We start from the raw sequence: 72,089 nt of genomic DNA on the forward strand, positions 1-72,089 counted from the left end.
GAATTATAATTTAAAAAGTCACATTTTACATCAGTTGGAGTTTCCCAACATTAAACACCAAATTAATTGTTATTAATATCTTTTACTTTCTGTGTGAAGAGAGGAAAAAGAGAACTATGATCTTTGTCTCCATGCAAAATTGCTTAATAAAACTTTGTATCTAAAATATGTCAAAATAACGATTATTTTCACTCTGGAATCCACAAATCAATCTGTTTATTGAAAATATAGATACGGTCATTAAAAACTTAAGAATTTTTTTTTTGCTACTGGCATCATTTGGTTCATTTTACCTACTGTAAATGCACAAAACATTAAGGATTCAATTTTGCCAATTGGAATAACTGCACATCAGCTTCATTTGCTTTGGAGTGGGAGAGCCAAACACATGCAATATGAATAAATAAACTTTGTTTTCACCAGAAAAGGTACCTAAATTCATTTATGTATACATATCTGCAATTTAAACAAATACGTAACTTGAGAACAAGTACTCTGAAAAGTAATGATTTGGAGAGTATTCATTTACTGTATTCAGCAGGATATGGAGGACTTCAGCAATCTGTTTGAAATATCTTACTCCAGGGTGCAACAGTAGGATCTCTACAGGGATTCGAACCCATGACCTTCTAAAGTCTAGCCCTTTAATCACTACACCACTCTGTTATTTACTTCTAAAATGTGGAATTAGTCTTTCATCTTAAAAGCTATTAATTTACTAATATCTTATATTCCAATACAAGTTTTAGACAATTCAAGTGACGTCTTCTAGCAACCTTGAAAGTTATGCAATATTCAAGATACTAATAGTTTGTGGTTAATGACATTGAATGCATTATAATGAATAGCTCTGGAGAAGAAAAAACAACCCATGCAAAAATGTTAGAAATGAATCATTTATGTGGTCTTCCTAGTGTTCTGAGATGCAAAAAGAGAACCAAAGAATTAAGGAGTTTAACAGCTTGTAGAGCAAAGTGGGAACTGACATTTGAACCTCAAAAGGCGCTCAATAGGTGACATCCCTGTTCTCTTATTAATGGTGAACATACAAGTATTTCCTTTCATCTGGATTTTTACTCTGTCTGGGAGAGTCATGACCCTGCTGTTGTTATCAATTATTCATCAGATTACAATGCTTAAAAGCCAGATTACTTTACTATAAAAATACACATTATAGATTTTTTAGAAGAATCACTTAACTACAGTTATATTTTCAAGACTCTGTTATTGTTAATTAATGCATTCAAACTATTTCAAATTGTTAAATGAGCATTTTATTAACTGACAAGCTGAAGCATTTATATACAGTATTATAATAATATTTTTGTATCGGGGATGGTAAGGATCATTGCAATTTTATACTGTTCACTTAAATACTCACTTACAAATTATTTATAAAACAACATGCTTTGAAAAATGAATTTGAATAATGCTTCCAATTTCTAGTTCAAATAGAGCATTTATTTTTAGTTTCATATGAAAATCATCCTATGAAATAGCTTTGATTTGTAGCATTACATTTACTAATCTCTCGTAATGCTACTATGTTATTTAATTCTAATTAAATCAAATTATAAAAAACATTAATTAAAATGTTACCTTAAATGTGATAGGGAGGGAGTGAATAGTAATAGAATCATTGTTTTATACATTGCTATTTTGGGGTATTCACTGAATTTCTTACTATGTGGCAATATTTATCAATATCATTTTTTTATTACAGGAAAGCAGGAACATTCTTTTTAAGCTAAAATGCATTCTTAAATTACTCCCAAATGCTTGTGTGTATGTGACCTTGATGGACTGGTTTTCCATCTGACTCACTGTGTCCCTTTAAGAATTACGAGTGTACTGAAAATGGATGGATGCTTTTTTTATGATTCCCATTACTTGGCCAAGATAATATGCCTTCATTACAAACAAGTGTTGGCCATTTGGCCCACCTAGCATAGGTAAGTGTTCTAAATAAACAATTTACTGATATAACACCAAAGATAAGTGAATGATCAACTTTTCATATCAAAACAGATGGTTATACAAATATAAATTTTGTTATGTGCTTATGTATATTTTTGTGTTATATCAATAAATTGTATGTTGTGTATTTAGAATTTTGTTATGTTTGATTGATTCCTAAAAATCTAGTTCTCTTGCAAGTACTCAAGTCAAGTCAAGTACTTTTGCAATTTGCTGTTCCAATTGACATGACCAGTACACCTCCAGTGGGTGGAACCATCCTCACCAGATGCTCGATCCAGAGAAGCAGTGACTCTCCCAGAGGTCTCTTCTATTCCTTAAGAATATTATCTTTAAGTATTGCTCATTCTTGTTCAAACTTTTCAGTCTTTCATTATTGGCACATGATTATTCTTTGGACACTATCCCTTGAAAAACAAGTACATCAAGTGAGTTATTTCATTCATTCATTTTTCCTTCTTTTCACCTAGACATTTTTATAGCATCTTCTATTGAAAGTTTAGCTAATTTGATTTACACTAACAATTAATCCTTGAGATCTGTAGGTTGCATCTCAAGTCAAGCTACTTTGTGTATAGACAAATGATTTTGTGGACAAACTCCTGATGAGTCAGTTATGCGATACATTCCATACTACAGTACATCATATTGTGTATTGAACATATTCATCGGTACACACATATATATATATACTTCAATTAGGATAACCCCTCGTGCTGTGCATTCAATCACTTTTTATTTTAAAATTCAGTTTCAAACTTGTCTTAAAATATACACATTTTGTAGGCCTTCTGTGTTTTTAGCCATTTCTGGAGACGAGTTCTCCCAGGCTGCTGCACTCCTCAATCTGTCATAGTAAGTAAGCCTAGCATTCCTATGGAGAAACCCTCATTTCCACTGTTTGCACCTACCAACTTATTCTTTAAGTCACTACCCAAAGCTTGTGACCATAGGTGAGGATGGGGATGTGGATCAACCAGATCTGAAAACTCAGCTCCACTTATTATCCACATTGCTGTAGCTGCTGCACCAGTCAGCTGGTCAATCTCACAGTCCCTTCTACCCTCACTCATGACCCCCAGATACCTGAACTCCTCCACTTGGGGGAAACTGTTTTCCCCAGAAGACAACAATCCACTGTTTTCTAGGAGAGAATCATGGCCTCAGATTTGGAAGTTCTGACTCTCATCCCAGGCAAATCACACTCACCCATTTTCCAGTGTGCACTAGAGATCACAGTCAGCCGAGGCAAAGCAGTCAACACCATCTGCAAACAACGGAGATGCAACCCTTGGATTCCCAGAATGGACACATGTCTCGCTATGTAAATAGAGGGACCTGATGGCACATAGCACTGGCCCCAGCACCCCATACTCCCACATTACCTCCCACAATATACCTTGGAGAATATGGACATAAGCCTTCTCCATGTCAACAAAACGTGTCTGTGCATGGGGGGGGATTTCCCATGGCCCTTAAATTGTCAGTGCTAGGATAAAGAGTTGGTCTACTGTTCCATGGCCAGGACCACACTGTTCCTCCTGAAGTTCAGCTCACCTTGACAGAGGCTTTCCAAGGGAGAGGCTTTCCAAGGGTGAGGAACACACAGCATTGAAAACACCATAACAATATCCAGCACCTTCAACAGTTCCATCTGGTTCTCCTCCACTCCTGCAGCCCTAACACTATGGATCTGTTTAATTGCTGCAGTAATCTCACCTACAGAAGTGGACCCAGACCCACCAGAGGCTTCTGGCACTGCCTCCTGAAAAGATTTCTCCAAATCCAGAAACCCCCCTACAAGCAATGCATGTAAAGCTTTTTACTTTGAAATGGCAGTTTCCATCGCCACTAGTATCTACCAGCAGATCCTAGGTTTCCCACAACAATTGTCAATGACCATCTTCTAACCACATCTCCTTGCTGTCACCCAAACCATTGTGGTCTAGAACTAGGTGAATTCACTCTCAGCGTCCCTACCTCCACTGGAATGAAGGAAAACCTTTTTTAGGTGGGAATTGAACTTATACCACACTGCAATATCAGCCAGGTGGTCCAGGACACCATCATTACCTCTTTTGGTCTCCTGGGTCTGTTCAGCCAACGCTCTATCTGTTTGACTCAATTCACTATCAACTGGAGATCAGTTGTGACAGTTTTTCTTATATCTGATAATATGACTATACATTCAATCATTGACCTTCAGTACAAGGTGCTCTGGTACCAAGTATATTTATGAGCAGCCTTGTGTTCAAACAGTCCATGCCAAGCATAGAAGTCCAACAACCACTTAATAGCCAGCCATTTCTCCCAATCACATCCCTCTCTATCATTTGCCACATGAGCATTGAATTCTCACAGCAGCACTATAAAGTCAATAGATGGCACCCCATCAAGCATTGCACCAATCATCTCAAAGAAAGTAAAATACTCTGAACAGGTTAAGTTAGGTGTTAGGTGCATAAGCACAATAAACTGTAAGAGTTTTCCTTGCTGCAACTCATAGTCTCAGAGAGGCGACCCTTGCATCCACTAGGACAAATTCCAACTGTATGGCCACTACCTAGCCTTCCCAAAACAAATGAGCACAGGGCACCTAAAAATAGTTATTGTTGCATAAATGTACGGGCCTTTACCTAAATTTAAAAAAAAACTACCTAGCAGTAGATGTGTAGAAAAGCTATCTTCCTATCTTAGCCCAGATAACAACAAAACAAAGTGGCCAACTAATCAGAACAATAAAAAAACAGGAAGAGAGACACAAAAAATAAAAAAACAGAGTACAGCAAAAGTCTCACACAAGACAATTTTCTCAAGTTTTTCTACTCTCTCACTACATCTCTCTCTGGCCTCAATCCCATCACCTGCCTAGAGCACAGCTGGTGGCTTTTGGGAAACAAAAGTCCAGACAACATAGCTCTAAGGCTTCCTGTGCCACTCAAGCCCCTCCACCACAAGAGGGTCACAATCCAAGAGGGGGAGTGTTCTTCTCAATCCAGAAAATGAAATGCTTTGAAAATTGGTCACAGTTTTCATACAGGAAAGATAAAACCTGAACAGAAACAGCAGGTTTAAAAGTCAAATTATATAAGGCTTCCACAGGCTTTATAACTGCATGGTATACATTAGACTAAATAGAACAAATTACCCTTCTCAACAATAAAAGTCTTGCATTTATGAAAAAAAGCTATAGCAAATATAAATCCCAAAGAATGCAATATCCCTTCATAAACATGTGTGATTACGATTCTATTTTGTTGTTCTATGTCATACATTTTACTACGGAGCTTACAGAGCTCCCTACCAAAGAAAAACAGCCCTTGGACAACAATAGTGTATATTGTTAAGGTTACAAACTATTACATTAGTGGTGTACTAGCCATGACGTTTTAATAGAAATACTAATGATATCTTTCTGAATCAATTTCAGTTTTGTCCTTTTGTCATTTTTGGAATTTTGACTTTGTGAGATTTTACATAAGATAAATATTTTATAGTTGATATTTACCCCCAACAGAGCTGCTGTTGTTTTAGAAACTTGGGTCCTCCATAAATCTTCTATTAAACAGATTTTGAAATGGAACTTGGAGAGGAATGACCTCATTGTAAAAGTTTGTCTGTGAATCATGAAATCCTTATTGCTGCTGTCATGTATAGTAGTTCCTTTCTTCTTATCTACAGGTTTTTCCATCTTACACATCCGAAGTCAGACAGCTGAGGCAATGTCACTGACTTATCTAAAGAAATATGTGAGCTCTAATCCAAAGTACTTCATCCTGTACTAGAGGAATTTGTTTCCAATAAAGTTTGTTCCAGAACCATTTGTGTGAATTATACAGAAGCTGTGGAATGTGTGATGAATTATTAATAAAATATACAAATAACAAAGACAGAAAATTGCCTATAATTTGTAAGATGTTGACTATTATTATGGGTATTACAAAGGAAATAGGCAATACACAATGCCAGTGTAGGCTGAGCTGTCACTTGTCAAAAAGAAATGAAAGCTTTTGTATTTTAAACAGCAGCAAAACACTATCTGCATGATGCCTATTTACATTGTATTAGTATCACAATGAGCTATTACACAAGCATATGGAAGCAACATTTCTAAGTTAGAACATGTCATTGTTACTGAGAGTTGAAAGCATTGCAAACAATGCTTTCTGCATAGCTGTAAACCTGTTTTGATTTCTGACAGAACAGAAATATCCCTTGAGATGGGTGTAGAAGAAAATTTAAATGTATGTTGTCAACACATTGTACAGGGTGTCACACAACACAAGTGAAAGATATTCCACCAAAAAAGTAATAAATATAAATCAGGAACAGCACAGATCTCACAACTGAGCCTTGTGGAACTCCTGACAAAAAAAAATCAGTTATGGAATTAAACCAAATACTGAATATTTGGGAGAATACCAATAACAGTTAAACATGGCAATTTGTGATTAAACCATTTTAGCTTACTTGAGAACTTGACATTTTGATCAAACCTTAGGAATTTTCTATTTATGGATCTTACAAAGAACACATTTAAGACAATACAGTAGTTATGAATCATAGGAAAGCATATTAATTATGGTATCTGTAGCCATTTCACAGTACTGGGAGTGTACAACTGTGTATTTACTAAAATAATTGATAATCTGTCTAATGCACTACATCAAAATATGTAAAATACAAAATTAGACATTTGATTAGATGGTTTTGCCAATACCCTGCATTGTGAAATAGCAAGAATTAATCTATCTTTAGAACACGTAGAGGTTACATCCATGAGGAAAATAACTTTTCATATTAATGACTTTTCATGTCAATATATTTTACAAAATGTATTTTGTGAAAAAAATTCATAGATTTAAGAGTTCAACTATTTCATTGATATTTTAATTAAGCAATTTATCAGAAAATAATAACTCTGCACTCTGTTCTTTACTGATATTTGCTGTTCTGACGGTTTTATGTTCTACTTAGATAGCATTCATGTACATATATTTGCCAAGCCTAAGATCTTGGTAATAAAGGTTATTTTTTTAATTAATTATTGTTGAATTTTCATAAGATTTGCCATTCAAATTCTATTATATAAATCTTAAAACCTTAGTTTACGGTTTAGGGTTAGAGTTGCGTGTTTTCTTTGAAAAAGAAACAGTTAAGAATAAGCATCCTTAGCAGAGTAATATATTTTCATAATTAGACTAATGAGGGTAGAACCTGTGATGCTGATTCTATCATTTAATCATAAACCTACCATAAGCTCTCACTGCTTTTAAATTAGAAACAGGTTTCCTAGTTCTGGAGGGAGACCACACACCACACACCTGCTTAGAATATTAATTCAGTCTCTATTGTAAAAGTCAGTTCTTTAAGCAGGTAGATCATGGAGTGTGTGTTTTTACTACTATTTTTTAAATATTATTATATCAGTATTATTATTATATAAACATATTATATTATTACATATTATTATACAAACATATTATAAAAACATTATACCCATACTTTTACTGAAACATTAAACATGATACTTATTATACAAACATTCCAAATAAAATATATTTTGGAGTTGTGCTGGAAAAGTTGTTTACACAAATCTTAAATTAAATCAGGAGAAAATAGGTACAATATACAGTAGTACATTTTCAAATAGCCATGTTATGATAGACTCCTAAATACAAAAGGTAAAACAAATCATACACATATGTATAATACATATATATATACATACTGTATGTACACACATGCATACAGTATGTGCAAATACATATGTGTACACTATGTGCACATAAAAAATTTCTTTTTCATGGCATAAACTAATTTTTTACTTTTAGACACAGAAATACTGATGGAACATGACACAAAAAGTCCATAATATAATAAAAGAAAAGGCAAATTTGACTGGAGCCACTTTGGTGTGCTGCTGTATTTTCTCTGTTTTGACTTATGACTTGCTGGTACTCAGATTGTTGTGATTTGCCTTACAGTACTATATGTTTCCAGTACTGCTATGTGCTAAATCAAATGTTTTAAGCAACAGAAATGTTCAATTAATAATTTTTTATCACTACCAGGGTAGTGATAAATTCAATATACTGTAAGAAAGTTCACCAAAGTTAATTTCATTAAGACATGTTGATGAGCTATTGAAGAGCACTGATGGTAATAAATATTGTATTGATTTAGAAGGCTAACTCTAGAAACATTTTAAAATTCTTTCTTTAAATTGTTCCTGTAGTTATTTAAGATGCTAGACTGAGATTTTAAGAAATTAAGACATCAGTTATTGGAGCTCTCTCCTTTGTAAATAGAGGATGAAAGGCACATACTGCATTAGCTTTCACAATCTCTAAAACAACACATCATTTGATTTAGTCATCTTCTGCTAAGAAAGCAAAGCAATTACATTAGTATCTGATTAGCATCAATACTTTATTTTCCACCCTTTATTGCAATATTTGTAAGAGATTTAGCGTATGCAATACTCAATTTATACTGCATTCTGTGAATGTCTCAAATACTCCATGATAATATAAAACAATGTAGATATTGCTATTTTATACTGGCACAACAGGGTTTCCATATTATGTGCCACCCTGAGTATGTCCTAGATGGTGGATTTCAGGACGTAGTAAAACTATCCACCTGTTTATATTGTCAATAGGCAAAATTGTAAAGTTTACAAAGGGATATCATGGTCATTTTATGTTGATGCAGAAACATTATCTTCCCATACAGCTGCTGAACGAAGAAATTAACTCCAAGAAGTCCATGCTTTTATGTAGAACAAAAACATATTTGTAAACATTTGTTAAAATATTAAAAAAAGAGTTGCCAATCTTTTTTTTTATATTGTAGCCACCCAATTTGGAATTGTATCTTTATATATCTTGCCTCACCCCACGGACTATATTGTACCAATGGAAGGAAAATGAGAAAATGCAGATTTGCTCATTCAATCCACCCTCCCTTGAAACTATTCATCTTATGGCAAGGTTTAAATTTCACAGTGAATTACATGAGATTCAGTGACAATCGGAAGATCTACATGTTCCTAATATGTAGATCTTAACAGAAAATAATGGTTCTTGCTGTTTCACCCCCTAAAGGTTTTCTGCATCGCAGCGCACAGTAACATAAAAAACATACTCTAAATGTGACCAGAAATTCCCAGAATGCACAGGTTTGGTTATTATGCGGGTTGATCCATGAAATAGCTGTCTCTGGGCTGCATGCCCATGCTCTAGATCTGGTATTTTTTCATATATGCCTGTATGATGTCCTGCTGTATTCCTGGCTTTGGTTTTGTGCTGATACCATATCCAGTTTATTAATCCACACTCTCTTGTTCTTGTTCTTGTGCTTCACAGTGTTTCGCAGTGCACATCCATTTGAGTCTGTTACAATTTGTAGTTTGTTATTCTTGCATTTAGTTCCCTTACCAACCATGCAAGTTCATATGTTTCCAGGCTGGGAAACAACTGTGGAGGAAGGAATGACGTAATTAAGCATCCACATGTTTCTTTTGCTTTATTTGAATGTTAAATCATTTTAGAAGTATAAATGAATTGTGCAATAATGAAAATGTGGTGGGACTCCTTGATGTACTTCTTATAGTAGCCTTTATTTATGCAGTACATTTTTGTAGTTTCTGTTTCTGTATCTCTATTCATATTTTTTTGGGTGTTGTTATTTTTTATTTGAAGGAGCACTGTAAAATAAAACAAACATTCTTGCAGGTACTGTAAATACTATTGTGGGAGTAACATCATGTTTGTGTGTGCCGGGTTTAGTTTGGCAATCTCTCCAGCCTCCCTGTGACACACATCTTGGGCAGTTCTGGTCATAATGAATTTGTGACTCATGCTTGAATGTGGGACATCTGGATCACAAAGACCAACCTGTATTTGGAGCAAGTATCATTAACAGAAGAATTCGCCAAAAAAGATGTTTTTATCAAAAACTGATTGTTTTTTAAGATGATTAAGACATGTTGCTTCCTAGCTTATTCTTAGGGTTTGGTTATCTTTTACAGACAGGATGATGTGGACAAAGAAGAGTGAAAAATATTTCTGGGGTGCATTTGCTGGAGCGTTAGACCTGTGTATTTTAAGGAATATCACATTGACAGATGTGACGTACAGTACAAAGACACATTCTTTCAATACATTGTGAGACTTTTAGCTGATGTTATACAGTAGTTTTCTGTTTAAACTGATGGAGAATAATATCATTTTAACTGTACATTACCTGGAAGATCAAACAATCTACAGGATAGACTGGCCTGCATGGTCTAATGACCCGAACTTTAAAAGGCATGCTTGGGGTATGTTTCGTTATTGCCAATATTAAAGGTTTATCAGCAGCATAAGGCAAAACCAGATGATCATTGATGCTAGAGGTCAATGTGTATGGGAATGCCATTCCTCTGATTGTTACATCAGTCAATTTATCTTTAATTTCAGATACAGTGTGGTATAAGTTTCTGAATTTTTTGCAAATGTGAGAACACAGCCATTGCTCCTGATGGTAATACTGTATGAACACATGTATAAACAGGATGCAACTGAATAATAAGTAATACATACAGTATATATTTTATAAATAACTATACAATTATTTTAATCTGCATTTGTACTTCTTTTTGCTGCTGTAGTGATTATTTTGATATTCCTAACTTATATATACTATTTATGTAACAAGTACAGTACATATATACACATTTCTATACAATGCATTTAAAATTTGAGCTCAGATTGCACAAATTTGGATAAAGCTTGTGCATTTCGAGTAACATTAATTAACTTGGAATTAACTATGGATTTACTTTTCTTTTTTTAAAGCACCCAGGGATATTTTATAACTGTTATACTTTTCAGAGACACATACAAATGCTTGGCTTGGATTTGCTGAGAATTATAGCAAGTCCTCTCTAGTGATTCACCTCAGGAGGAATCTGTAATTTAACAGTGCTGTCAATCACTATTTTACAAGTGCTCCAGTAAAGCTCAGAAGTGGCAGCAAGACAAAACAATGGTGAAGGTCAGGAGCTCAGAAATTGTCAAGAGAAAGCACCTTCATTTCATGGATTTACTGTTTTATTTTTTGGTTTCCTTTTTTTCCTTTTCTTACATATGCAAAATGAAGCTAAAATCAATGATGCATTTTAAGATAAATATAGATTTAAAATATTTCAGTATTAACATAAATGTACTATAGACAAAATGTTCAGAAAATATTTTAAGCTCATTAGTGGGAAGAAAGAACTTCAAATTGAATTAAAGAAATGTGAAACCCAACTGCCAGAAATTCATTATGGCTGTTTATTAGCCAGTGTCTACTCTTATCAAATTGTAACTTTCTATTGAAATAAGTATCTGTAATTCTTTATATTCTGTTAAACATTTTTAATCCATGCTTGATTTATAGATTATACCTGAATGTATTCCAATCTGAAATAGTTGTTGGAATGTTGCAAATAGACAGGTGATCCCCAAATGTTCTGACAGAGAGTTGGATTCTTAAGAAATAAAAAAAACGGTTATTATTTTTGTGACCATAAAATCCAGGAACATAACATGCTCTTTGTAATCTTGACGCAGGAGGATCAATGAAGATCAGAGCACTGCGTATAGAAAACATGGACAACCCCATCCCCCTTCTAGACAGAGCAGAAAAATTTGTTGAAACCAAGACAATCCTTTATAATGTTGATACAGTAAAAAGAGTCTGCATATGCAATCTTCAATTTAGCAAAAAGATCATTTATTTTAGACATTCCCGAGATCTTCACTTATCAGTGTTAATTTGATTTGTAGGAGATTACATGTGTTTATATTCTGAAATAAACAATACTATAATTATTATTCATACAGATAAAACCTACATCCAAGCTGAGTCAGACCATTATTTCCTTGCAAAAGTTACCGTGACCTGGAGTATATTGCAGATGTATGGGGCACAAAGTGGATGAATAGACGTAGATACACACAAAAGCACACAGGACCTATTTAGAGATGCCAGTTAGACTAACCAGCTAATCTACGGTGCACAGAGTGAAAACCCATGCAAAAGCTTTGGTACAGTATATAAAGAAAGTACATGGGTAGAGGAGAATTTCTGTGCATTTTATCCATCCATCAATTTTCAAACCACTTCTTCCAATTCAGGGTTACAAGCACAAGATAGGCTATATTCTAAATGGGACTCCAGGTCATTGCAGGGCTGACAGACACAAATACAGACACATGCACTCCAGCATCAGGGCCAATTTTCTCAGAAGCCACTTAACCTACCAGTATGTTCTTGGACAGTGAACATACAAACTCCCTGCAGATAGAACTCCAGGTCTGAAACTGAAACCAGGGCCCCAGCACTGTAAAGCAGCAATGCTACCCACTGTGCTGCCCTGTGTGTTTTATCTGTGTTTTCCGTGAAAATACCTGCAATAAAGTCTCCTGGACTTCACTGTGTTTATCATCATAAGTTTTTTTGTGTACAGAACCCTCAGACCACCCTGGTAAAGGTCTCATAAAGTTTGTAATCACATACCTACAATATTTCGTTTTCATTCATAATCAATCAACACTATAACAGGCAGTTTGCAGAACCGCAGCTCACTCCAAAAACTGAAGGTAAAGCCCAGTTTGTAACTCAAAACGTCCCCCCAAATTTGAAATGCAACCATTGCATGGAATATTATGGTTGAACAAAGTTATAACCTTAACCCTCTGTCCAACTCAAACTTAAACTTAAAGATCATCAGAAATGAGTTTTCTAGTTCCAAATTTGCTTTATCATGCTGGAAAGAAAACAAACCAGAAGTATAGGCCAATCTCTTATAATCTTCTTTGTATAGCTGTATAAATTATAGCTCTCTTTTAACTGATAATATTAATTATGCACCTAAAACACTGAATGGTGCAACACTGCTAGCAAGAGAACCATATATTCTTGGATTCTAAATTTGGATAATACTGTTTCTCCGTGTTTTTTATTTTTAACTTGAGTGTCACAATAATATTGTACATTGTTTCTTAGAGCCCTCTTTAATTGATAATAGTCTCTTAGCCATTAAAGCCCTAATATGTTACCTGTGCCTACAGGTTTGTTTACCTTGCATTTAGATGCATGAATAACCTATTTACTGAATGATCTTGCTTTTTATTATTTGCCCATAGCAGAACTCTTATTATGAATACATATTTTTCTCCCATTAGAGTGGTAGAAGAATCCCCTGGGTCTTAATTAATACATGGTAGTGCTCTGATCTTTCTCCTAGTGTATGTAATATATAAAATGTGATTAGTTCTATTTCAGAAGATTAGACTTTCACTCACTGTCTTGTGAAAATAAATTTTAAAGGCACCAGATGAGTGCAATAGTTTATAAATGTCTCCTAAGTTTAGAAATGCCATGTCAATTGGTCACCTGCTGGGAACTCTGATGCTGGTGCCCTAAAATTGCTGTGAACTAAAGATGTGATTGAAACCCATCGTAAATTGAATTTTAATGGAGCCAAACCTTTTGCTTAGCCTTGGCATTTTTATTCAGCCACCCACCACTCACCGAGCAGCTATTATTTTTCCTCTGTGTTATCCACTCAGGCTTGTATTTACAGATATAACAAATGGATTTTGATTCCTGACAAGCTCAGAAGCAGTCCTTATGCAGAGACTTTAAGACACAGTAAAATTTAAACAGGTTGCTTTCTGGTTTTACCATGATAGGTCTTGTTGGTTTAGGCAGCTGTGATCCATGTTCTTCTTGGTTTTAAAACTGTCAAAAGTGGCTGTTTTGCAAGAATAATGAGATAACACTATTGTCTATATGTGGCAGTATCTTAATTAAGTTTCCACTAAGGATGAGACATTTACACTGTCTCCTTCTGCATTTGTTTTATACTATATATGAAATTGGGAAAAAAAATCTCAAAATTAATATGCCTCTATTATTGTCATTTTGTAAATTTAATTTCAGGATTAACATGTTTCACTTCCTTATTGATGATTTGCTCCATACCCTTTTAATAACTAATAGAAAGATCACAATGGCGTGACAAATGGCATGCTAACAAGGACTTAAATTCCAAATACCTTATTTCATCCTGAATTGACATGCCATACTTACTAGCCTCGTAATGTATTTTCCAAGTTGGAAGTCAATGTTTGTGGCATATTTGCGAGAATTAAATGTTTTATTAATTTGAACAAGCGCACATAGTATAAGCATTGTCAGTTAATAATAACAAACATCTGTATTAAAACTTACAATTTGTTAATGGCATAGATATGAAATCTATTAAGAGTGAGACATTTGATGAGGTGTGTGTGGTGATGGAGGAAATAGATATCTTAATAGTTATTTTGCTCTAAATAATGAAGCTGTAATCTATCATTTACTGCTCTAAATAAATACTGCACATTTACATATCGTCGAAAAGTATGATGGTCTGTTGCACATTTCGAAAGAAGCTTTAGGGTATATGTAGTAAGATATTATACAGTATATCATACTGGACATTATATTTAATGTTTCTGAGTTGTGTTTGTTCTACCAATTTATTTATAATGATGCATTGTGACACATTTTATTTCTTTATGGGTGCGTCTTACTACTTTCACTTTTTCAGGTGAGAGGAAAAATGTGTCAACACTGATACTGGGATTTCAGCTTGATCTTCGGTCTTTGTGAAATAATTTCTTACTGTTAATTTTAAGGACTTGATATCCAATGAACAGGCCAAGAATACTTTATTAAAAGGCTATTAAATAGAAAATAAAAAGCTCTACAGTATGTTTAAATCAGAACGTTTGTGTACTTCCCTTTGATTACAGTAGGTTGGAACTGCCTTTGAATAGTCTGGGTCACTCACTTCTATCTGTAAATTCACTTCTACTCATTGCTTTCTATCTCCATGAAACAGTGTATTATTGGTAAATTTGAAGTACCACAATATTGTAATATTTTAATAGATTAATTACTGTAATATTGTTCTTGTCACAATCGTCATCCCTCCTCTAGAGGGTGCTCCGACCCTTTTGTATTTTAGTTTTATTACGTCCACCTGTCTCTGGTTTTCCCTGTATTTTTTAAGCCCTGTGACTCCAAAGCTCTAAGCTCAGCATTGGTCTACCAGCGGGTCCAGGAGCGACCCGATGGCATAAGCTTCACCCCGGTGTCCTGATCATCTGAGTCCAGGGCTCGGAGCTCCTGGCTCTGTTATGATTTTAACTTCTCTGTTTCTGGTTCCAAGTTCCCTGTTCCTCGTCTTTATCTCGGATGGACCTTCCCTGCTATTGGATTTTGGACCGCGTCCCGATTTCCCCTTTGGACTGTTTTGGACATGTATGCCTTCTCCACGCCCCCCCAAGCACCGGATTACTGCTATCAATGCCCCCCTGTCTGTAATCAAATCCAGATCCAGCTGTGTTTTCCCTGTTGTCCTTCTCCAGTCACTCCCGGATTATACCATCCGCATAGGGTCCTAAACAACGCACTTTACGGGAGTCAAGACCGGCTCCCGTGACAGTTCTCCTTGGTTAGTGTCAAGGCTGGACTTTTCCAATACACAGTCGACACTACGTAAATACTGGAAATTTCTCTGAATATTGGATATTTCTTTCTTGTAAGAACATTTAACAAACTGCTCAATATATACAGTATTTTAAGATGCAGCTAGATTTTGAGGGAGATTGAATGGAGAGAAGTAAGGTGAGTAAATGCCTCTTCTTGCTTAACAGTACTAAGGCATCTCAGACATGTTATTTGTTAAATTCTGTCTGCCTTCTAGCATTAACTTGTTGAAGCTTTACTGTCTATCTCTTGCACATCCCGGCTACAGGATTTTAGATTGCATAGCCAAGCATAGTTGCCTTATGCACTATACCACTATTGATGGATGTCCAATCAATCTGCACTTTAAGTATTAATGTTATCTTATGAGCTCGAACTAGGCACCAAATCACATGTGGCATGTTTCCAAGATAGCTATTTCCTGTTTCAATATATTCCCAATTATTTACAGCAATGGCATGTTGTATACAGTTAAAGCAATATATCATCTTATTTATGGGATTCATAATGGTACTGTGTATATATATACAGACACACACAAGATATAATATTATAGAGACAGTGATGATACATATGGGTATCAAAATGATACATCAATGGAATATTGCATGTGCTATCAATAAATTACAATGACAGGGTACGAAGCTTAGCTTTTCAATTTTTATCTCTCTATATTAAAGATATGGATTTAAGAAGCGGTCATTTCAATTTTATTCAATGCCATAAGAAATAGTATGTAACACCTATTTGATAGAATTTTTGCACACAAATTAATCTTGATCTGAAAGGTGACTTTGAAAATACAAGGAATGTGCATCACAGACCTTTACTATTTAAATATAGATTGTCCCTCTAGAATGCTTATAGGAATAGACTTTTGTGTTGTTTTTATTCTCAGATTTGATTATATCATAAATTGCATTTAATTTATTCACAAAAAAATAACTTTTTTAATTTTTCAAGTTGCCGTATTGTAATTTCAAGGTATCTATCAATTTCATGTTTCATTCAATTTTCATCCATCAATCAATCTTCTAACAGCTTTATCCAATACAGGGTGAAGGGGGTGCCAAAGTCTATCCCTTCAAGCAACAGGTAGAAGGCAGAATACACCTTAGAAGGAATGGCAGTATATTAAAACACACACAGACACCAACATGAACACACTAGGACTAGGGCCAATTTTCCCAGTAAACTAGAACACCTAGAGGAAAGGCAACTGGAAATCCTGCAAACACAGGCTGAACATAAAAACTTTGTACCCATTGTAGCCAGGGCCCCAGCTCTGCAAGGCAGCAATGCTATCCATTGCACTACCATACTTCCCAAACCCATTTTCATTTCAAGGAAGAGTGCTTGTTAAACAATCTATTAATACCTACTTTGTCCAACTTCAATAGTCTTTCTTTTTAGGCTTTTTTTATCGCTGTAACCAGCTGTTGTTGTTGGCAACATTTTTAGTTGATTTATGGTTCTGGTTATTTGTTTTAGCCATGGTCCATGCAGTTAAAACATCTATTCAATGTTACTTTCATGAAAGATCATAGCTTTTGGTAGTGTGGCTCAGGGGAATTTAAATACTTAAATAACTCCAATCTTTGATGTTATTTTAGGGTCCAGATAGTTAATTAAAGCCAAGAACCTTTCTTCTTTGGAAAAAAATAAAGCAGACATCTTCTAACAAAGTAAAAAGCTACTTTTCAAAATATTAAAAATGCCAACTTTAGAGAGGATGGCTCCCACTACTCTTTTTCTCTACTGTTCACCTACAGTAACTACCTACAGCTATTCACTTACTGTAATTACACACTAGTGAACTATTTACTTAAATTAGTCTTGAAACAATTTTGGCAGCCTCTAGTGGCAGATTTGTGGTTATTACAGACCTCTCACTGGACTATCTGTTCAAATTGCTCACCTATGTAAAATTATCTAAAACTAGTCAAGCCACAGATGTAAAACGCATAAATAAAATCAGAAAATATCCATGGCATCAAATGGTCAAAAAACAGTGCAGCAGTGTCAAAGTTTGATTCATATTCACTCCAGTTCTGACAGAGCAACCTGCTGACAGACATCTTCAAGGAAGTGTTAACAACAGAAATTAATAACCTCTTTCTGCCTTTCTGACTGAAAAGCATTTTATTTCCTGTGGAGCATCTTTGGCAAGTACTAAACTAAATGGCACACAGTTTATTCAGCATTAAAATAAATTCAGCAAACCATAAAATGTCACCCCACTCTCCTCCATGGAAAGCACAAATGTTATTTCAAGTGACTTTAACTTTAAAATAAAAAAAAATATTTGAGTTATGCCTGTTCTTCCTAAGTGACATAAACTATTTTAAAGCATTTTAAGAAGTTAAAACTACATTGCCTTCTTTTAAATTTAATCCAGATGTTGAATCAATAAAAAAGGATTATATTTAAGTAATACTATATTTGTTACTTCTATACAATATACAGTATTAACAGTAGGTGCCTTAATTTTTAATGTGAGATCAAAACCTGGTGGAGTTTTTTACTGATATTTTAATGATGAACTAACTATACTTGTGTACTATGGGGCTCAATCAGGACACAATAAGCATGTTATTTTCTCTACAGTAAGAATTGGGGCAATATTTTCATGAGCCTTAATGATTTTAAACTGATTATCTTCTTTAAAAATCCTTAGAACCCCTTGAATTCCATTGGGTTTACTTTCAAGAATCTTCATACACTGAGGAACCATCTTCTAGAGGTTATTCATTAATATGCTAATTGAGTTGAGTCATAGCTGATGATGAAAAGGAACTGAACCAGAATATCATGTAGGCTAGAAAGTGGCTGAAGTCTGAGGAGCGGCACCCAGAAAACATAGACCTCTTCAATACACTGTATACTGTACATGTATATAAATATATTCAGAATAAAACAGTAAATTACAAAATGTCTTATGTATTTTCACCCATAGCAGGTACATAATTAAGCCTCTAGGTTATTTACCTAGATTAAATAGTCTGTCGATCTATAGAATTCAAGGGAAAAAAATGATTCACTGTACATACAAAATTTAGCCATGTATAAGATCTATTCAGGTTGCGAATGCCAGATCACATAGACTTATCATACAAATTGAGGTACTTAATAGGTACAACAATGGCTAAAAAATTGTAATGTATTTACATTTCTAACCATATTTTTTATCACCATGGAAGGAGGAATTCTAAACCTTATGAACAACCTGCTCAGAATTACCATTACTTCCAACACATTGCTATTTTTTTTAAAATTATGAACCGAGTGCATCTCAGTGAATCATATCTATTCAAGAAGGTTGGGCTTGAATTTATTGGTTGGTTTTACAGTCCTGGAAAATACTTCTATATTACATTAAGTATCAATCCAAGATCACTACTAATATCTCAGACAATATATAGAAAATATAAGTAGACTATTGTATACAACAAAACAATGATACGGTATATTTAGAAAGCAACAGTGCTTGTATTATTTTACGTAAACAGTACTTAATCACTTGCAAGGAAACAATGCGGGTTATAGCTTAACGAACACCACAGAACAATAAAGGTCTTTTAGTAAGATCTGGGGGGAAAAAATAATGAAAGTGGCAAAGTCAACAGTTCGTGGCATCAGAATAGTTTTGTGTAATACAGTGTAATCACCGAGAAAAGTTAAAACACGCTGAATAGAAATGAAGTGTTTTAAAATATTATTTTACATGAATAATTTATAATAATACCACTTAAATCAGGGTACTGTACAATTGGCCCAGTTCCTGTTTTGGTGGACTATGTTACACGTTATCCACAGGTTTGTAATGATGTTTTCTGAATGAACAAAATACAAGTCTGATTTCAATAAGGGATACATAAAATATTCAAAACAAGTGTTATGTGCTTTGTTCTCGTTTAATAGCGGTGAAAACGATTGTATAAACTATTAGGAGAACTAAAATTTAGCACCTTGGAAATATCAAAATTAACAGGAAAGTGATTTTAAGTAAATTGCTTTCTACTGCCCTAGCAAAGTTACTGCGCGGTTAATTTGTTTGCCCCACCTCCTATTAAAATGTTAATGCGGTACTATAACTGTTATGTGCTTTAATATTATTTAAACGTATGGCTCGTATTAATCTCAGGTGTAGAGACCGATGAAACATTGTAATAAACACCTTAATATTGCAAATGAAAGTTTTAGAACATTCCATATCATACTTAGATTTAATTACTTTGCTGAATCGTGTGTTGATATTTCGTGTTTGAATTCCAGATAATACCAAATAAATAAGGCTTCTAATAATATCTTCATATAAAAATAATACATCAAATTACATATGTATGTAAGATATATATTTAACATTATGCTTCCCGGTTTTGTAGATTAAAATATCTGCATCTCTTCAGGTTTGGGAAGGCGTACTGTATACTGCATGCATTGATAGCTGGTCTGTTCCAACACGCAGAGGGTCTACGGGATTTTTGCTGAAGCAAACAATTTGCTGAAACAAAGAAGCTCTTTTACAAATAACAGTACTAAAAAAAAAACAAACAAAAAGAGAATCCAGTACGTGCCTAAGAAATATATAGAAATGATCATCGTAGGCTACTGTTGTGTACTGGTATTAACTATTGCTCCTGCTGCAAAAATCGTGCTGTGCTTATGATCCCGATCTCCTGAACGCTGGATGTAAACATCTTTCAAAACAGTTCCAGACGGCTACCTGTATTTTGTGTGTGCGTGTGAGTGAGAGAAAGGAAAGCGCTTGTCTGTCCTCTTCGAGATCCGACACCTCAGTTGGTTCAGACGATGATGCATAGAGGGAGGGTCAAGAAGAACCAGGTGGAAGTGTAGACTTTATAATGGAATATGAAACCAGTCACAGGCACTTGAACATTTTGTTAAGCATTACTAAATGCGATTTCTTTGCGGATTAGAAATGTTTCCGCTTACCTTTCTTTCGCTTATCCAGTGAATGCACTCATTTGCTATATTGGTGAACCTTATTTTTCTTGGTGGAACGTTTAATTTGTAAACTGTATTCGAAAAGGTCGCAGCCTGTTCTTACCGGACGTTAATTTATTCAGTGGTCAACCCACATCTACATTTCAATAGAACAGCGAGTTCAACGGAATGGTTGTTAAGTTTCGGACTGGAGTAAACCAGGAGATATGATTGCATTTATCAGCTGTTCGTGACTTATCTGTGAAATATCTGTGTTATCTGTGAAAAACATAATTAAGAGAGTTTTATGCTGGGTTGGGTTTTACTATTAGAACCTCATGTTTGCTGCGGGAAGTTGACATTTTTGACAGTTCTATTGACAAAAAGTCTGCTGATTGCCCAGGATAGGACACAATCACTGTTCTGTTTCCAGAAAGCTTTGTGATGGAACACTTAATGGTAAGTTTGGATTCATATTCCGACAATAACAACTGAAATTGCAAAAACAATGCAAAATGATGCTGTTATGTGACTGCATTTTTAATGTGTCTGTAGGGGCATATATTTTAACTATAACTATTTTAAATCTGCAGTTTTTTATTACTTACTGTATATGATTCGGTGGTAGTCTGTGTATGTTTTGGATCTAACAGGGATTAGAAACTAAACGAGTTTTTATTAAATGCTTTTATCATGTGTTTTTCCACTTTTTTTCATAAATAATGAATTTAGAGTATGAAGGCAACGTCTTACGTCTTTGACATTCACAAGGTAAATAAATGTCTTAAATTAACTAAGCCCACATTCGACTGCGAGTTTCATCTTACTGTATGTTGACCTCCCACTCCCTCGACCCCTAAGAGACTGTATATGCATTTAGGTTTGCTTTGTGTGTAGGTGTTTTACCTAGTGGTGCTTGGGTTGAGTGGAGTCTTGAGTGTTATTACCTCAAGGATTTTAATTTTAATTTTTAATCAGTTATTATAGTGTATGTAGAACAGAGAACAGAGAATCACATTGAATAGGTGCTGGAACCTTTGCCTACACCACAAAATTAATTCACTATTATTTTATATTTCAAATATTCTAATCTGATAATTTCAGTGATTTTTGAGAGCATGGTAACTTTTAATTAAAATTTTTAAGTCAATTCTTAATTCAAAAGTTTATAGTGTTCAGCCACAGACATTTATACTGTATATACTGTATACAGCATATAATGTATATATCAATAAAGCTGAGATATGGATACAAGTATTTACATTATTTTCAGGCAAGGGAAAGACATGGTAATTACCATAAAACACCTTTTTTTAGAAGTACAAGATTAAAGACTTGTACGTACTGTATAATGAATTAATAAAAACAAAAACATACAAATCACATTAACAAGTAATATAAACATATTAACTTAACTTTATTGTGAAATATTGTGGGACTGGTAAATAACTTAAACTAAAATATCTGTATACAGTATTCATGTCATTTTACTAAAATGGTGATGCTACATTAGGTGAGACATTCTGTAATATGTCTATATAATATTCAGTAAAACAAATTAATTGTCTTGTACTAGTTGATGGTAGGAATTTGCTATTTTCAATGTAGATTTTATAAATTATTTACAATTGTTCTGCTTGATAAATTTATCCTTGCTTAAAGAGGTTAATATATTAAAAAGACCCCAAAGATGGTATCTGCATTTTTTTTTATAATAAGTCCTTCTGTATTATCTCATCATGTGCTACTGTATGAAGAACCTACTTATTTTTAACATTCTTTCTTTTGGTACTGTATATTCCTAAGCAAGATGTAATTTAATTGGTAACCCACACTGCAGCATTATTAGTATGTTTGAAAGCAGAAAAAAACCTTGTGAAGTTGACTGATTCTAATTGTGGTAACTTGATGGGTTGTACTTTTGTCAATCTTACAAGGTACTGGGAAAAAGTAACCTAAATAAATGTATAACTTTGGCTCGCTTGATTCTTATATATAATATATAATATATAATATATAATATATAATATATAATATATAATATAGCTGCCATAGCTACAGCCAGGATTACCACATGTAAGGTACTGTACATTGTTAGTTACCCTGTTTCCAACCCAAATTAACCACTGTCTTGAGTGTATTAAGATCACCACCTATAACACTGCTTATTATCCAAAATTCAGTCAGAGTATAGCATGAACTACATCAAATACAGCATACCTCAACAATGACCATAACCAATAGATAAAAATTTTAGTTGAAGTTATGAAAATGCATTATCAGTAATCTACACATTGCCTTTAAGACAATTAAAAGATTATTGATAGAACTATGAAAGTGTTACAGACAAAATGTTTTGGAAATATGTAGCTTTATTTTGTTGTCCATTCTCATTGTGGGTGTCCTCATGACTGTTTAGTCACAAGTACCATTTATGAAATGAATCATAATCATAGAATTTTGCCAACCTACATAATCAGAGAGGATAGTCTGCTTAGCAGGGATTGCTATGGTTTTGTTAAATGGATCTACATCTAATCCTCCATCCCCAATGTACAGGAACACGAAGACTTAGTATAAAGCCAAGACATGAAGGAAGTAGCATGAAAGAAAGATAATCTGTCATTAATTTGCTTCTGCCTAACTAGTTTTGAGTAATTGTATAATCATCTGAAGTGCAGAACTGTAGTCCAAGGCATTCTGAGAGACCCGAGTCTTCATTACAGATGTTGCAATCGACAAATTTGCTAAACAAACACTGCATTGAGATTAAAATGAATTGCTGTTAACACTTTAGATATCGATAATGTTGATTTGGAATTATATGAGGCTTAGCATTACGAGAAATCCTTTATCACAATTTTAAAACAAGGAAAAATGGTCTTTCGGGCTTCTTAGACGTTTATTTGACATTTCTTGACACCAGGTGATATACTGTAGGTGCATTTACATTAACACACAATAGAATGAGCAGGCAAGAGGAAGTGTTATAATACCGTATATTTAAGACTTTATTGTCTGATTTCTCAGAAATGTGTTATGCATTAAAGCAGCTGTTTTACACATACTATACAGAGACTTACAAAAAACATACAAACAGTACAAATAAACATTACATTAAAATTGATATAACATTGCATTAAAGACATTATCCCATGCATAGGCATTACACATCACTCTTATAGGAATCCACACTGCTTTCCAGGACCTGTAAGTTTACTTTCCCCACAATCACCCTAAGCCCCTATAATTGAACAATATCCCTTCATTTTTTGTACTTGATTGCACTTGCCCATAAACCAATACTATATTAATACTATATACATGGGTAGATCGATTGAATGTGGTATAAAGAAATTCATCATTTTATTATGTATTGAGGAACTCTCAAATATTTGTTGGTATTGTAATGCATACGGCCTACAGCTACTGTGTAAGAGCCGGCTTACCAGAGCAGTGACGTCACTGCCCTTCCCTGTAATAGCAGAACCACAGCCCCTGGGCTGTAGAGAGATCTCTCTTTAGCTCACCGGGCTGGTCCCTGTTGAGTGACGCGGGAATCCTGGGTTCGAGCCCCTGACGGTGCGGGGCCGACCTAATGCGGCAAGGGTGCCTACCTGAACCCTGTTGTGTTACAGTATTCTTCATGCAGAACATATGAGAGATCAGAGGGGAGACTAACAGGTAATCTCAACATATTCTTAATGTAAGCAGTTTGAAAGGTCATTGTTTCAAATGTTGGGTTTGTATTCTTACATAGCCAGTATATTTGCTTGTGTAAATGCGTTAAAAACATACTTCACAATAAAATTAATAAAAATCCCCAGTCAGTAATGCACACAAAAAAGCAATGCCATCACATTCCTGACTACCCAAAACTGACACTTGAAATCAAAGGAGCACAATCACATAACTTTTCAACTTTAAATTACTGTATGGAGATCAGTTCTGTTTACTTTTCATTACTATTCATTACTTTTCATTATAGCATTATTCTTTATAGTTGAACCACCTTGTGATGGGCATATCACTTTGATATCAATGTTTTGTGATGTCATTTCACACTGCTGTACTGTAAGAAACATCAGAACATCTTCAGATTACAAAGTACTCATGCTCAGGCTTTTTTTCCAGACACACAAATACCACCTGTACTTGTAAACTCAATGTCCTAGGCGGAGTCTATTGGAATCCTTTGAAATTATTCTGGAATAAAGAGTGCTCCTACCATATCCAGACCAATATCCTCATTACTTAAAAATATACTGTTGATGTAAAATATAATCTTAATTATAAAACTAAAACTTAAAACTTGTTTACTTAACAGAAATGTCCTCTGGAGAAAACAACAGTGTTTATGGGATGTTTTGGAGTTAATGATTCTGCAAATTAATGGTAGCTATGAAAAACTACAACAATTTTTATATAATAAAGATTCACAAAGGGGAATTCATGGTTTGACTTGCAATGGCACTAAGTTTGAAGAAGGCTTTGTAGGAAATATCCATTTCCTATTATTTTACGATAATAAGCTAACTTCCAGATCACTGGAGGTTACCTTTATTCAGTGCTGCATTCTGCAAAAGAAAGAAAAAAGCATTATGCAGAAAGATATTTCAGAAGATTGGCTGGCTGATTGGAACATTAATACAAAAGTGCCTCAAGGAAGGGACAATAATTGAAAAATATGCTTGGAGATAAGGGATTACACACCGTGTTCAACATGCACATTCTGACTTCTTCAGAGAAACAAATAAGAATCTTTGATATAATTGTTTTCATGAAAACGATTGTTTTATTCAGACATTTCTTCCTAAAGTATTGTATTTCATGTTACAAAAATAAGAGATGCTGAGAAGTTAAATAGGAGAATGTTGAGTTTTAAGTGAAATGTAAACAGGGATTTAAAAGGACATATTAAACTGGACACATTTATTTACACAGTTCAGTAACTTACTCTACATTCGCTGACAAGCTATGCAGTCTTTGTTACAGTAGGTTGCACTATGATTTATCCAAAACTGGAAAGTAAAGTTTGACATGTTTATTTTTGTCTTCCATTATTTTTAGAATTCATTGTTTTCCATGTATTGTACTAAAACCAATATAATTTTAACATTGAGGGCTTGTTTAAAATCCTCTACTATGACTGGTAGGCTTGTAAAACATTATTAAAGTATAGTATTAATGTTTAAGAACTGGAGTTTCCACATACTGTACAATTAAAAAATAATGTAATATACTGCATATGAGAAGCTAAAATCAGTTGACTTTTAATGAATTCCACAGGTTATACTGTACTGTTGAAGCCTGATTACTGTGGCACATACATAATGCATTTGAAGCATTGGTTTTAACTGTAATTATCTCCATGGTAATTTACATTATTTTATAAGGGGCTGTATTATATATACATACTGACATAGTAATGAAATAAATTGTTTGCATGATACAAATCAAGAATGGCAGGCACATACAGTACATTAATACAGCAGCAGCACACAGACCCCAGTTAATCCCAGTCTTACACTCACCAGGGACTGTGACATCTGAGTAACATGGGGGTTCTTGTGCTGGTAGGCAGCGTTAAAACTCGACAACTCCCACCAGACCAGAGTCCCAGGCTGTCACTTCCATAAAGAAGCTTCTGTGACCTACGTGATTGTGACTCCTTATTGTCCATACGTGACTGTTAAGGCAGACCACATTCTCAGAGTCAACATTCCTACCAGAGCACATAGCCTTACCTGACCCCTCCCATCTCTATCTTCAGCACACTCACAGAGAAGAGCAATGCAATTATATACACTCAGGAACACATGGAATACAACTTACATAAACCTAGTCATTTCTTCTGTCTCCAGACTCATAGCATTACAATTTTAATGCACTACAAAATTACTAGACAAAATCCAAAATAATAGATCAGTCCACTTCCAGCAGTATTTACAGCCTTCAACATGCTGGGCATTGACTCACAGATACCCCCACAGGTATATGTGGATATATGGAACCACTCACTTCTTCCAACCATTTGCTCACTTAGAAATAGGCCGGGTATGCTACTGTCTGGACAAGCATGTGCCTGTTTACTGGTCTCTACAAACCAGATGCCACATATTAGCCCAGCTCATTCCACATATGGTCATTAGGGCTTGAATGGAAAAATATAGCATTCATGGAATAGTAATAGCAAGATAGCTATTGTTACTCAAGTAGCATGGTTTATTCAAACAGAATGTGCAATGTCCTGCTGTAATTGTGCTATGTCACAATAAGTCCAAAGGAAGGACTGAAACTAAGGTCTTAGTAATTGATTAATACAGCACCATATAGTCATAATGCAATCAAACAACATATTCTGTAATACCTAGTAAACTCCTGTCCTGATCATCACAGTTATATCTCCCATTGATTGGGAATACAATAGTTCCAATACTGTTTCTTCATGCCTGTGCCACAGTGGGGAGATTCAGTCCAGCTTCCATTATAAGTATGACATACTGTAAAGGTCCCATTCTCTTAACCTGGACATATTGACGTCTTTCTGTGTTTTTCTTCCTTTATTTGTACCAGGGTTAAAATTCAATAGGTTGAATCTTCTCAACTGTGCCCAATTATTGCAAAAATGTCACCTACAGTAAGTGTATCACAGATTAATTCTTTAAAATGACGTCAAAACATTTAATCCATTTCCAATATCTGTATTCTTTATTTGTTTAGAACATACATGCATAAGTACTGTAATAAGTTCCTGTTGATCCTCACTGAGTATCAGAGAAAACTGTATGTACTGTATGCATTTATGCATGGGGTATGTGAAGGAAAATAATAGCATAGAGGGACATTGCTGTATACAGTATACTCCCCAGACATATGGAGATTGACAGGGATTAGATTTGTCTCTGCCCCATTATTTGATATAATGTTAATTAATTTATTAAATAATATTAGAAATTGCTGCAGCAACAAAAAGAAAACATCCATTAATGTTTGTGAACTTGCGTATTCATCTTTTTATTAAAATAAACACTTTAAAAATGGCAGTCCCACTTGTTCATTAACTTTACATTTTCCTTTATCATGAGGCAGAATTAACATGCTTTTTTTATAATTAGAAATGTCACTGTAATAATATATCCTTTTAGAGAAATATATGAGATTTCTCATGTTTAATTTCGAAAGACCCCAGGGCATTTTAAGAGTTTGGAAATTCCCTAGTAGTGCATAAAACATATGACAGTAATCTATACCAGTTTATCACTTTAACATTCAATGCAACATTTAATTGCATTGAAGTCAAACATATATTTGAGATACCACTCTTATGGAATTTATAGCTAATATTTTACTGCCTTAACTTGCTTGTACAGTATATCGAACTAAAACTATTCTTTAAAATTGCAGCAGAGCATTACAGTGTAGGTGGTACTAAACACTGATTATTAAAGTTAAGATAGTGTTAATAACATACTGGAATGATTTTGTGCTTATATTGTATATCACTTATTATCATTGTTATCATTTTATTTTTTACAATATCCCCTGCGTACAATCTAAACTTCTTAGGATTTGGTCAATATATCTAGAAAGGTTCATACTGTATTGTTAAATCCTGCATTGCTGTGACCTAGTTTGGTATCAAGCAATTAGATCTTGATACTACAGCCATTTGACTGAATACTACTTAATGCAAAATTCAATACTGCATGGAATAAACAGCATCATTGTTAGGAGTTATCTGTCTATGTGCAAAATCTATCTTTATCCAAGATAATGATTTTTGTATATCCTTAGATAATCAGTCATTCATACCAGTGTACTGTACTATTGAATATGCTGTAAGTTAGTTATCCCTCCTTGAGAACAGTATTCAAAAACAGTGTGTGCTCCATAGAAATATTAAAACAATATTCTGTTAACTGTAGAAGGACAAATTGATAAGTTTCCTATTCATTTGGAATTTTATGTTTTCAATGTTGCTTGATGAATGTAACGGGTCATTATTATTGCTGTTAGGTCTAGGGAATAAGCTTTTTCACTTCAATGGCCATTTGCTTAAAATGTGTGTCTTTTTTCATTGCTATGAATAGCAATAATGTCAAATGGATATGTGCACATGGGTGATACAATGGTTATCGTCAAATTTACCATTTAATCGGTAATTATTACTAAAATGCTTTACTTTGTGGTAATGATTATTTAGTTGTTGTTGTTTTTTGGAGGAATGTTTGAAAAGAAATATAATGTAGATTTATAACATAGACCAAGGCTTTCACTTGAGAAGCTCTAGCAAACAGGTAGTGGACTGGAACATGACAGCATTCTTAAACTACTGAGACTTCAAATAACATACTGTATATATAAAAAAACATGCTAGAAAAGGTAGGATCGGGTATCTTTCTGAACATATTCACAATATTATTTGTAAAAAAAGATTTAATTTCCAGGTAAATTTGTTTTAGGACTTGATGAAGAATCTCTTTCGTGATGATTAAGTATCCTATTATAATTAGTGAGTTAATTGATACTGATTAATTCATAGTGTTTAAGCTACAAGCTTTTATTACTTGAATGTTGATGAGAACATTTTTTTTCCTGTTGCACATATGCAATAAAAACTGGAATAAAAATGGAACATCCAAACAAATTAAGTCTGATTATGTCAGTGCAGCTTGTTTCTATTACGACTATTGGTAAGCATGTTTGCAGAAAGATATGCATTTTGGGGAACATTTTTAGCAAAAGCTTTAAACTACTACACAATTGTGCTTATGTTTAAGGCTTTAGAAACTGGAGCTGATTTTAAAAAATCAGTCTACTGAACTGTAGTGAAGAGATGACTGGCCTTTTAGTTGCTTTGCGTTAAGCCATGGTAACCCTCAGATGTACAGGATAACTGCTGTAGTTTAAAAAAAATGTATTGCAATGTAACATTATTGCTTTTCCCTTATGTACATGTACTGTATGTGAACAAGTTTACCTTGATGTACTGTAGTGATTTGTAAGTGGAAAAGATTAATAGGAGATAATGGGGCCAAATGATTACTTTTTCTGCATAGGCAGCAGAATATACAAAACTAATTTCCTACTGAATGTCACATTGGGAAATACCCTCAAAACATCATTTCATATCATGTTTTTTTTCTTTCACAAAGATAAAGCTTAATATGAAGATCCTGTCCCTATTATATTTTTTCAGAATACCTCAAGGTCATATCAAAACTGAATGTAATTATTTTTGAGTACTTTTAGTGGAGCTATTCAAGTCTTTTTTGATGGTAAAAAGACACTTCTTTCCCATACTACACATAATACATCATTCTTTATTGTCCTAAACGTTTTGAAAATAATGTACTTGGTTCATATGAAAAAAATATATAATCAACAACCCTGAAGCATGAAAACAAACATATATGCTTAAAAAAGTGAGTTTCAATGTAGTCACTAGCTGAAAGGAAGCTGAAATTAGCTGAAATAATGTCAATATTGACATTATGCAATAATGTCACCTTTCAGCTTGTATGTATAAAGAACAAATCTGTAAAGAAGAAAAAAAACTTAAAACATTACATATTGAAAAAATAAATACATGATTGGTATATTGCCTAGAAATCTTATAAATTTGAGATTGTATTTAATAAAAAATGTACAGATGTACTGATGTTTTCTTAAGGATTTGAAGATCATTTTGCTTGTCAGTGTGATGCTGAGATTTCAAATTTAATTTATTTTAACATAAATATTTAGGGAATTTCAATAATAAATTGATGCTCAGTATATACAGTAATTTCTAGATTAGCAGAAACTCCTATTACCATCTTAATCTTATTATTTATATAATCTTAACATAGCCACATTCTTCCCCAAAAGATGTCAAGGAAAATCTGCAACATATTTAGAGCTTGAAATGTTTCTAGAACTTAAAAATCACAGTAAGGATAAACACTTCCAAATAATCCTTCCACAAGTAAATTTTGCATTTATAATTTCATTTCTGTTTACTTACTGTAATGTTCATTCTGATACTGTATGGATTCACAGCACTTTCTTGTTTCTTATGGACAAAATAATTAAGTGTTAACAAATCTGAATAGTTTCATATGAGTACATATGTGTCAGGCAGTTGTAAACTGTAGGTCAGAATGAACTGGTATAAAGTGGACAGTTTTATTTTTTTTATTTTTCTTGCAATGGCTCAGTAACTGTTCGCAGTCCTTTAAAAAAATAGAAGGAACAGGAATTCTGTGGGGGTTATTCTCTAATTGCTTGTTGTGCTTTAATTTGTGTCTTCACCTAGGTGTGCAGGGAGATCAGAAAAAATGAAGATTCCAAGTTACCAGTGGGGAAATGATATAGTGGTACAGTGCTGTTGCTGAACTGCTCTCTCTGATGGCTCTATGGGAGTGGATAACACTGAGCCTCCATTGCTGGGTTTTAGCTGCTGCAGTGCTTTCAGATCAGCATGCTAGCGGTCCCCTTGATTGGCTCCTTTCAGACAAAGGACCTTTCCACCACACGCAGGAATACACAGATTTTGTCGAAAGGAACCGACAAGGATTCTCTACGAGATACAAAATATACAGGTGAGTAGGGAGGACGAGGAAAAGAAGAATATTGAGGTTCCTCATGACTTTTTGTGGCATAAGGATTGGAACGAATCATAAAAGACTAATGGGGGTATCTTTGGTTGAAGATCTGTCAATAACAAGTAATTCATAAACTTAAACATTTTTGAAAAGCAAGCTTGTCATAAATGAGCATTCAAATAACATTACACACAATGCTGAATGTTGTCAAAATACATTCGGTGGAAATTAGTGAGTGTTGGTATTGAAACAACTGTAACAATATAATCCATTGGAAGCATTCATAATAATGACAGATATCTCTCATAAGATTAGCAAACTGAAGGTCTAGAAAAGAGAGTCATGTCCATATTTTCAGCCAGCTGAATACTTTTATTGAGTTTTGTGAAGTTTTTAATATTAAAAGGTATCTAAATTACAGTAGGTACAATCCTAAGAAAATTATTTTAGAGTTGCCATATTCGTAGCTTGGTCCAGACAGGTTTGGGTTTAAGAAAGACGGTGATGTCCTCTTGATTTATTATAATGAAATCAGCAAATGTACTCATTTATTATTGACATTTATCCTATTAAATACCCAAACAGGTATTGTTACTGTATAAAACAATAACCAGACTAAATTAATGCAATGAAGTTGTGTACTTGTATGCACCTTGTGCACCATTATCTCTCCTAATTATTTTTTTAAATAATTACAGTATAAGAAACTAAGTATGATACTGTATCTTTTGCTTTTTCACAAAATACTGTGAAATTATTTTCTTTCTGTCATAACTTTAATATATTGTGCCATCTTTATAATTTATAAAATTTTCAATGCTTATGTACAGTAGTCAAAACATTAAAGTCTACTCAGGAGGTTGCAGGTTCAAATCATGGGTGGGACATTGCATTTGTACCCTTGAGTAAAATACTTCATTTAGATTGTACTGGATCAGATTATATTGGATTGTAAAATGCCTTGCTCTAAATGGATACACAATTAAGTAGCTTTGGATTAAAGAATCACCCAAATACTTTTATAACAATTCTGGTGCAGGCACTCACAGCTGCCTTGTGGTTACACATCACTATTTGGCAATGCATGACATAGCAACGACTTTGAATATATTAGCGACGCAGAAAGGTAGTTGTTTGACTATATTTCATATTCTTTTCATGTAGGTCTCTTTTAATATGAATGGCAATTTTCAAGATATGTCATTCATTCTCATATAATATTGATATGTGCATTCAGCAGGAATAAAAATATGGGATCTGTGATTGCAAAGTGGCCAAAAAAATCCCCTCAAGAATAATTGTGTAAATACTGCATTAAACTCTCTAGCTATAAGATTTAACAGTGTGATTCAATATTATTTAATGACATATAAAGGTGATAAGGGATTGTATTTCTATTGGACTTACGTTGCTTGTTTTGTTTACAGCACCTTGTATGAATTAGTAGGCGTTGGCAAAGAATTAATTAATGAGTTAAATGTATATTGTACATACAGTACGCATTCATCACATTCAAAAAATGTATTCTCTTTTATTCTAAAACTCACTATTTTTTTAAGTGAATATTTGTAACCAAAACCTGAAGGCTCAAGCTTAATATTTTTATGGGTCGCCAAAGGTTAATGTTAACAAACACAGCAAAGAAAAAAATAATGACTAAATTATTTTATTGATTAAACATTCACCTTTCCTGATTTGATACTTACAGAAGTGGCAGCAATCACAGTCAAAAGTCAACTTTGTATATTGGGATGGTGCAATTGATATTCAGTGAACTTTGCTCAAGGTCCGTGTATTTGGTTAGGTATCATTGATAGACAACACAGTCAGGACTATCAAAGGACATTAACATGCCTTGACAAAAATGGGCAGCAGCTTTTTAACATAACTGCTTTTATTAATAATAATGCTGCCTCCATTATATTTGATTTGTTAGTAAGGATGATGTTGACTTTGTGATGTGATTGTTGGCTTTTTGATACATGTAAGGCTTTGAATATAGACATATAAGGTAAAAGTTTGTCGTTTGCAGTGTCACTTCAATGTTGTATTGCAAACTTCATGCATCATTTCAGATACTGCTATATTTCAGTACATACTGACATTTTGGGGAGTACTGTGGGATATTTTTGACTTATGGACATGTACTTCCAACTCTAACATAATTGGCCTCAAAGTAGCATCGCTAATGAGTCTCCTCCTTCGTGTCACGCCCTCTGCAGCCAGAGGGCGCTCCTTCTCTGTCCTGTCCCTAGTTTCCGGTCTGCTGTCCTTCCTGTCCCTCTCTTCCTTGGGCTATATATTTCCAGGTCTTGCACTCTGTCCGGGCTCAGCATTGACGTTCGGATGTCCTGAGAACCGCCTAGCACCAGGGCGCCCCACGTCCGCTCCCTGAGGGCATAGGTTTCTATACGGCATTCCTGAACTCTTTGCACTATGAGCCCGGGCCTTTTCCCCGTCTCGCCGCTACGCATATGGGTCTTTTTCCGCTCTCCTGCTCCCCACGGTTTGTCCCTTTGGACGTCCGTGACACTTGGATGGCTATAAGGTGTTTTTATACTCTCTCTTTCTCTGTGCCTTTCTACAACTCTATGCCTGATTTGTTCTGAATGCTCCTTGGTTTTCTTGGTTGAATCTTTGCTCAAAATTGACTACCTGACTAATGGACCTTATCTACACAGACCAGATCAGATAGAGAGGCAAGACATTACTTCACCAATTGAATTAGGAGCTTAAGGAAGTCCAAAATGTACAGCACCAGAGTGGTGTTAGCCAGAGGTTCCAAAAAGTGACTTGCAATATTGAGTGACCAAATATCTATGACCCCACCTTAGTGTCTCATCTGAAAGATGATATCTCCTAACAGTCACCACAATGGGGCAGAGGTTGTCCAAAGGGAAAAGCACCACTCACTGGTCCAACAAAACCACTTGCTCCAACAACTTGCTTGTCCTTCTCAATGGCTAGTTCCAGCCTTTTTTAGGCATTGAGATCTGACAAGATTGTACTACCATGTGGTAATAAAACTGCCATGCATGGATGATACTTGTGGTGTACATAGTTTTTACAACTCTATTTTTAGACTTTTAAGACTTGACATTACAATATAACTTATTTTTGACTAATGCTAATTTGGAAATATTACAGGTGACAATATTATTTTGACACCAAAGTTCTCCTACAGAGTTTCTTTCTCTTTACAAATAAGTTACAATTTTCCATTACATCATATGCTTTTGTATCAGAACAGTTAATGTACACATGCCTATTTTCACAGTTTTAATGGTATTTAACAGCAACAAAGAAGTAGCCATAACACAATGAGCTGACTCATTCCTCTTTCAATTTTCTAACTGTTCCCTTGATTGTACTAAGACTACTAGAAAGTATAAATATTGTGGTAGTTTATCTTTCTTTGTGGTAAATATTTATTTTTTAAAAATCATTCTGTATTCTCTTCTAAATGAAAAGTCATTATTCGGAATGGACAGGTTAAGAACAGCTGCAAAAGCGTTTTATTGTAGAACAACCTTAGATGCTGCTGAGCCTGCTCAGGGGTTAAGATAAGACAAGCAGAGCTTATCATAGCCAGGTAACTGAAGGAGCATATAATAGAGGGGGATTTACTGTTTCAATTTGCACTTACACATCATTTATGTGCCGCACTTTCCTTTACTACAAACAAATTGAATCAGTTAAAAATCTGAGAATGCTTTATTGAAGTGCGCAATCTGTATTTCTAGAATGTGTCTGCTTGTACAGAACAGAAATCAAGGTGGCCCACAACTTTGTGCTTTGTAATTAACCTGCCATCTTTTTTCTTTTTAAACCCAACTTGACCAAGTGTTTAATAAATCACACATCTGTCTTTTTTAATATTTTATTTTATTGCTTCAGAAATAGAGCTTAGTGTGTATGCTGAAATTACAAAAATAATTCAAAAGTATGCAGAGCTTATCTTACATTTCCATCATGCTCCCAGTTAGATTAGCATGAACACTGCCTTGGTCATGTAGAAGAACCTTTCAATACTTAAAATGCCCTTAAGGAAGTATAGGCAAAACTACTCTTTGTTGGTGATGTCTCCAATTGTATCTATAAAATTAAATATTATTGAATTATCTATTATGGCCATATTTCTATCTATAAGTTTAAACTACCTCATACCAGTTTACATAGCTGTACATTTACTTGAAGCGTTGTGTTGGAACTGCCTTGTATAGACTATAAAAGAAGTGTCCCTTTGAACCCTCAACCTTCCAATACTGAGTCCTTAACCCCAATTACTGCCCAATTCTTTTTCCCGGAACATTATTTGTCATATGATAATATTGTCCAGCTTTGTACTTGTGAAAAAACAAGAATTTGCTTTTAGCCATGTATTTCAAATAAATGTCAAAAACACAAAATTCTGTTTACTAGATATAATATGTTCTAAATGTTACAATTTTACCTGAGATTGTAAAAAATGAAAGCATTTCTCAGTTACAATAAAATATACTAAATAATTCTGTGGGAAACTTCAGTTTAAAACAGTAGGAAAGAAAAAGGCTTTAACTTACAATGAGGCTCTGCTGTGAGTGAACAACTAATGATTTAAAAAAATCTGTTCTTGAGAATATTTTTCATAGCTCAGGCACAAACTACAATCTGGTTACATTTTGCATCTCACCGTCATTTTTATATTAGAGCATTTCAGTATGACAATGTAATAAAAAGAAAGAAATTCTTGCCATGAAATGTACTGTAATAAATTATAATATTGTTAAGTGTTTCATGAAGAATTTAAGACTTACATACAATAATGTGAACGAATGAAAATAAATCAATGTATTGATGAGACTAAGTTACAATATGTGTAAAATATGGTTTTACGACTAAGAACAATATTTCTATCATACTAAAAGAGATTCACAAGCGTGAATTGTTACATTGTTACAATTGTTACAATGTAAAAGGGTCGGTTCATGTTGTTCATGGATTGACAATGATGCACTAAACATACCTGGAATTTTAATCTATTCTGTGGTATAAATTGGAGGTTTTACAGTATTGCAGTGCCCCCATAAATGACTGTATCAAAATGTCTTTATGTACACAGTAGCAAGTTCAGTTTTCCATTATAACTGAATAACTAACCTAATAGAAATGATCACAGAATATAAGTACAGTATGATATGAACTTAAAAATTATAAGCTTGCTAATCAAGCTTTAAAACTTTTGAGAAAAATGTTTAACATTTTAAAACGCTTCTTTATATTATTACATAAGCAATGATCAATTATTAGTGATTACCAACAGTCTTTATCATGAGAAAGCTTTTTAAATGAGATGATATACTCACTTAAAGATTTACACTTAGTTTCAGATTGTTTTTTACAAACTTCTGTAATTTTTAACTTAAGTCCTGTCACAATATTAGTCCCCCCTCCTTAAGGGTGCTCCAGCCCTTTCACTCAAGACTTTATTCTATGCACCTTCTCCCTATTCCCAGCCCACCTTAAAAGCCAGGCACTGACGCTCATCCGGGCTCTGTATCTGATTTCCGTATCATGCGAGTCCGGGACTTGGAAGCGCCTGGTCCCGTTAAGGTTTTAACCTCTGTTCCCGTTCCTGTTCCCCGTCCGCCAGTTCCGACCCGGCCTTCGTGGTTTTAATTCTTTGTTCTGATGGATCTCCTGGTTTTGGACTTATCCTTGCGTTTTGGATACTCTAAGGACTTCTCTTTTGGATTGTTCGCCTCAGCCACACCTCCCCCGTGCACCAGCGCACCTTGGACACGCCCCCCTGTCTTCAGCCCTGTTTTCCTGCATGACGTTTCCCCAGTGTTTCCCCACTCCGTCGGACTGTGTCGTCCGCATAGGGTCCGGAAAGAACTGTTCGTTACAGAATGCAGAGCCAACACCTGGACCCCGCGGACGGCACCCTGGCAGCCTGGATTCCATTGTTTTTTTTTCCTTTCCCTTTTTTTTCTTAGGGCTTCGGAGCCGCACTGAAAAGGAGGGGCGTACTGTCACGATATTAGTCCCCCCTCCTTAAGGGTGCTCCAGCCCTTTCACTCAAGACTTTATTCTATACACCTTCTCCCTATTCCCAGCCCACCTTAAAAGCCAGGCGCTGACGCTCATCCGGGCTCTGTATCTGATTTCCGTATCATGCGAGTCCGGGACCTGGAAGCGCCTGGTCCCGTTAAGGTTTTAACCTCTGTTCCCGTGTTACAGGTCAGATTTGTGTGTTTTCCAGCAATATTTTGTTCTTGAATAAATTATTTATAGAAAATGGTATCATTTTTATCAATAGACCTTTTTATTTTTTTTTACTTTTCTTCTGTTAGGAACTTACTGTACTTGAATGTTACCTACCTGTTTAGGCTAAGCTTTCAGTTTTCAAAAGAAACCTTTTGTGATGTTTAATATACTGTATTAGTGTTTGTAGTCATTGTTCCTGCTGCTGGCAATACTTTTGCTAAAAATACAAATAAGGATTATCAGTAATGTTTTATTTGGTCACATTTTTTTTCTTTAATCACAATGATTCTTTCTTTGCAGAGAGTTTGGACGATGGAAAGTGCATAACCTGGCTGTTGAGAGAAGAGATTTTCTTGGCTCACCTTTACCTCTTGCCCCTGAGTTAATAAGAAACATCAGGCTGCTGGGACGCAGACCAAGCCTTCAACTGATTATTGAAAATCTCATAAAGAAATATGGAACCCATTTCTTAATGTCAGCCACATTAGGAGGTATAATCAGTTTTGCAAATGATAAAAATTCCAATTAAGTAGAAATATAGATTTATTGTACTAGGATAAAAATGAAATGGGGAGGATATGGAGTTTGACATGCAACAAAATTTAAATCCAACCTAAAAAAACTAAATTAGCAACAAAACTGTAAAATTAAAGAAGCGATCAACAAAATCCCACCTATGATGTGTAAAAAGAAAATTATACGGATAGATTTTTATAAGTTCTGTTTTCATTCTAGTTATACAAATAAAATAACTCATGTTACTCAAAATAACTCATGTTAAAATGACTGATGTCAATGAGGGAAATAAGCATTATGGTTTAAGTATATTAATTTTAAAGCAACGACATATGTGAAGTGGTCATGCGTCTTTTAAAATCTCCAATTCAAGTTTAATCTATATAGTAGATTGGTAGATACTATACTGCCAATGATAAATACAGTAGATATAAAGATCCCTTGCTTTTTATAGACATGCTTTCACAATTGCACAATGAAACTCAATAATGCACAATGAAATTCGTCAATAAGTGAAAATTATTGAGCTACAGTACATACTGTATGTCATCACACTCCCACATAATGCTTATTTTGGAAAGGCAGCCAACAACAAAATGTGCCATGGTTGTAAACTATTTGAATAAGTATAATACAGGACTTTATATATTCCTATCCAGCATTCACAGTTATAATACTCTAGACCAATCCCAACCTCCACATTGGGCACCCATTAGCTTATGCCTCACTGTGAGTTTAGACTATTTAATCCTCTTGGCTACACTGTTGCTTTTAAGAAAAGTGAGTTCATGCCCAAAACACAGCTGTACTAATGCATTACATATTGCTTTGTTCTCTGACTTTCCTGAACTTAAATTTCTCACTTTGTTGTCTCTTTTGTTATTGTTTTGTCACCCCACTCCCCCCAAAAATAAAAGTGAACAATTAACACCAACAAAAACATTTGAATTACGGCTAAGGAATGAGTTTTTTAGTTCATTTCGGACAAATTGTAGAATACAGAATTGTGCAGTCCTGCCTGGTGGTGCAATTAAGACTTACATTTTGCAACCACTGTGCTGCTGCACACTTATGTGCTGTCAGTCTAGGTTAAATATTCATGCAAAAAAACTTGAAAAAAATATATATACTGTATGTTTTTTAAAAAAACTAATAGATAACACTAAAACTCCCAGATTCCCAAACAGATCACTTAAAACCTCAAATAGGTTTTTGCAATGTCAGCTTTTCTTGATCAAATCATGAATGGGTTAGTTTATTATAATTTATTTTTAGATTTTGTGCTGAGGTGCAAAAAGAGTATGCTATAAAATTTAATGTTTATTAACCTGTTAGTGTTAGTGCTTTCATATGCTGATCATATACTACCCACAACAATTGGTCAAACAATGTTGTATATAAAATGCTTTTTTTATGTCATTACCACAGTGACAATTCCAAATTTGATTTGGAATCTAACAATGGTAATAATATTTTTATAACGTTTATTAAAAAAAAGTTTTACAAACACTAAATGCTTTACACAAAAATGATTATTATTCTGTGTGTATACAGTATAGTAATTAGAAAACCAGTAATTTTGTTTTATGTTGTAATTACTGTTAATACAGTATCTATATTTTAGTGGCAAAATAACCATATCTGTTATTACAAGTCTAATATAGTTGCCATTTCACTGCTTATTGCATAATATTGTGAGTCATACATGTGTTGTATCAGTAACATTAATGGCTCTACAGTACTATTAAACAGGCACAGTTTTAAATGTTTTCACAATGAAAACTTTCTTTTTCCCCACATTACTCATTATTGCAGCCTTGCATAACTCTAATTGGACAACTGATTGTATGGGAAATGTAGTTTCTTAGTTCATGTATGAAATGCCACAAGTTAAATTAAAAACTACATTGCTTAGTGATGTTTTTTTGAGAGCAAATTTAATTTTCTATTACACTGGAGAGTAAGAATTATATGTAATATACAGTATATAGAAACAAATGAATAAGATTTTTGCCCTTATAATTGCTTGCAGAGGAATTGAAAATAAAACAATGGCATGAATAAAAATTGCTGAATGAAAACTTATATTAAATTACTTTGAAATGCACCAAAATATAATATATTATTAATCAAAAACATTTTGTTGAGAATATTGTAGCATTGTGTTGAAATTGTGGTTCTTAAAGAGAATCTCTTGTGCTTACTGAATCTTTAAGGGATTGGGTAAAATGTGGACCGATGGAACACAAGAATGCACACAATAAATGAACAGATTTGAGTGTTTACTTAAAGTGGTTTATTTTTATACAGTACATTATAAAAAACAACCACAAAACGTCTAGGGAAAGGGAATCAACACATTTAATTATAAATTTGTCTAAATTAGTATTTTGATATGTATTTTGTTTAGTTTGTACTACACAAAAAATAAGAACATTATCTAAAACCACAACTTGGTTTTTCCATTCTGATGGCTTTGCCCCCCTGCATTTAAAATCACTGGTCCTGCCCAACCTTGGTGGTAAATAAGGACTTATAGTATGTAACTTAAGTTTATTTCAGTATATGTTGTTTGTTGTTTGTAATTTGAACCTTGCAAGTGTTCAATGTAGTTAAAATGAGTAATGTTAAAACCTTCCACAAATAACCACAGCAAGTGACCAAGTTAAAGAATTTGATGCAGAAAATGTTTATGAAGAAGGAAGAATACTATTCTGTACCTTACTGCTTATTTTCAGATATCACTACCAGGTACAGTATATAATATATTATATAACATTCAGAAACATTATTATATTGTTTTTTCCTTTAGTTACATGTTTCCAGATTAACTGGATTTACAGAAGTAGGCTTCTAGTACATGAATATTACAGTACTATACTTCAAAGTACCATACATAGTTTTATAATAATTGAGAGCTTTCAATCTAACAGATCCAGCCACAATACATTTTAAAATAATAATAACAATTACAATAAATATGATTATTATACTAAAAGAAAATAAATTAAACTACTGATTCAATAATATCTTACAAAATACAATGGCCCCCTATTGATCTTCTTTGAGAAAGTGAAGGTCTAAATTCGGCATACTGAACAAACAGTAGTATACAGCAAATACACAAATATGCAAAATGTATACATGCTTTTTAGATGGTTGCATCTGTATATAGTTGTAGACAAAATCCACCTCTGTTTAAAATGAGTTAATTCATCTGAAATATTCATGGCTACTCACTACAATGTTAAGTGTTCAAAAACATTAAAGTAACTGTGTACAGTTTAGTGGAAAATACTGATTAAATATTAATATTTAATATATAAAGTAAATCATTTGCTGAATAATTGTGCTTCAAAGACCATAACTTGTGTTTATAATTATATGCATGCATATTTTTTGTTTTGGAAATGCAGTTAGAATAAAAAATTAAATACTGTTGGATATAATGTGATCACTATTGCTTTATCTCAGAATTCATCTAGAAAAGACAAATCATATGAACCTTTGGGTAATACTGTAAAATAGAAAAAAAACAATACACTAAAACTAAAATACATAAAACATTAGCATTATCTGGTAGACAATATTTAGTTTTCATAATTAAAAAAAACTTGTTTATGTTTTATGCACATAGGCAAAAAAACAGCTTTTTTAAAATTACCTTAATATACTGTATACAGTAAGTTTAATCAGTGTAGTTTGAAGTGAAATCTATAGCAAACATAAGGACTGTTATTAAAAAAGAGAAATATTACATTTTTGACATCCATAAGCAGATCAATCTTTGTCAAAGGTCATGGCATAACATCAATCAAAGCTTCACATAGAGAAATATACTGAATATACAAGAACATCTTAGTTTCCAAGACAAATGGGTTTATTTTTTAGAAAATAACAAAACCTTTATCTGCTTATAACTCATAAAGGTCAATTATACAGTAGGAATTTTATCAAAGAATAGACACCTTGTACCAGCACAACACAAGAACACAAGAAAAACTTTTATGTTGTAGTAACCATATTAAAAGAGAATGGATAAGAAGGGCTATAGAATAATTTAACAAAGGAACATTGTTTTATTCTCTGGCATTCTTTTTGTTTTCGAAGTATCCATACACATACTGTACATCTAACATGTCAAACAATTCAAAAACAAACCGATTTATTATATTGTTTTCTCTAAATTGACCTTTATATTTATTTACAGATGTGTGGTAATATGTCACAGTCCCCATGTATCACAATTTGAAGGAACACCATCTCCCACAACAAAATATCAGATATCACAATAATCTCTTTGGGCAGCCAAGCATTTTGGGGAAGTTTTTCCTTTAAGACTCTAACTGGTGTTAACCTTACTTACCTAGTCCAAGTGGTTTTGAGAGTCATATTTGAGTAGGTTTTTGCACCCAAATTGAGTAACATTGTCTCAGTACTGATTATGTTTATGTTCTGTAATTTGTAAATTACCCATAATATTTGGAAAATATACAGTATAATACAATTTTGAAAAATTCACAACTATATAAATATTTTCTTACAGTCTTTAATGAGGTTCCTAGACAGCTCAAAAGTTAAACCTTTATCCCCTTTTGGGCTTAATCATTGTCTACAAGAAAATATACTTTGTGTTTTGCATTGTGTGATAATGGACGTGTAATTAATAGATTTATTTTCTTGAGATATTTGTTTTTACACAAATCGGTGACATTGAGTTTCATACGCAGGAGAAGAAGCACTGACCATCTTTGTGGACAAAACAAAACTGAGCAAGAGAGCAGATGTGAATGACTATGCCAGCAACAGCTCCATCGTCACACTAGAAACTCTTCATCAGCTGGCTGCCTCCTATTTTATTGACAGAGAGAGTACTCTTCGTAAATTACATCACATTCAGATTGCTTCCACTGCTATCAAGGTATGTTTTGGCGTAGAGCTTACATCAGTAATGATTTTTCCTGGATTTGCATTAATCAAAGATCCTCCCAATCAGGTTACCACAGCCTGTTTTTCCTTCACAATTACTGTAATGATCTTAACTCTGATTTTCTTTCTTTAGAAAAAAGGGGGAAAAATCCTCTTGCAAAATCTACTTCTGATCATTCGTGGCTGTCTTTACCTTTCTGTGGCTCAAACTTAGAAAATCCACTGAAACTGTTAAACTTTAGTCGATTTTAAGTTTGAAAATCAATTAATGTAATTTACAAACCGTAAATCCTCACACTTGGACATTTTTTTTGCTTTAATATAACTATGGATTACTTGTCACGCAGCAATACAGAATGCCGCTATACTTGTTTTTTCTTTACAAAACCAGTTCATACCTAGTTTTTGAGCCAGCTGTTGAGTTTGTCGAATACATTTGTAATAAAAATTTGCTTTTAACAAAAAGGGGAGAAACTGATAGCAGTAAGGAAGTAATCCACAGGCAAGACACCAGACAGATAGGAAAACTGTTAGGATTTTTCAAATTGTTCTGCCAGTCTACCTCAAAGTCATCCTGGAGGTACAATTATCTAGACTGATTGAGTTCCTTCTGTAGTGAATTTAAAAAATGTTAAGGAATTTCTAAGTTGGAATATCTCCTGAAGTTATAATACTTTTTCTTATGTGCAGTGTTTTGCAAAAGGTATTCATACCCTTTCTATGGTGTTCAATTTTGTAAAATGACAGATCTTTTTTAAAATGTATTTATTTATTAACCTTAAGTAAATACGTGTTTTTTTAATATTATGCTGAGCTCACAGTTGACTTATGAGACATTTTGATTGAGGTTTTTATTTAGCATTAACATTGAATACATTAAGGACATACTTCTAATTTATTTATCATTTTATTTATTTTAACCAACAATTTAACAGATTGTGATCTCTATAAGGGTAACAATAAAGGATATTTTCAACACACCCCCTAGTGTATTTCATGCCACCTGAAAATGTGAAAATGGTAAATAAAAAATACATTTTATGAGATATGTCTGCACAAGGAATACCACTAGTAAAAAAAAAAATTTGCAAATCTATATAAAACAGAAAAGGAAAATGTATTTGAGTGACTCTAATAGCAGTTTGTACATTGGTATAATTAGTTGCTGCAGCCCTCACCAGGACAAGTAGACAGTAACTGGATGGATGTATAATTAGCTGTCTTGCTGAGTTGGAAATAGGGTAGTCTTAATGTATTTTTTTTTATTTTGTGCTTTTTAAGTAGAGGGAAAACGCTGTTGTAATGTATACTGTCAAGTCTTGCATTCAAATCTCAATTTCTGTCAGCTCAAAGTGCCCAACCCTGATAAATAAACCTCCAACTCACCAACATACACCAAAAGGTTAGTCAACCAACCAAGAGAAGTTCCAATGCTTTTGAGAGTCTCAGATTGGCCTCTCATACCATACTCTCAAACCTGTCATACTGTCCTGCACGGGATGCCAGTCCATTACAGACCAATGGAGGAAGGGAGAATTTAGAACAACTAATGAAATCGAACCAGCATGTCTGTGGAAGGTGGGAGCTACTTAAGCTACTTACAAAAATCCTATGCAAACCTGAGAGAATATACAAATATCACACAGGAAGTGTCAGACCCTAGAGCGATTAGGAAGAAGCAGCTCACCCCTGTACCACCCACATTTCACATATAAAAAATTGATATTCATAATGTATTAGCATTTTATATTAAATTATCAATGCTAACGGTTTTGCATGTGGGTGGAAATGGGGGGTGATGAAACTGTGTAAATCAGAAATGGACGGAGTGGTTAAGTCAATAAGTGAAATAATTACTCATAATCCCCAACTTGTAAGTGCTTTTTCCAGAATATACCTAAGCAGTTGGTGTAATTAGAGGCACGTGAATTCTTTTTTTCTCTGCCACAGCTTTGGTGAAAAGAGTAATAATCCAGGCACACTTGGTTAAACAAATATTTATTACAATGACAAGACACCAACTACACAACACACCACAAAACATACAACAAACACGTTACTCTATGTACAGTATTTACCGACAAGGCATTTCAGAAACCTAACATTCTGGTCACCCAGAAAACCCCAGACAGATACTAAGCAGTAAACTCTTACTGCCTACAGAGGCAACATAAGAGATAAGCTGCCTCTTTCTTATGACACCAATCCCACCTCTGGTGCCTGTATTGTGTTTAGAGGTCCCAGAGTGTGGTTTGTCTACAATTGAGATGCCAGAGCCCATTTCCAATGACTTCCAGCACAAATTAAGCACAGGTTGTAATATTCCACTTTCCTGTGGGAAGTTATTTAAATAGTTTAATGCTATTTCATTAGTAATTGATATTACATCTCCTATGTGGTCTGATTTAAACTTTACTAGTTTTGCCAGAGAAGAAAAAGTGAAAAATCAAATTAACATCATAAATACAAAATTAAAACTGAAATGATCTTTATATGTATATATAGTAGTTATAATGCGTCTTTAAGAATCTAGATACAATGGGTAACACCAAGCAAGTTGATGTTTGCTGAGATGCAAGGTTCCCAGATTCAGTGATCAAAGCAATATTAGTTTACCTTGGTTTACCTTAGTAAATTCCTTAGTTATGTCCTGGGTTATGGATTAGCTGTCATCAACAGTCAAGGAACAAAGCATAAAACAGGCAGACCAAAAGAGAAAGAGAAAAGGACACAGCAGAGGAAGACAGAAGGAGATAGCTCCTTGTCCTGAGCATCCATAAAGACCAGATTAGAGTAAAGTATTTGAACCATTGAACCAAGAGACCTTGCTTTTCTGTTGTCATTAGGAATTTTGTTTTCCTGTAATTTTGCTTTCCTAAATTATTTTCCTTTGAAAATAATTCCTCAGTTAAAAAGTGGGTGCAATTTTAAAATAGGGAGATGAGTATCCCATTCACTTTGTATAATCCAAGTTCGCAGATGGAGAGATTTAACTGCAGGTTGTATTCTGTGTAGTTTAGAAGGCAGCTTTATCTTATTTTGGCTTTTGTAGGCATCATATAAGTGTTGAATACTTGGTAACAGCCTAGGATTTATGTGAGTGGTCAGGACTTAGACCTCTGGGATGCCTAATTTGTAAATAGCCTAAGATATATGTTTAATGTTGTGTGTTGTTTAGTGTGTCATTGTTAATAAATATTTGTTGAGTGCTTGAATTACTCTTTTCACCAAAATTGTGTTAGAGAGCAAAGAATTCAGGCTCCTCTAATTATACAAACCATTATATAAGATATATTTTTTGCAAAATAATTTGTAAGCTGGGGGTTATGATTGTTTATTTTTCTTATTGATTAATCCTCTCTGTCATTTCTGATAATTCTCTTTTTTCGTAAATTTGTAATAATATATTGTATGTGTATGGCTGCATAAATACTACTTGGGAAGGCTGGTAAGTTTTTGGACGAATGTATTCAATACATTTATCATCTGATTTTGTAATGTGTTATAGGTAAGCATATTTAGTCAGTAAGGTGAAAAGCAAATAAGGTTTTTGAATTGTTCTGTTCATTTTATTAGGTATAATGAATCACCTCAATAAAAGAGGTGATTTTCCTTTTCTTAATGTTTATTTGTCACTTAGCCACATTTCACATTGTAACCAATAAATCTGAGATAGGGACACAATTCGAAAAAATCCTCCAAACACCAAGAGAATGTACTGTATATCTGTCACGCTGCTTTTTTCTGCCAAATAAGATAGAATAAATAATTACTATATCCTAATTAAATTAAATATAAAAGTGTCTGAAAAAATAACAATTTGGAGAGAAAAGCTTTCTCAATGGGTACATCAAAAAAGAGAGTAATTTAAGGTTTAATTTAGTAAGATGATCAAATATGTCTGTTTACACTTAATGGGCTTTGCATCCTTTTAATAATCACTATGAGGATGATAAAAAAAATATTAGGATGGCTTTTATATTAATTAACTTCAACTGAATTTCATAAAATGATATAAAAACAAGATGAAATCCTCATGAATATGTAGGAAAAAATACCAGCATAATATGTTATATTATTTCTTAAACATGTGAATTGGATACACACACAGGACATACCTGTACACAGGAAATCTTGCCCATTACTTTGGAAGTTCAACTATTCTTGTGAGAAAAATAGGAATTGGACTAATGTTAAGGCTTAGGCTTCAGCCATCAAACCTTTCCGAGCATTTCAGCTTGACGTTATAAGTACTTTGTATTTCTCACATTAGATTAAGTGTTGTTTAAAAAGGTTAAACTAAGGAACATCATTGAATTAATAAGAATGTGTTACCATATGAATAATGAAATATGTAAATCAATTAGTTGTACTTCAATGCATTTTACACTAATTTATAACAGGTCATCACAACATGATAGAATGTGTTAGAACAGCAAATTGAAATGTGTCAGTCAATATATGCAAAGAAGGTAAAAAAAAATAAATGTTATACAGCAGCAAATATAAGAACACAGCTAAAAAATGTGTGCCTCTCTCTTTGTACTGTATGTACAAGAGAAAAATTTTAATGAGGTAATTACAATCGATAAAATGCCCACAGTCTGGAATAAATTACCCGTTTGAAGCACAAAAAATTAGACTCATATGTATGTTCAATATCTTTCTACACAGTGCAACTATTATCATTAGGGAGATAGTGTTATTAAGCAACCCCATTGAACAAGGAAGGTGAATTGCTCAGTGGGAAGGTATAACTCCTTGTGTGTGACAGTCAAAGCAAAATGCAGAATGTGTATTATTAGACTCATTTTTTAGCATTATTCTTCTAGTATTCTTTTTATGCTCTTACTGATGAGGTGCAGTGGTTAACATTGCTGCCTTGCAGTGCTGGAGCCCTAGGTTCAATTCCTGGTGTGCTATCTGTAGGGAGTTTACATGTTCTTCCTATGTTTGTGTGGATTTCCTCTGGGTGTTCCAGTTTCCTCCAGCATACAGAATTTGCAAAAGTCAAAATAATAATAGTTTCCTCTAACAACAATGCCCACAAGAAATGGCGATGCAGTGCTGATGGGTATAGTTTGCATCCACCAGTCTTAATCAAGGTGAATTAATTACAGTATGTGTAACTTTGGGATTAACTTTATTGTAAAAACCTTCTAAATTCCATCTGTTCATTTATTATTGTCTTAGTGTCTTGCTCATACCATGTCCTATTCCCTACACTGTATCTATCACATACTGTATGCATGTCATGTGTCCAACATTCCTGGGAAAAAGTGGTAAGCAAGTCAAGGGGTGCTACATTCCCTGCTTTTGTAACTGTGTAAGCTGAACACTGCATTTGTGAATATGTTTCTTAGGGCTGTTTTGCCTATGCACTTCAATAAGGAGCATTAAAACCCATTTCTGGTTTTCCAGTTGATACAACCCAGTATGTAAATGTTATACAATACTATCTAAGAAAACACTACCGTCTTTTATACCTAGGTAACGGAAACTAGAACAGGCCCACTTGGATGCAGTAACTATGACAACCTAGATTCAGTTAGTTCTGTTCTGGTTCAGAGTCCTGAAAACAAAGTTCATTTGCAAGGTAGGTGTTGCGGTTTTATATTAATACTGTTAATTGCTCAGAATTTTATTAATTTAAATAAAATTACTGTAAATTACACCTTATGATAAAATTGTAAACACTTGCTGAAAAGAAAGACTGTGGCTACTGAAATATTTGAGAATGAATTGAGTTATGTTAGACCATGAATCAGCATGCTATGGTTCTGTTTACAATCAAGATACAGAGAAAAATGTAAAAATACAATGTTTTTGCATTAAATATTTTTATATTGCATTATAAACAAAATAAATGTGACAAAATACCAAAAAAAGAGAAAAATGACACAAAAAAACAAAATAGAAAAAAGCTGTTATTCAAATACAGTATACTCTATATATGTAATATACTGTACATTAAATGTCCACAGCCATTCTCAGTAAATTCACAAAACTCAAGTTTTCTAACAGTAAATCTATTTAGAGCTGTAATAATTATTTTTCTGGTAGAGGTTCTTTCCTGAGTTTGTGCATAATTAATGCTGATTTAGCTAATTGGAGTTTAATACTAAGGTCTACCTTATCAGGAATTTTACAAGAACTGAACTTTTAAATTTTCTCTACATTTAGTCATTCAATTGCCAGTTTCAAATGACTTTTTGATATTGCTTATTCTTTTCTTTGTGTAAGCCAATTTAGCTGACATGTGGTACAGTAGATTCTCTCCAAATTTTAACTAGGTAGAATTAATTTGTTGTTTCAGATCCTTGGATTATAAAATTCTATAAATATATGCTAAAAAATAAAAACAGAAAAACATATATTTTAATATATAAATCAAAGTCAGCCCAAGGAAACAATGTCAACATCTCTAATTATGTAATGCATCGTCATATTTGACTTAAAAAAGTGTTTCTTTTTTTTATTCATAAGGTCTGCAAGTGCTTTTGCCAGATTACCTGCAAGAACGCTTTGTACAAGCTGCTTTAAGTTACATTGCTTGTAATTCTGAAGGAGGATTTGTCTGTCAGGATAATGACTGTTGGTGCAATTGTGATCACAAGTTCCCAGATTGTAACTGTCCTTACATGGATATTCAAGCAATGGAAGAAAGCTTACTCCGAATTACTGAAACTTGGAGTGCCCTTTACAAAGAATTTGAGGACTCAGGTAATAACATGGAAGCAAAACAAAAATGATATATATATATATGTTTTACTGTAATACATATTTAAAAATAAAATTAAAAAGTAGGTTAATTTAATGTTCAATGTTGCTTTGAGTTTCACGGCTTCTGAATTAAATTACTTGTTCATTTTTAACTGTTAACGGACGTACCATGTAACATAAATATTCTGAAACTCTTTATAAAATATATAGATATTATAATAATGGGAACATATGTGTAGCATGATTAGTCTTCCATAAAACATTTGTTTATTGCCAGTCCAGCATTAAGCATTGAGGTAATAGCAGCCAATGGATGAGTATGCTTAGGCACTTAAGGTCAACCTGCTATATTAATTCTGTAGTTACCACAGTACATTTTGTTCAATATTGGTAAGTGCATTTGCATTAAAATGTTTTAATTTTAGAGCAAACAATGTAAGTAAAACCATAATTTCAAGCATAAAGCTTGAGCTTTATCCTCCTCAATGGAGGATATCAAAAAGATTAAAAATTACTGTATTGGGTTAGAAATCAAGATAGGATGCAAATGCAGACATGAACCAGAGTATTAAAGAACTGTCCTGTTATCCTGGATATTTGTGGTTGTAGAGTAGGTTTTGTTTGTGTGATGAGATGTGTATGAGCCATTCTTACTTCAGAACCACAAGATGTGTATACAGTACCTAATGATGAAACTAACTTTTGAAAATGTATTTAGATATGTGGCAATACACGCAACCATCTAACTTCTATTTTGATAAGTACAGCACAGTTTTACTTTTTTCCCCTTGATTTTCAGAGGAGTTCAAAATGTTTCTTGCAAGGCTACCACAGAACTACTTCCTAAATATTTCAACTATACACCACTTGTGGTCAATGGACACCAGTTTTCAGCGTCGGTATGAGCAGCTGGAAAACAGTATGAAGGGCCTCTTGAAGAGGGCTCAAAGAGTGGTATACAAGATCTTCAGCCTGAGTAAGAGATGTCAGAAGCAACCTCAAGTCATACTGCCAAGAGAAAGGTTAGTGCAATGTAGCACACTAAATTTAAAAGCTTGACAGATTATAAATTTATGCAAATGTTTATTGTTACACATTTTATTCCTGTGGAATATCACTGAATTTATACACAAATCACAAAAGATAAGAACATTTGTGGATTTACCTAAATGATACATTTGGCAATTTGTAATGCAAATTAATTACATTACTTACATTATTTTGATTATTTGTTAAGGAAATTATTACACTATACTTTAGTTGAGAGAACAGCATTCATAGTTTGAAATTTAAAATATGAAGGTCCAATTTCTTTGTAAAAACATCCTAAATGTTTCATTTAAACTACTCATAAATTAACTTTACTAACTTGAACAAAGGTAATCCAAGGTGCACTTTTATTTTCATCTGCTTCAGGTATAGAAAATGGTGGCAATATTTTTTTAATTGTTCATTATTTGAAAAAAAGGTGTGACATGAAAGATAGAGAGCAGACCTTGGAACATTTAAAGTATATGTTACTAAACTGCATAACATTCTATCAAATATTTTACAGGAATATACATTTGAAAGAGGATATTTTGTGAGATGTGGTTTTAAACAAAATAATGTATAATTAAAAACAAACACTCATTGTAATGTTACAAGACAGACTCCACTATAACTATAGTAACACATTATCTACAGTGCATTCATTTTACTTCATATTAAAGTGATGAAAATTTAATTTTATCTTTTTAGGCCCCAGATATACTGGCTGAACCATTTCCAATCATTATTGTATTGCTCTGAAAATAATCAATTAGGACTATTTTCTGAAGAAACACATACCTGCATTTGTGCCTATGGTCAGAACACCTGCCAGCTGGCTACTCCATGCATGCTAGGAGAAGGTCTAGCTTGTGCAACTTGTGCTGCAGACAATCACACCCGCTGTGGAAGCTGCAATTCTGGTTATGTGCTGAGCCAAGGAGCATGCAAACATTTGGTCGCTGACTCAACTGAAAATTACTTGGGTTTTGAAACAGACCTGCAAGATCTTGAACTGAAATACCTCTTGCAAAAAGCTGACAGGAGGCTTGAGGTCCATGCTATCTTTATAAGCAATGAAATGCGACTCAACAGTTGGTTTGACCCCTCGTGGAGGAAACGGATGCTTCTAACTTTGAAGAGCAACAAGTACAAGTCCAACCTTGTCCACATGTTTTTGGGTATTTCCATGCAGATTTGCCTCACCAAGAATAGCACACTAGAACCTGTACTTTCATTATATGTCAATCCTTTTGGTGGTAGTCATTCAGAGAGCTGGTATGTTCCTGTGAATGAGAACAGCTTTCCAGACTGGGAACGGACTAAAATTGAATTACCCCTTGAGTGCTTTAACTGGACCTTAACGTTTGGAAACAAGTGGAAAACATTTTTTGAAACCATTCACATCTACCTAAGAGGAAGGGTGAAAACACAGAGTGCCAACAGCAGTGACAGCATTTATTATGAACCTCTAGAATTTCTTGATTCATCAAGAAACTTGGGCTACATGAAAATCAACAGCATCCGAGTTTTTGGCTACAGCATGCACTTTGATCCTGAAGCTATTCGAGATCTGATTCTTCAGTTGGATTACCCCTACACTCTGGGATCACAGGATTCTGCATTATTACAACTGCTGGAAATTCGTGACCGTGTGAATAAGCTTTCACCCCCAGGACAGCAGCGTCTGGACCTTTTTGCCTGTCTTCTCCGACATAGACTAAAACTAACAACCACTGAGGTGGTCCGGATCCACTCATCATTGCAGGCATTCGGCGCTAGGTTGCCAAACTCACTGGACTATGAAACCACAAAATTATGTAGTTAACAACATTGTAAGCACATATTAAAATCTCCATTTTAACACATTTATTTAAACTGTGTGTTCATACTACACACTATGATGGAGATTTTGTTTCTGCTCCTGGCCAATGACAGGTACATTCGGAAGACAAAAATAATAAACTATACTTGATGCACTAGAAAACACTGAAACACAGTCATTTCTAAGTATTGAGACCAAATGATGGCAAACTTTGCTTTTAAAATCGAATTTGTAATTTTTATATGTATGTTGCTACTCTTGATGTGTGCTTCCCATCATGGGGAGAACATAAAAGTGATGTCAGTAAAGTTTTGTAGATAATTCACGATTAAAAAGTATATCAAGTACATATTATGGGACTGTTATTTGAGAAATTCATTTTAGAGCAGATGGATATTGTAGATTTGTAATCTACATGATTTAGATGTGTAAAACTAGGAACATTTTAATATTCAGACATTGTACTGTATAAAGATGGAGCTATTATAGATTAAGACTTAAAGTCCACCAGCTGTTATTATTATAGTGAGTGTACAGTATATTCAATATCCTTACAAAAACATATGCCTTTCATATTTTAAATATAATCAGCAGGTTATGCATTGTAAAAATATCTTACAGCTGTACAGTACAATGAAATGGTGAGTATATGTGCTACATTCTAAAAATAATTCTTTGGTTCACTGGATAAGGTCCTTGCTGTCTTCATATTACCTATGCCTGTCAGGACAATGTGACACCCTGTAGGCAAAATGAACTACACAATATTCTGGTACAATTCCACCCATGCTGGTGTCCCTAATAGCTTATTACAGGCCAGACAAAGTGGTTCGAGCAAGGACATTATAAAACTACAATACTGCACTGGGTGAGGAAAAAAGTTATTGTATTTCTTAAGAAGAAATCAGAAGAAACGACTGTGCCACTGAAGGTCAGACATAACAAAAATGACATGAATTTTGCACTTCAGTGCTTTCCCAACATATGCTCTTTTCAAAACTAAATTTCAAACTGTTAAAGTCAGGTAATGTGGATGGAATTTTCTTAGAGGAATATAGTAAGGTTTGAGAGTGGGATATAAAACCTGAGAACTTTTACTTAAGCACTGCAAAAAATGATTTGAGAGATCAGTTGAGATGAACTGAATGTCAGTTATTTAAAAAATATGGTGTTCATTTTGTTTCTGAAATATTACCCATTTCAAAAGTCTTAAAAATCTGCTGATTTGCTGCTCCAGAAGCTATGTTCAAATGCCATGTGAACTGGATTTGCTTAATAGAACTCTTAAATCCTTGTTACCTTTGCCTCCAGTCTATCCAAACTGAAATGACAGTTTGATATCACAAAAGCATTTAGTCATGTTCTTTCTTATATTTCCATACAATTAATTAGACACACGAAGAAGAACCTATATTAGGATATTTTAATTATTCTGGTTTACTTACAAAAGTGTGATTTCAATCCAATTTATGCGTGATATAATTTGGCAACGTCGAAGATAACTTGAAGTGTTTTTTTTTCAATGGAGCAGTAAGAGTTTGTGCAATGCACTGAATGAACTGTGCTTGGTATCTCAAAAAATACCTGTTTGTCTCTGGCTTTACCTGAAGTGAGTTGGCTCACATTAGCAGCAATCCCATACAAATGAGTTGATGTCCATGTATCTTATGTAATCATCTACAAACACAGTGGGCGGGAGTGAAAAACATATTTGGAATGCCAGATGCCTTCGTTAGGTACAGTATATTCAACAACACAAAAAAATCTGTGACCTGCATTACTTAGACATATTGAGAGTAGTAATTTGATTTAAATTGCTTTAGCAATCACCACTCAAATTAAAAGACGTCCTTTATTAAAATATGAATACATATGGATATTTAAACAGACTGGGAGGATGTCAAACCCTAATCTTGACCACTTTTATACGTGTTAGCAATTTATAAATATTATGATTCCAATGCATTCCATTTTCAAATCTTTTCTTCCACCCCATTTTGCCTTTGGGGTCCTGTGGCTATCCTTCATTAAAGGGGAGTTTCCAACAACCCTATCCCTACAGATGACTTCTTACCCAGGTGAGTTACTACAATAAAAACTGCATTTTGAGTCATGCCTCTTCTCCACCTTAATTAGGGTTTCACCACCCTACTAAATTGTAATATTGAAGTGAAGAGATTTTTTGAAGACATATATGAAGACATAAGTTTGCAGTCTTATGTCTGGTCTTTAATCTTTTAAACTGATTATACTTCCCTTCATAAGGTATTTTCTTTTATTTAGTGAATGCAAACCCAAGCAACAGCTCCTGGTCCAGATGTGTTGAGGACTGCCCAATCAATGAGTCTGTAGATTGGTTAGTAATCTAGATTGTGCCACAAAGTGTTGCTCCATCCCAAAGAAACAAAGAGGGATCATACTGGGTGGTTAGCAATGACTATGACCAGTCCTAAAGCGATTAAGAGTAGACCACAGCTCCTGGGAGGTTGTTGGGTAAGGCATGAAATGAGGTGGGAGCAATGGATCAGTGTTCATGTCACATCCCCCATTAGTACCAAGGCATGCCCAGGCAAGTTATTGATCCAACTAGCAGACTAAATTCTAAGAGAAGCTTTAGAAGAGGGGCCTTGAAGAATCCTAGACCAAAGCAAAGAAATAACAAAAAAAAACCCTCATAAAACACGTGAGGGAATCCTGGGGATATGGTATAATTTAACAAAAAAAATACACATAACAATCCCTATATTATTTGTGTAATGATATCCTAATTCATTATATTATAAACTATTAATCTAACTGCTCTAAAAAAGAAACTATGTTTGGGATTTTTAATATTATTTTTAGGTTTCTTGTATATGATTTTTAATTAGATAATCATAAAATGTCTAGCACTGTTTAACTTATTAAACGTTTAATTTTATAACAGTTTTTAAAGAATGTTTGTAGGTATATTTCATATAATGTCTTTTGACATTAACACAAAGTTATCAAAGGTTTTTTTTTCAGATTAATTACAACACCGCAAAAACAGTTTGATTCTATGGTGTTGCAGAAATTCAATTTGAAACAGTGTAAATTATTGGTGGAACAAAGGCAAATCTATAAATGAACATCCTTATTGGTAGGTTACAAAATCAAAGAAATGTAGTTTGAGATTTGTATGCTACCTCTGGTCTGTGAAGCCAGAAAAAAAAAGTTATCAGTCTTCTTCATAGTGAGAAATAATTTATTTTACAACATATTATATGTGCCATCAAAAACACAAACTCACTCAAATAATAAGTTTAAGAATCTGCTTTGGCCTCAAAGCCATTTTAGGTGCATGAATGAAACTGGTGTAAAAAAGGAAAACTTTAATTGATAAAATGTGCAATTTATTTACATTTGACGTCAAATTGTTTAAGTGTTAACCTTAGATTGGTGTGTGGTATCACATCTAGATACACCTTAGATTGTGTAGCAATTTTCTGTAACCTCATTGTCCAGTACTAGGTCACAATGTAGCAGAGCCTTAGATAATAAGTACAAATTTTGAATTTGAGGTGCACACACATGCATTCAGGGAATAATTTCGAGGCAACAATTAATGTGGACAACTTTGAAATTAACTTTATCAATGGATTGTCGGAAGAAACAGCTCACCCAGAAAAAACATGAAGCCATAGGAAAAACATGTAAACACAGATGGTTCCCCAGACCTGAAACAGGCTCAGAACCAAACCTCTCCGAATACAAGAAAATAGAAAACTTAAGAGCAATTAACAGGTGGCGTGGTGGTTAACATTGCTGTCACATTGCTGCCTTGCAGTACTAGGGCCCTTAATTCAATTCCAGAGGAGGAATTAAGGTGGTTAGAAAATGGATGGATGGAAGAGCAATTAACTGGTGAAATTTAAAATTTAGTACAACAAAGCCTCACCCCACAGATTTCCTGTATTTTTTGCAGCAGTTGTATGATTTATGGCCTCAGCATCTTGTATCAGTGTCACAGTAAGCAGTCTTGTTATTGCAAAATACAATAAATAGCAACAAGAATAATTTAAACTGTATATGCAGATCGTTGGACGCAGATATTCTTTGTAGTTCCTCATTAGGAGCTCTTGTAAATACTAGGAATTCAATACATTCAGTAACATTGATATAATATGTATCATACATTGATCATTTTTGTTGATATAGGTTGTTTTACAAACATCTAAAGACCATCGTAGAAACAATCTGCTGAAATGTGTAAATTCACAATGAGTATAAAATAGCAATCCTTTTAAATTATTCTTTTGCAGAGCTTTTATTTGTATTAATTAAACAACTAAAAATATGAACATACCGCTGTGAAGGAAGGAAGAAGCTTTAAAAAAAACCTAGAGACCACCTTTAGTGACAGATGCTCACAATATGCTATTCCTCAGCATGCACCGTTTTGACACACTATTATCATATACTGAGCTTGAAAATGTATTTTCACATTAACAAGTGGCTATACAGTAGTTGCTCTCCTTTTGTTTCTATCTGTTGTCTCCTGAAGGGGTTCCTTCACAGTAAAACTTTTAAGTACATCTTTGTTGTAAATTAAAAATGCTGCTGAAGAAAATTGACCATCACTAACAGAATCGAAACTATGGAGGCATACAGTATTTCTCATTTAAAATGAGCTGTTGCTCACTATGTTTGCCACAGAAATCTCACTCACTCTCAGTGCCAGCCAGACTGCAAAGTGGCTTCATGTGTCTTTGTGTATTGGGAAATAAATGGAAGTGATTTTAGATCTACATTGGGGGTAACAGAAAATAAGGCAACACTTACCAGTAATGAATCTAGAAAACTTTAAAAAGTAGAAAATAATACACAAATACTGTTAAAATTTAAGAAATGTATATTCATGTGCTTGGTAACCTGGCTAAATATTTTAATATCAGAGCAGCATGTAGCTTGAGGTGATCAAATGGCAGTATTCATCCTCTTTCTGTAATTGCCTTCCATCACAATTGTGTCCATTACATTTTTATATGGATCAACACTGCTGCAGATACAGGGCAGAGGGGAGGAGGGGAGGAGTGGTGGCACTGTGGCTGAGGATCTGCATCTGTGGCTGGAAGGTTGCCAGTTCAAATCCTGCGGCTGGTAGAGGAATCCTACTCCATTGGTCCCCTCAGCAAGGCCCTTAACCCCAGCTGCTCCAGGGGTGCTGTATGAATGGCTGACCCTGCTCTTGAACCCCAAGCTTCTCTCCCTGTCTGTGTGACTCATGGAGAGCAAGCTGAGGTATGTGAAAAGACAAATTCCTAATGCAAGAAATTGTAAATGGCTAAAAAAGCGATCATATCTTATACTAATTGGTTTGCACTAGCTCAGATATATCCCCCCAACATACAACTGACTTGAATCATGACCGTAGTATTAACTATGTTTTAAGGAATTGTGCTGTATTCACACTTTACTTTCTGCAAATAATTTAAATTAAGAGTTAGAAGTATGGTCAGGACTAGAGTTTTTTTTTTTACTATCATACAATTAATAAATTGTCTAGATTGGTTATTATCATATACAGTATATACAGTACCACTTTTTAGTTATTCTAGTTAAGAGCTTAAACTGCACGTAAGAGTTTTAGTAAAATTATTATTTTATTTGCATGCGCACATCTAATATCTTCTTTTAAATTTAGGTTTGATAAAAATAAATTTGTCAAAACAGATTTTGAGCAACAATGAAAATTTTCAGGAAGTCCCCTTTTGTGATTTCTCTAGCCTTTAGTTTATAAGTGTTTTGTGAATTTGTGGAACAAAAAATCAAAAGAAAATTGCTTTCATTTTTTGAGGTACATCAAGGCCTCTGAATCAAACAATTAATCAATAAATTATCTATTTATTAAAATGTCTAAAATAAATTATTTCAACTGAGGATATTTCTTTCATTTAATCTGTTTCATAGATTTTAAACACTACAGTCATGTACAAAATACTCCACTTTAATAAGTCTGCTTTTTAGTAATTTCTGCAGTGATTATTCCATATGAAGTGGACTTGCTTAGAGTGCTTTTTTTATTTAAAGACTGTTTACGAATCTTACAAGAATACAGTACATACTAGAGAAGAGCATAAGCAATACAATGTGGTGAATATCATAAAATTTACTTTTCAATCAATAATTTGTAAATGTTGAAGACATGACATGAAAGAAAGCAACCAACAAAAGAAAAGGATAAGGGTAACATCAGAAACGAAATCAATATGTGGTTTTATTACCTGAAAGAACAGAAGGGTTCTGCAGGGAGATCAATACAGTTTCTGAAGTGCTTCTCCTATATGGACTGTCTTTTGTCCCTGTCTCTTCCTTGTTCATATCAATTTATATTTATTACAGATTTTCTGTTTTCTGCTTTATGGTGTTTATATAAACACAAATCAGTTTTGACATTTACTTCCATAGATGATACATTGTCAGATTACCTCATTTCAAAACTTTGCAGGTGCTCCTATTTGTTTGCATTTACAGAGATACAGTTTCTCCAGGAGTACATCTTAAAATGAGCATTTTTGTCCCTCACTCTGTCAGTTAAGATTATCATTGTATTTTATTCCATAGTATCAACTTTCTGTTTTTAACATCTTAAAAGCTGTTGGGGAAACGGATACAGTAGATGGTAATTTTCATTCCCTACCTCTTAAAGGATTTTAATTTAAACATAATAAGCACTTTTGTTCTTGAGTGAAATGAATATTTCACTCAAGTATTCACCAGGGGAAGAAATCAGCAACATGCCTCAGGAAGACAGAAATATAAAGTTCTATGTTAAATAGCATTACCATAGATGAGGCAAAAATGGTAGTTTACTATACTGTAGGCAGTAGAAGCACTGAAGATAAACACATATCCAAGGCCAAATGAATATTCTACCTATTGTACTTAAGGAAACGAGAGATATGAATCATAGGCAAAACTAATGAATAATACTCTTTGACTGAAAGTTTTAGTGTAGTGGCTACTCATATAAAAGGCAACAGAACTGAACCAAGTATTAAGGTGCAATATGGCTCAGGTTTATTACATGTAACTATGGAAAACAGAATTAAACTAGAAGATAATGTACTGGATTATGAAAAGGTATGTGCTGTTTAACCTTCAAGAGTTCTTTGAAGAAGCATGAGCAGTAATGAGTACAATTGGCAAAAAATATGGTATATTTTCATATTGCTGGTAGGATTCATGGAAATGCATTTGCTTTTGGATTAAAAAAAGTGAATGCTCTAATTTGGCAATATAATTAGCACAGTGCAACATAAATCTATATTTAAACATAATTCAAGTCAGGGCAAACACTCTGCAACTGTCATTTAATGTAGACTGGTACAGTGTTGCATGTAGTTAGAAAAACAAACATATACTGTATGTAAAACAGTATGCAGAGCTTCCCATTGGCCAGTGATTTAGACAATGGGAGGTAGCAATAAGAAAGGCAAACAGAATGTTAAGATATAAATTGAAAAGCCCTGAACATGCATTTCAGATTCAGTTTCTGGACTGTTTAGTGTCTGGCTTTTGTTCCAACCTATTAAACACTTAATCTATTTTTTTTGGTAGTTTTACATAGGACTGTTCTTAACATCTTTTACTGTTAATTACTTAAGACAGTCATTTCATTAAAAGTGCAGTTAACTATAAAGCACTATGGAGTCCGGTTAAAAGAATTACAGTTATGCAGTTAATTAAATGAACTATGTAACAGAGAGCTCAGGTGGAACAAAACCCAGAAGACTCTTGGCTCCACAAGAACTTAGTTTGAGACCCATGACACAGGAATTAAATCAAGCGATATTAAATTAAAATTCTACAGTGCACTTGTAAAACCTCATTTATATATTTTTTTCACCACAATGCAAAAAAAATACAGTTCTAGTATTTTCAGAGAAACGCGACCACGTGCATTACTGGGCTCAAAGTAATGTCCCGACAGCCTATTTTTTTTGTTGTTTTTAACAGTAAAGACTTTGTAAAATACAAAGTGTTGTCGGAGATTGGAACAATAAATTCATCAGTGTTGTCAGAGCCAATACCCTCACATCTATCAAGAAAGGTCTGAATGGGTTCCTTGGATAACTTAGCTACTACAAGTCAAACAAGCTAGACAGACTCTCAGGTTCAATTATAAACCTTTAGAGATGCTTCTATTATATTTATTTTTTAGAAATAATGAACAATGATTGTATTTTAATGTTCCACAACTAGCAATGTTTCTTTTTCTGTAGATGACTTATATTATATGACAGTTCTGACACCCCATATTCTTAGTAATGAAACGACCCAAGTCACACTGAAATATCCTAATCAAGGCACTGTGTCAATTTTTTTTTTAAAAGATGTAAGCCACCTTTCTGGTAGCAGCAGAGATGTGTCAAAAATAGAGATCAAAGTAACTGTTTGACAAAACTCCAACTGCATGTTCTGCTAAATGTTTTATAATGATGATATACAAGACATAACAATAAAAGAAAATAGCATAACAATGATAGTTAAAAATAAATACACAAGGATATGACATGTAAACTGTTTTTAAGGTTAAAATGAAGTTGTTTTTTTAAATAAAGTGGTGGATCACATATGAACATAAATCAAATAATTCCCACAGGTTTCAATAATGCTGTATTTGAAAATACATTCCCCAATACTGTTAAAACAATAGTTTTTGTTCTTTCCTATCACATATTCAAACTCAAACATTTCTCACTCAGCCTCCACTCTTCGAATAAATGCTTCTCAATGGCTGTAAATCATACCCCTGGGGCTCTGTATTAAACCATGTGATGTTCTGAGGTTCTTTCATTAAATGTTGGCTCTAACTGGGTTCTCTAGGTTTTTATAAGGGTGGCTGTCATGGAGTTTGGGATGTACACCATCTTCAAATACATAACATTATACTGTATACTGAGAGGCATTAGAATGTTCACTTAAAATGTGTATACTAAGGAAAATACATGAATGTGCATAGGACATTGAATGTAATTAACTTTTATATATACTGTAAATACATTTCTAGATCTCCAAGCAATAGACTTTTTCTGGACCAATCCTGAACATGTACTGTAGAGAGACACAATATGTAATAGACTACATTAATATTCATTTATGCAAAATTAGAAGTAAATGCCACCAAAGCAATTGCATTATAGAAAGAAATAAAAAGTAAATTGTGAGTTTTATAAATGATGAAAATTTGCCTCTAATAAATTATATGCTGTATAAAATGTTGTTTCTTAAAAATGCAATGATTAAGGAGGCTACAAGAAACATCTGACCTAATCAACACTCTGGGGATTTATGCACATTTTGTAAAGAAAGGTAGTAGTTGTAATTCTAAGAACATTTGCAACACTAAGAATAGCAGCCAATCAATTAATATACTGTTGAAAATCTATTACTTATAATTAACATTACTTTTGCAGTACAAATATCAACTTCGCTAATTATGATATTTGACTATTTTAAACAAAACACAAACCTTTTTGACAATCAAATAAACCACCTTTCTAGGCTATGTACCAAAGAAATAGTGCAGAAATATATTTAATAGTAATAAATAAAGCAAACAAAATAAATGCATGACATGTACTCCTTACTACAGTATATGCTACAGTATATGGTTTTGTGAAATCTACAAAAGCAACAATTTTACCAAGGAACAAACATCCCTACCTTTATGGACCAACTGCTGGAAAGCTTAACAATAGTTGTTTTAAATCCTGAACCTCCACTTGTTTACAGAAACAAACAGAAGAAGAACGCCATCACCACCACAGCATTCTGGCCAACATTTAGGCATATGAACCATAGTCTTGACTGATACAGTATGCACATGGCTGGCTTCCATTCCTATAAATACAAAAAAACTAAGGAATGCAGCTACCTCTGTTACAAAACATGCTGCATGGAAATGGCACTTCAGAATCTGTTAAAAATGTGTTTACAAAAGAGCTGCAAATAATAAACTAAGCATACAGAGTAAAGGAGAATGAAATTCATCCCTGGTCAGGAGTGCAAAATAATGTAACACTGTATGTTTCTGTAATACAATAGCTCACCTAAATAATTCAGTGTGTAAAGCAATTTCTACACAATAGCTTCAAACACCTATCCATTAAATAATGCATATGCCTTTGATAGAATCCTTGGCTTAGGATACACACACAGCACACAGCAGCTCCAGATTTCACATTGAATACAGATCTGCCTGCCTGCTTTTAAATAATAAACTACATATAAAAAAAATCAGACCACAATTACATGAATCCCTTTTGGCAGCCTTCTTAAAAAAGTCAAAATATTTATCAGTTATTGACAGATTGTGAGTCATCAGTACTGTTCATGTATTAGCAATGGGTCTTTTTTTTGGGGGGGGTTAGGGTTAGTCAATTAGTCTTACAGTATGTTGTCTTCTTTAGTTTTCATTTGTTTTGTACCAAATGTTGTCTTGTAGAAATCAGGGTTTTCGTCATCATTACAGGTGGACATTAGAAACAATAGTTTACTTATGTCATTGTCACTGCAATATTGAAACACAATTGTGATCAAACTTATAAGCTTCAGCTTGGCTTAAACATTAGCAGGAGCAGGCCGTTCTCCGACACTTGATGAATTCTTTTAATGTTTCCTACAAAGTTGTTTGCATATACATTTACATAGATTTGTCATTTAGTTCAAAATATTTTAAATAGAATGAAAGGTTTCAACCAATTTTACAACTTTTGACTAATTTTTAATTAGGTAGTTAGAGATCATTGTCACTATTAGTATTAGCAGTTATATGTACTGTATTATAGCAGTCCTAAAAGTGTTTTATTAAAATATACAGTAGTAGTCAGCAGTAATTTGACAAAAAAAACTTTTTCTTCATTTTTAAATTAAACAGTTAACATGGATGATGTCCCATACTTACAGTACATGATACAATACTGCATGTTAGGAGAAGTATCACAAGCTGTGTGAACCTTCCCGGTTCCTATACTAGACATGTGGTTATTGTAGGCATTCACTGTAAGAGTGAATATCGACACCAAATAACATTGCATAATCAGCCCTCTTTAACAACTTTTAATGACAATTAAAATATGCTCATTTTTGGTTCCAATATAAATTCATTCAGATTCATTCAAGCCTTTTCCTGAAACAGTACTGTGCTCTTCTAAAATAATTTATTTCTTAAATGTGACTGTAGCCCCCGTTTAAACACATGAGCATAAACAGGATATCAGGTACTGTATATATAATATTTAAAATACAATTTTGACATTATAGAGTGACACTCTGTAATTGAAGGGCAACCAAGCAACTTCAAGGTTCCCATGACTGAGCTTCAGAAACTGACACCCAGAGTATAGAATTTATAACGACTTATTTCCTGCAGTCTGCAAAGATGTATTGTGTTAAAGGCTAAGCAAGATTTATACAACAGATATAAAAAACTAAGATTGAATTTACAGGTTCCCCATCCTGGAACTGGGGAGTCACACACCTGATTTGTTTTTATTTTATCTGAGCATTCAAATATTTGAACGTTTTATAAATCTAATAATAGATTTAATTTGATCTCTTAAGTCGGGTTCAGTTCCTAAAAATGATGAAGGTTGCATTTTAGGTATTGTACCTGTATTTCATAGGTAACTGAGGACCTTCCACTTTTGAGTGCAAAGACAAAAACTTGCAAAGGTGACAGCCAAACAGCTTCTTAGTTTTATTAAGGATCAATATAAGTAAAGAGTTCAACTGCAATAAAAAACCAGCAGGTGTATTGTTCTTCCAGGCCATGGATTGGAAACTGATACCTGCCTTTAAAACAGAATTAGGCAGGGTTTTTTTTTCTGTTGTAAAAGCCATCATAAAATTTGTTCCTGTTATTAGTGAGTGAATTACCATAATAACAACAACAAAGAGCATTTAAATACTGAAATACATTTAAACAAACTTTTCAATGTTTAATACAGGTCACAGTCTTCCTTTATGACATCCAATCTTTGTCCTACAGATTTTCATTCCAATTCACCTCTTAATACCGAATAACTATTACCGAATTTACTATTAAATTTGCAATATCTTCCTATATTATGAGGAATGGTAGGTGTAAGAAAGAAATACACTGATTCTGCAAACTTCAAAGATGAGCTGGATTCACAGCTAACAATAGAAGTCATAATTCTTTTCAAACTTGAGAATGATGGTCCTTGACTGAACAGTGACTGAGGTCAGATTATATATCAGTAGTTCCAGTGAGTAACCCTAAAGAATATGACTACCAGAAATTTGATTGATTGGTTTTACATTTAACCTCAGCAATTCCTCAGGGTAAAGAGACATCAGGGTATTAAATCAAATTATACAATATAGGAACAAATTGAGCAGCAAATATCTAGTGTCATCTAGGTATTAATAATCAAATAATACTTTTTTAAGTAATAGCAATTCTAAATGTAAAACATTGAAATTCTTTTACTGTATGCATCTTTATAAAGTACTGTAAGGTTGTTTCTAGATAATGAAAGCATGATCATTTTAGTTAATACACATTTCATACTTGCCCCATTTATCCTCAACACTCCTTTGAAAATAATAGAGCCATTTACATGTGTATCTGTCAAGAATTGTATTATGTGAAAAAAAAAAACAGGCTACCAGATACTTTTACATTTTTGTCTTAATTTTATGCTTGATGTTTTGCCTTACATTAAAGGCATTTAATTACATATTAAAATATCTTATTGACAATTTTAGTGCACTAATTCTTGTTTTTAATGGTAAAATATATTAATTAAATGACTCCCTTTGTAAATAAAACCAATACAACCAGTACACAGGAGTAGTGTCTTAACCAACATTTCTCTTAAGACTTGAAGTTCCAGACATTGTTATTCACCAATTTCACTTCATTTTGAAATGTATTCTTGAATTGAAAAGTTCTGCCTATATAAAATAATCCTCAGCACACTAAAGTATGACTGTAGTAAGCAAAATGGTTTCCACATTGTTTTGCTAATGTATGCTTGTTTGAATATAACCTACAGTAGATCTCACAGATTTGCTTTACTTTACAAGACAATCATTGTACAAATGTCAAAATAAACACTTATTCCTTTCAGATACAAAGGCAAGTATTAATTAAAACTCCCTAAAATAAAGTTTGTTGCTGTTGTCAGGCAACATGCTCCTTTTTTGTCTTCTTGCTTTCAGTGGGGATTTTTAAAAAGCAATCTCCTTGTTTTCTTTTTCTGACCTTGTCCAACTGTTCCATTCTTATTCCTGAAAAACTCCCTATATATTTTCTGAAAGGCCTTAGGCCATTCAAACTTTATGGTCTCTTGTTTTTAGTTGATGCTTTTACTACTCAGCTGTCAATCAAATATGACCATTAATATATACTTTTTTAAAAAACAAGGGTGCTAAACATGTTTACTATGGCAGGCCAGATTTGATTTTACTGTATTTCAAGGAAGCCATCATTTATGGTATGTATTAAAATACTAGACAAAACCATTGTCTCATTATACATTGAATTTGTATGTGTAGTATTTTTAGGAAATACTTTTTCAATTAATTTAGCAGCCAGAGTCTAGTTGCCAGTTTAACAGAACATTCTCATTACCCTCTGAGAATGTGAATTATTTGCCATAATTATTAAAGCTATCACAGTGATTATTGGACCCTAATGTACAGATATCTTTGTTCTGTTGAAAATAAAACATCACATTCAAAAACTGGTGAAAATAAATGCCTAAGTATATATACTGTACATTTGATCTTGTTTTCATGGTGATTTTTGTTTTTGAACATCCTTCAGGTTTTGCAGAAAATTAAGGAAACCATTTATCCTGGCTCTAAACCAAAATGATAAAAAGTGGTTGAAAGACGTCTTCATTGGTTTTAAACAGCTAAGCTGTTTACTGTGTTGAACAGTAAACACAATTTACATATTGTCGTTAACTATTGTACTAAACTAAAAAACATCTAATTATTACAAACAAGCAACAGTGCTCTTATTTTGAAAATGTAATTGCAGTTCTCAACAATGTACTGTAGTAACTGATAATTGAACAATTTTCTAGACTTGTGCAAAAACATCAGATGCCTGTTCACATAATAAGATTTTAATAATCTGCATAATTCACATTATAAACAGTTCTTAAGGAATTAGTTTCACAAACCAAGAGATGGATTTATAGAATGTCAATAGTTAAACTACAGTTTCTGAACTGTGAGTTACACAGTAGGGATTACTGCTCAGCATAACTTGTAACCTCTGCCTGATCGACTGACAACACCTGTGATAAGTAAGAAGCAGCTCACGTTGTTTTATATTAAGCCGAGTCTAAGTGCTTAACATCAAAATTGAATCAGTAAAAAGATAAGGTTAAAGAGGTGTTGCTTAACAAAAAATAAACACTGAAAAATCAGTCCTCTACTGTAACTATTGTTCTTGGCCAGAGCTATTAATACAAATTGTGCATGTTGGCTTTCCATCCACTACTACGGATAAATAGAAAATTCCCATATAACTACAGTATGTTCAAAAATCTCTTTTTAAGTTCCTAAAAAAAAACAAGGTACAATTTCAGCAAGACCACTGCTGGTTAAGTTTCTAATGTTGCTTCAGAATTTGAAAAAAGTGCATATCAGATTTTGCATATCAATTTTTTTCCTACTGCTTTTTTGCAAAGACATGCCAGTGTAAAACTAGATCTGTGACATCCTCAAAAAGGTATACTACACCATTACTGGATTGAGGTACAGAATCACAGGGAGCAGTGTGTATCCGAGACTCTTAATGTAACATCGCTAAGTGTGTTTGCTTTGCTTGTGGGCTGTCAAGGTTTAAATAAGGTACTAGTTGAATCCCACACCATGGCCCTGCCTGCACAGCCACAAAAGGCAAACAAATGGGCTTGCTGAGCAGGATCTGAACTGCAGGCCATATCTTTGACAACCCTGTCAATTATATTTTTGTATTTCTTGGCTGTGAAGTACAGTATGACCACAGTCAACTCAACTTTTCATAGGTCTAAAGCATCCTGGCAAAGGACTGTTATGTTAAACAATAACCTTAGCCTAGCACTGCAATTAGAAAAAATACACTTTGCCTTAGATTAAAACCATACTGCACAGTTATGGAATGGATTATTGTAATGCTAATCCTCAAACACATTGATAATTGTATCAATGTATTGGCACTGCATGGTAATGCAGTCGTTAAAATGGATACAAGCACTTCTGGGGGTAACACCATTATGGGCTAGGCAGGAGAAACTTGTTTTGTCTGTCCAAGCAATGCAAAAGAAACTGAGAAAATCTCTAGCCTATTTACGTATTAATTTAACAAAAAAAAACTGCAGTAAATACCTGTATGCTTTGCAACAAAGAATATTATTGCTTCACTGTGCACAGCCTGCTGCAGAGCAGAAGCCCCAGTAGAACAACAAAGATCTACAGAGACCAAGTACAAAAATTGCAGTAAACAGCTTAAAGGCAATAGATTAATATCATAAATTGTTAGGGGATTCGGAAAACTAATTAAATGTTTCTCAGTTACACCTGTCTGTTTATAAAATAAATGATTTTTTCCAATATTCCTTCACATTTTTCTATTTATATTTTATAGTTGACAATAAACAGGAAACAACAGGGGTGTCTGCCAGATCTGAACCTGCGAGTTTAAGTAATTACAGTCAACAATGTTCCTAAAATGCGATGACGAAGATTATAATGAGATATATGTAAATTTGATATTTATAAAGACAAATTATGTGCTCAAACGTATTTAGAAGAACAAATTTCTATTCCATACAAAACACTGACATAATATGAGTGGGGTTATTATTTTGCTGTAAATTGCGATGCCAAGATCATCACTCCTGATATGTAGGTTGTAGCCTACTCTTGATACAGAATCTGTAATGAAGCAGTCCTGTGAGATGGGTTAACAAATGTTTTCACAGTGTACACTATGGTAGATATTTTCTTTTCTGTAATATTCTAGTTTAAAACTCTATATGCAGCTTAAAGCAGATACTAGATATACAGCCGGACAGGAGAAAATAAATGCAACTAAGACTTTTATTTATATAGGAGCATTTTATTTTTGTTTAGGAAATTATGAGGACATTATAAAGTGTTTTTTTCTGGAGAACAGCTGAACAAAGTTATTCAAGATAGTAAAAGTATAAAAGATGTGTATGAGTGACCTAAAAAAACATCCTAATGGTGAATAAGAGAAAAGGCAAAGTGGGAATATGTAAGAAATCAGATTTCAAATCAAGAGGAGAGTATTGGTTGAATAAAGGTTAAAAACGGGTCATACTTTTTTTTCTCTGTATACATCAGAATTTGTTATTTTTATTACTAGATATAGAAGGAAAAGTAAGGGTGTTCAAAACATTAGGTTGCTTCTGGGAAATCTGTAGTTCAATTTTACACAATATCAAGTGCATGACTTTTATAAACAAGTTTAAATTTCTCACAATTCATTCCAATAAATTGATTGAAAATAGCACAGACATACTGTATTCAATGGAATTCTGGATAGACCATCACACAGTTGCGAGATATAAATCTACATATTAATATACACTTTAAAATATTACTGAATGGCAATTTCAATAGGAGACTCATCCTCTCAAAGTAATTGGGATGGCCCATTCCAGAACATTATTTCTAACTCTTATTTCTAAAGACTACTGTACAAACATTGGACTGCAAAAAGCTACTTAACTGCTTCCTTCATCTTGAGCAGACCTATTTCAACTGCTGCTGGCTGAGATACCACTGATTGAAGTTATTACCTTGGCATCATTTGAGAGTTGGTTGGATAAGATCCTCCAATTAATTAAGTACTAACAACCACACAAGCTACATTACATGGAAGGAATGGCCTCCCCTTGTTTGTTAACTGTGCTACATTTATACGTTATTATCAAGGAACTAGAACACAATACCTGTTATTAAGGGCATACTTTAGCATTTTGATATAGAGACATACATCTATCAGTTATCTGAAAACCACTTTGTCTTAGTGATGGTCATGACAATGCATGACAATTCCAGATGCCTAGTGTGAAGGTAAGACATACATTAGCATGACATATCTACTTCAAACTCATTTAGCAATAATAATGCATCTTTTTTAAAGAACTAGAATCAAGTGAGCTGTATTGTAGTTACAATTTTACATGTATTACAATCAGTTTACTAACCAACTTCTACAAATGTAGAAAATGCAGTCTGCAAGTAGTATTTATAAGTTAAACACAAGCAAAAATCAGGAATATTTCTATAAATGTAATACCATAAGACCACATGTGAATCTACCACAGGCAGTCCCAAATGAGACCCTTTGGAATTCATCCAGTCTTTGGATTTATATTGATTTACATGTCACTGTTTTATCTATGGGTGTAAATTAAGTGACTTTCAATAAAATAAAATTAATCCGAAACAATAATGAGATTAGCATCAGATGAAGTGTAGAAACACACTACAGGTGATTGTATAGAAATTGATTAAAGTGATAGTTTTGACTCAGACCTCTTTGATATTCCAATTCAAAGCCTGTGCTGGGGATTCACATTGAGTGGCTATACACACTTATTCTTCTACAAATCAATCACATTAAGCCTAGACCTTGAAAGCTATTGAGAGTATCCCTTGAGAGTATCAAGATTATCCTACTAGCCACATTAGTGAAATTATCATCTTGAAATTCAATCAAAATATTAAGATACATGGACAAAACAAATTCTCAGGGGGTAGTAATCCTTATCTTTCACATTGAAAATAACCTTGTATTTTCTTTAATCCAGTACTAACCATTAATTTCTATAACACGCCAAGTATACTTAAGAAAGAACAACTTAAATGCTCTTTTTCAATTGATTAGATTATGAAATGCAGCTGAGATGTGATGGGCCAGGCCCCTAACTCCCTAACTAATGTGGTGTGCCAGTATGAAAAAGGCTATCCAGCCATACTGTTAAAGACAATAACCTGGCTTCTTTCAATAAACAGCTGGATTTGCCACTTGGATCAATTACCTACTAATTACCAAATGGGCTAGATGAGCTGAATCATCTCCTCTCGTTTGTAACCTTTATGTTCTAATGATTTTTGTTGTGCCCGAGCTGTAAGATTATATACCCAACAGGGCTGTGGCTGTCCAATACTAAGAGTGAAAGCACTCTTCTAGAATCTATATATCAGTTAAAATACGTAGAGGATTTAGTATTGAACATAAGACTATATTAAATAGAAGTAACCGCTTTACTTTTCGTGAGAAATTTAAACTTTTCCCCAAATGTTTTCTGAGGCCAATGCTCTGGAAATAAGACTCATTAGAAAGAAATTAGACATCATGGTAAATTATATGTACTGTAGATCTACTGTAGGCAAATATCTTATTTTAATGGCAGTTGACTCTGCCACACGGACATGAAGAGTTGCTGTGAGATCCCATGGAATCTATCTGCATACTGTATTTAACATGTTTTACTTTAAATGATACAAACAGACATTCATTTTTAGCACGGAAAGTCTATGAGGGTCATCCAATCTTTTTATTTATGTTGTCTTTCTCCTGCTGAGAGAGCTATATCCCTGTCTGTAGTAAAGGAAGAGTTTAAGAAAATACAAATCACCTGGCATTGATGGCACCCATACAGTATCTTTTTGGACCCAGGGAGGTCCTTTTAAAGTTGTGTTCTATAGTGTACAGAATAAATGTTCACAAGGAGGCTGAACATACAATTTGAAAGCACATGGCATATGTTTTGAATAAAACACTGTGCCTTCATTTCTTATTTCAATGAAATACTGTATAACCTTTTTCCCCCACAGATAATTAGCAACCTTAAATATGTAGATACATCAACAGATGGATGGAGCTTCAATTTAAAAAGGTGACTGTTGAAAAATCTGATTTTCCTGTGAGAAAAACTTAAAAAAAGCTTAGCTTATTAAAATTCACGATGCATGCTTATGCTGCCATAAACAGATGGTCTTTCTGCTCTCTTTACATTAATGCACAAGGAATTACTACTTTGACAGCATTAGAAAAACTGAAGTAATTGAATGTCACTTGATAATGACTACATTTCTGATGGATTTAGGCTGTTTTAATGGCTTTATAATTAATACTTATACATTGCTGATGACACCAGTGTTTTATGCACAATAATATTCTATAACCATTAAGCAATTTTAGCCCAAGTAAAATCAGTACAGGTTAAAATGATAATGATCTAAGGTCTATTTACATTCTCCTACTTGTATACCCAAAGCAGCATTTTCCACTAAGCATTTTTATACAGTACATAATATATTATACTAACTCATGGATAATTGTTTTAAGTCCAAATCTATCCACTCTGACAGCGTTAGCCAAGATACTGCAGAGAAAAAGTTGATGCTTATATATTTGTATTATCTCCAATGTGTGAATTTTTAAAACAAAATCTAATGTCCTATTTTGTCATTATGTTGTTTCATGTTACCTGGATGTGATGTATTTATATTAAACAATTAAGAAATGCAATCTGTCATGTATCTTCATGCTTCACTATTAATTATGCAAAGCAAACCAATTAGTCTGTTCATGCGTGATATAATGAGAGGTTGGCATATGCCTGTAGTAATTGTTAAATCTCTGATTCTGTTTTTGCCCTGTTGCTTCTTGAATAAAATGACAACAATGAAGCAAGACT

General features: G+C 33.7%; 1 protein-coding gene across 1 annotated transcript; it reads left to right on the forward strand.

The window, feature by feature from the left end:
* The first annotated feature begins 20,020 nt into the window (after positions 1–20,020).
* LOC102682720 (BMP/retinoic acid-inducible neural-specific protein 3) lies at positions 20,021–52,708 on the forward strand. The gene is made up of 8 exons (XM_015355439.2): positions 20,021–20,958; positions 30,800–31,085; positions 37,638–37,828; positions 42,584–42,774; positions 48,273–48,378; positions 49,269–49,505; positions 50,305–50,527; positions 51,246–52,708. The coding sequence occupies exons 2-8, from the start codon at positions 30,892–30,894 to the stop codon at positions 52,360–52,362; spliced, it is 2,259 nt and encodes a 752-aa protein (XP_015210925.1). The 5' UTR covers positions 20,021–20,958; positions 30,800–30,891; the 3' UTR covers positions 52,363–52,708.
* Positions 52,709–72,089: the final 19,381 nt, after the last annotated feature.

This window comes from Lepisosteus oculatus, chromosome 9 (genome assembly GCF_040954835.1).
Source record: "Lepisosteus oculatus isolate fLepOcu1 chromosome 9, fLepOcu1.hap2, whole genome shotgun sequence".
NCBI classification, from domain to species: Eukaryota; Metazoa; Chordata; class Actinopteri; order Semionotiformes; family Lepisosteidae; genus Lepisosteus; species Lepisosteus oculatus.

Coding starts and splice junctions, on each gene's coding strand:
- LOC102682720 (XM_015355439.2), top strand. CDS start 30,892: ATGGCTCTATGGGAGTGGATAACACTGAGCCTCCATTGCTGGGTTTTA. Junction 31,086..37,637: donor ACGAGATACAAAATATACAG/GTGAGTAGGGAG, acceptor CTTTCTTTGCAG/AGAGTTTGGACGATGGAAAG. Junction 37,829..42,583: donor AATGTCAGCCACATTAGGAG/GTATAATCAGTT, acceptor TTTCATACGCAG/GAGAAGAAGCACTGACCATC.